General features: G+C 44.8%; 3 protein-coding genes across 3 annotated transcripts; 1 reads left to right on the top strand and 2 right to left on the bottom strand.

Moving 5' to 3' along the window:
• Positions 1–32,310: 32,310 nt before the first annotated feature.
• Positions 32,311–40,959, bottom strand: LOC139839026 (uncharacterized). The gene is made up of 3 exons (XM_071829070.1): positions 40,611–40,959; positions 34,767–34,852; positions 32,311–32,796 (listed from the first exon to the last, which is right to left on the bottom strand). The coding sequence occupies exons 1-3, from the start codon at positions 40,957–40,959 to the stop codon at positions 32,311–32,313; spliced, it is 921 nt and encodes a 306-aa protein (XP_071685171.1).
• Positions 40,960–41,555: 596 nt separating this feature from the next.
• LOC127293242 (ruvB-like protein 1) lies at positions 41,556–46,474 on the top strand. The gene is made up of 12 exons (XM_051322822.2): positions 41,556–41,919; positions 42,041–42,229; positions 42,991–43,122; positions 43,278–43,427; positions 43,794–43,949; positions 44,651–44,785; positions 44,884–44,949; positions 45,182–45,288; positions 45,402–45,501; positions 45,580–45,671; positions 45,959–46,028; positions 46,117–46,474. Exons 1-12 carry the CDS (start codon positions 41,839–41,841, stop codon positions 46,204–46,206), a joined length of 1,368 nt encoding a protein of 455 aa, XP_051178782.1. The 5' UTR covers positions 41,556–41,838; the 3' UTR covers positions 46,207–46,474.
• Positions 46,475–59,297: 12,823 nt separating this feature from the next.
• Positions 59,298–61,135, bottom strand: LOC127293243 (uncharacterized). Its single transcript, XM_051322824.1, has one exon. The coding sequence runs from the start codon at positions 60,967–60,969 to the stop codon at positions 59,692–59,694; it is 1,278 nt and encodes a 425-aa protein (XP_051178784.1). The 5' UTR covers positions 60,970–61,135; the 3' UTR covers positions 59,298–59,691.
• Between the last annotated feature and the right edge of the window lie 10,954 nt (positions 61,136–72,089).

The raw sequence follows: 72,089 nt of genomic DNA on the forward strand, positions 1-72,089 counted from the left end.
CCCCCAGATCTTGGCTTCACGATGGCGGCGGCTCCGGATGGTTTCTCGTACCGTGGTTTTTTCGTCTCGAAGATTTAGGTCAGGACCTTTAAATAGGCGAAGAGGCGGAGTCGGAAGGTCAACGAGGCGACGACATAACAGGGGGGCGCGGGCCCCCCTTGGCCGCGCCAGGGTGTCATATGGTGGCCCTGTGGCCCCTCTCTGGCGACTCTCGGGTGTTCTGGAAGCTTCGTGTGATTCTAAGATGCTGGGCGTTGATTTCGTCCGATTCCGAGAATATTTCCTTACTAGGATTTCTGAAACCGAAAACAGCAGAAAACAGCAACTGGCCCTTCGGCATCTCGTCAATAGGTTAGTTCCGAAAAACGTATAAATATGACATAAAGTATGCATAAAACATGTAGATATCATCAATAATGTGGCATGGAACATAAGAAATTATCGATACGTCGGAGACGTATCAGCATCCCCAAGCTTAGTTCCTGCTCGTCCCGAGCAGGTAAACGATAACAAAGATAATTTCTGGAGTGACATGCCATCATAACCTTGATCATACTATTGTAAGCACATGTAATGAATGCAGCGATCCAAGACAATGGTAAATGACATGAGTAAACAACTGAATCATAAAGCAAAGACTTTTCATGAATAGTACTTTCAAGACAAGCATCAATAAGTCTTGCGTAAGAGTTAACTCATAAAGCAATAAATTCTAAATAAAGGCATTGAAGCAACACAAAGGAAGATTAAGTTTCAGCGGTTGCTTTCAACTTGTAACATGTATATCTCATGGATAGTTGTCAATGCAAAGTAATATAACAAGTGCAATATGCAAGTATGTAGGAATCAATGCACAGTCCACACAAGTGTTTGCTTCTTGAGATGGAGAGAAATAGGTGAACTGACTCAACATAAAAGTAAAAGAAGGGCCCTTCGACGAGGGAAGCATTGATTGCTATATTTGTGCTAGAGCTTTGATTTTGAAAACAAGAAACAATTTTGTCAACGGTAGTAATAAAGCATATGCATCATGTAAATTATATCCTACAAGTTGCAAGCCTCATGCATAGTATACTAATAGTGCCCGCACGTTGTCCTAATTAGCTGGGATTACCTGGATTATCACCGCAATGCATATGTTTTAACCAAGTGTCACAAAGGGGTACCTCTATGCCGCCTGTACAAAGGTCTAAGGAGAAAGCTCGCATTGGATTTCTCGCTATTGATTATTCTCAACTTAGACATCCATACCGGGACAACATAGACAACAGATAATGGACTCCACTTTTATGCATAAGCATTCAACAACAGTTAATTTTCTCATATGAGATTGAGGATATTTGTCCAAAACTGAAACTTCCACCTTGGATCATGGCTTTAGTTAGCGGCCCAATGTTCTTCTCTAACATTATGCATGCTCTAACCATTCTAGCGGTAAATCTCCCTTACTTCAGACAAGACGGACATGCATAGCAACTCACATGATATTCAACAAAGAGTAGTTGATGGCGTCCCCAGGAACATGGTTATCGCACAGCAAGCAACTTAATAAGAGATAAAGTGCATAAGTACATATTCAATACCACAATAGTTTTTAGGCTATTTGTCCCATGAGCTATATATTGTAAAGATGAAGAATGGAAATTTTAAAGGTAGCACTCAAGCAATTTACTTTGGAATGGCGGAGAAATACCATGTAGTAGGTAGGTATGGTGGACACAAGTGGCATAGTGGTTGGCTCAAGGATTTTGGATGCATGAGAAGTATTCCCTCTCGATACAAGGTTTAGGCTAGCAAGGTTATTTGAAACAAACACAAGTATGAAGCGGTGCAACAAAACTCACATAAAAGACATATTGTAAACATTATAAGACTCTACACCGTCTTCCTTGTTGTTCAAACACTTTACTAGAAATTATCTAGACCTTAGAGAGACCAATTATGCAAACCAAATTTTAGCAAGCTCTATGTATTTCTTCATTAATAGGTGCAAAGTATATGATGCAAAAGCTTAAACATGAGCACAACAATTGCCAAGTATCAAATTATCCAAGACATTTTAGCAATTACTACATGTAGCATTTCCCGTTTCCAACCATATAACAATTTAACGAAGAAGATTCAACCTTCGCCATGAATATTATGAGTAAAGCCTAAGGATATATTTGTCCATATGCAACAGCGGAGCGTGTCTCTCTCCCACACAATTAATGCTAGGATCCATTTTATTCAAACAAAAAAAAACAAAAAAAACCGACGCTCCAAGTAAAGTACATAAGATGTGACCGAATAAAAATATAGTTTCAAGAGAAGAAACCTGATAATTCGTCGATGAAGAAGGGGATGCCTTGGGCATCCCCAAGCTTAGAAGCTTGAGTCTTCTTGAAATATGCAGGGGTGAACCACCGGGGCATCCCCAAGCTTAGAGCTTTCACTCTTCTTGATCACATTGTATCATCCTCCTCTCTTGACCCTTGAAAACTTCCTCCACACCAAACTCAAATCAAACTCATTAGAGGGTTAGTGCATAATCAAAAACTCACATGTTCAGAGGTGACACAATCATTCTTAACACTTCTGGACATTGCCCAAAGCTACTGGAAGTTAATGGAACAAAGAAATCCATCCCACATAGCAAAAGTGGCAATGCGAAATAAAAGGCAGAATCTGTCAAAACAGAACAGTCCGTAAAGACGAATTTTATTGAGGCACCAGACTTGCTCAAATGAAAATGCTCAAATTTAATGAAAGTTGCATACATATCTGAGGATCACTCACGTAAATTGGCATAATTTTCTAAGTTACCTACAGAGAATTAGGCCCAGATTCGTGACAGCAAAGAAATCTGTTTCTGCGCAGCAATCCAAATCTAGTATGAACCTTACTATCAACGACTTTACTTGGCACAACAATGCACAAAACTAAGATAAGGAGAGGTTGCTACAGTAGTAACAACTTACAAGACACAAATAAAAACAAAAGTACTGTAGCAAAATAAACACATGGGTTATCTCCCAAGAAGTTCTTTCTTTATAGCCATTAAGATGGGCTCAGCAGTTTTAATGATGCACTCGCAAGAAATAATAGTTGAAGCAAAAGAGAGCATCAAGAAGCAAATTCAAAACACATTTAAGTCTAACATGCTTCCTATGAAAAGGACTCTTGTACACAAATGAATTCATGAAGAACAAAGTGACAAGCATAAGAGGATAAAACAAGTGCAGCTTCAAGATTTTCAGCAAAAAGAGAGGTGTTTTAGTAACATGAAAATTTCTACAACCATATTTTCCTCTCTCATAATAACTTTCAGTAGCATCATGAGCAAACTCAACAATATAACTATCACATAAAGCATTCTTATCATGAGTTTCATGCATAAAATTATTACTACTCCCAACATAAGCATAGTCATTCTTATTAATTGTAGTGGGAGCAAATTCAACAAAGTAGCTTTCATTATTATTCTCATCATCAAATATAGGAGGCATATTGTAATCATAATCAAATTTATCCTCTATAACAGGCGGCACCAAAAGACTACTATCATTATAATCATCATAAATAGGAGGCAAAGTATCATCAAAGTAAATTTCCTCCTCAATGCTTGGGGGACTAAAAATATCATGCTCATCAAAACCAGCTTCCCCAAGCTTAGAATTTTCCATAGCATTAGCAACAATAGTGTTCAAAGCATTCATATTAATAACATTCCCATTAGCATGCATATAAAGTTCCATGGGTTTTTTAATTCTCTCTTCAAACACATCATGTCCTAATTCAAGATAAAGTTCATAAAGATCTCTCATATTTTTGTTGTTTTCCATTATGCCTAACTAGTGTAAACAAGAAACAAAAAGATGCAATTGCAGGATCTAAAGGAAATAGCTTCGAGCACACACACAATGGCGCCAGAAAAGTACTTAGTTACCTGGAACCGGAGTATGAGTGCCTTTTACCTTTCCTCCCCGGCAACGGCGCCAGAAAAGTGCTTGATGTCTACGGGTGCTTCTATTCTTGTAGATAGTGTTGGGCCTCCAAGAGCAGAGGTTTGTAGGACAGCAGCAAGTTTCCCTTAAGTGGATCACCCAAGGTTTATCGAACTCAGGGAGGAAGAGGTCAAAGATATCCCTCTCAAGTAACCCTGCAACCACAAAGGAAGAAGTCTCTTGTGTCCCCAACACACCTAATAGGTGCACTAGTTCGGCGAAGAGATAGTGAAATACAGGTGGTATGAATAAGTATGAGCAGTAGCAACAGCGCCAGAAAAGTGCTTTGCTGTCCAGGACTGGCGTGTGGATGATGGTGGTAATATTGCGGACAGTACAGATGCAGTAGAACAGTAAACAAGCAGCGATAGCAGTATTTAGGAACAAGGCCTAGGGATCATACTTTCACTAGTGGACACTCTCAACATTGATCACGTAACAGAATAAATAAATAGATGCTAGACTCTACACCCTCTTGTTGGATGATGAACACCACTAATTGTGTAGGATTACATGAACCCTCAATGCCGGAGTTAACAAGCTCCACAATATTCGATGTTCATGTTTAAATAACCTTAGAGTGCAAGATAGATCAACACAACCAAACCAAGTACTAACATAGCATGCACACTGTTACCATCACACTATGAAAGGAGGAATAGATCACATCAATACCATCATAGTAATAGTTAACTTCATAATCTACAAGAGATCACAATCATAGCATATACCAAGTACTTCATGATGCACACACTGTCAACATTACATCATGGAGGAGGAATAGACTACTTTAATAACATCACTAGAGTAGCACATAGATGAATTGTGATACAAAACTCATATGAATCTCAATCATGTAAGGCAGCTCATGAGATCATTGTATTGAAGTACATAGGAGAGAGATTAACCACATAGCTATCGGTACAGCCCCTTAGCCTCGATGGAGAACTACTCCCTCCTCATGGGAGACAGCAGCGTTGATGAAGATGGCGGTGGAGATGGCAGCGGTGTCGATGGAGAAGCCTTCCGGGGGCACTTCCCCGTCCCGGCAGCGTGCCGGAACAGAGACTCCTGTCCCCCAGATCTTGGCTTCGCGATGGCGGCGGCTCCGGATGGTTTCTCGTACCGTGGTTTTTTCGTCTCGAAGATTTAGGTCAGGGACCTTTAAATAGGCGAAGAGGCGGAGTCGGAAGGTCAACGAGGCGACGACACAACAGGGGGGCGCGGGCCCCCCTTGGCCGCACCAGGGTGTCATCTGGTGGCCCTGTGGCCCCTCTCTGGCGACTCTCGGGTGTTCTGGAAGCTTCGTGTGATTCTAAGATGCTGGGCGTTGATTTCGTCCGATTCCGAGAATATTTCCTTACTAGGATTTATGAAACCAAAAACAGCAGAAAACAGCAACTGGCCCTTCGGCATCTCGTCAATAGGTTAGTTCCGGAAAATGCATAAATATGACATAAAGTATGCATAAAACATGTAGATATCATCAATAATGTGGCATGGAACATAAGAAATTATCGATACGTCGGAGACGTATCAGGAGCCAAGAAGCACGTTGAAGGTTGATGGCGGCGAGATGTAGTGCGGCGCAACACCAGGGATTCCGGCGCCAACGTGGAACCTGCACAACACAACCAAAGTACTTTGCCCCAACGAAACAGTGAGGTTGTCAATCTCACCGGCTTGCTGTAACAAAGGATTAGATGTATAGTGTGGATGATGATTGTTTGCAGAAAACAGTAGAACAAGTATTGCAGTAGATTGTATTCGATTAAAAGAATGGACCGGGGTCCAGAGTTCACTAGAGGTGTCTCTCCCATAAGATAAATAGCATGTTGGGTGAACAAATTACAGTTGGGCAATTGACAAATAGAGAGGGCATGACAATGCACATACATGATATGATGAATATTGTGAGATTTAATTGGGCATTACGACAAAGTACATAGACCACTATCCAGCATGCATCTATGCCTAAAAAGTCCACCTTCAGGTTATCATCCGAACCCCTTCCAGTATTAAGTTGAAAACAACAAACAATTGCATTAAGTATGGTGCATGATACGTCTCCAACGTATCGATAATTTCTTATGTTCCTTGCCACATTATTGATGATATCTACATGCTTTATGCATACTTTATGTCATATTTATGCATTTTCCGGCACTAACCTATTAACGAGATGCCAAAGAGCCAGTTGCAGTTTTCTGCTGTTTTTGGTTTCAGAAATCCTAGTGAGGAAATATTCTCGGAATTGGACGAAATCAACGCCCAGGGGCCTATTTTCACACGAAGCTTCCAAAAGACCGAAGGGAAGACGAAGTGGGGCCACGGGGCGCCGCCACACTAGGGCGGCGCAGCCCAGGGGGGCCCGCGCGACCCTAGCGTGTGGGGCCCCCGTGTGGCCCCCTGACCTGCCCTTCGGGGGATTCAGGAGATCGCCTGGGCCGCGCCGCCCTAGTACCGAGAGCCACGATACGGAAAACCTTCCAGAGACGCCGCCGCCGCCAATCCCATCTCGGGGGATTCAGGAGATCGCCTCCGGCACCCTGCCGGAGAGGGGAATCATCTCCCGGAGGACTCTTCACCGCCATGGTCGCCTCCGGAGTGATGAGTGAGTAGTTCACCCCTGGACTATGGGTCCATAGCAGTAGCTAGATGGTCGTCTTCTCCTAATTATGCTTCATTGTCGGGTCTTGTGAGCTGCCTAACATGATCAAGATCATCTATCTCTAATGCTATATGTTGTGTTTGTTGGGATCCGATGGATAGAGAATACTATGTTATGTTGATTATCAATCTACTACCTATGTGTTGTTTATGATCTTGCATGCTCTCCGTTATTAGTAGAGGCTCTGGCCAAGTTTTTACTCTTAACTCCAAGAGGGAGTATTTATGCTCGATAGTGGGTTCATGCCTCCATTAAATCTGGGACAGTGACAGAAAGTTCTAAGGTTGTGGATGTGCTGTTGCCACTAGGGATAAAACATTGATGCTATGTCCGAGGATGTAGTTATTGATTACATTACGCACCATACTTAATGCAATTGTCTGTTGGTTGCAACTTAATACTGGAAGGGGTTCGGATTGTAACCTGAAGGTGGACTTTTTAGGCATAGATGCATGCTGGATAGCGGTCTATGTACTTTGTCGTAATGCCCAATTAAATCTCACAATATTCATCATATCATGTATGTGCATTGTCATGCCCTCTCTATTTGTCAATTGCCCAACAATAATTTGTTCACCCAACATGCTATTTATCTTATGGGAGAGACACCTCTAGTGAACTGTGGACCCCTGTCCTATTCTTTTACATCGAATACAATCTACTGCAATACTTGTTCTACTGTTCTCTGCAAACAATCATCATCCACACTATACATCTAATCCTTTGTTACAGCAAGCCGGTGAGATTGACAACCTCACTGTTTCGTTGGGGCAAAGTACTTTGGTTGTGTTGTGCAGGTTCCGCGTTGGCGCCGGAATCCCTGGTGTTGCGCCGCACTACATCTCGCCGCCATCAACCTTCAACGTGCTTCTTGGCTCCTACTGGTTCGATAAACCTTGGTTTCTTACTGAGGGAAAACTTACCGATGTACGCATCACACCTTCCTCTTGGGGTTCCCAACGGTCGCGTGCTGTACGCGTATCAAGACTGTTTTCTGGCGCCGTTGCCGGGGACCTGAAGAAAAGTTACATCACAGGGATCTCTAACTCCCACGTCAACTTTGCGCCAGCAACTGTTTTCTGGCGCCGTTGCCGGGGAGATCAAGACACGCTGCAAGGGGAGTCTCCACATCCCAATCTCTTTACTTTGTTTTTGTCTTGCTTTATTTTATTTACTACTTTGTTTGCTGCACTAAAACAAAACACAAAAAAATTAGTTGCTAGTTTTACTTTATTTGCTATCTTGTTTGCTATATTAAAAACACAAAAAAATTAGTTACTTGCATTTACTTTATCTAGTTTGCTTTATTTACTATTGCTAAAATGGGTACTCCTGAAAATACTAAGTTGTGTGACTTCACAACCACAAATAATAATGATTTCTTATGCACACCTATTGCTCCACCTACTACTACAGCGGAATTCTTTGAAATTAAACCTGCTTTACTGAATCTTGTTATGCGAGAGCAATTTTCTGGTGTTAGTTCTGATGATGTTGCTGCCCATCTCAATAATTTTGTTGAATTATGTGAAATACAAAAATATAAGGATGTAGATGGTGACATTATAAAATTAAAATTGTTTCCTTTCTCATTAAGAGGAAGAGCTAAAGATTGGTTGCTATCTCTGCCTAAGAATAGTATTGATTCATGGACTAAATGTAAGGATGCTTTTATTGGTAGATATTATCCCCCTGCTAAAATTATATCTTTGAGGAGTAGCATAATGAATTTTAAACAATTGGATAATGAGCATGTTGCCCAAGCATGGGAAAGAATGAAATCTTTGGTTAAAAATTGCCCAACCCATGGACTGACTACTTGGATGATCATCCAAACCTTTTATGCAGGACTGAAGTTTTCTTCACGGAACCTATTGGATTCAGCTGCTGGAGGTACCTTTATGTCCATCATTCTTGGTGAAGCAACAAAGCTTCTTGATAATATGATGATTAATTACTCTGAATGGCACACGGAAAGAGCTCCACAAGGTAAGAAGGTAAATTCTGTCGAAGAAACCTCTTCCTTGAGTGATAAGATTGGTGCTATTATGTCTATGCTTGTGAATGGTAGGACAAATGTTGATCCTAATAATGTTCCGTTAGCTTCATTAGTTGCTCAAAAAGAATATGTTGATGTGAATTTCATTAAAAATAACAATTATGATAATTCTAGGCCATATCCTGCTAATGGTAACTCTTATGGTAGATATGCTTCACCTAATGAGGAAAAGATGTTAGAAATTGAAAGATCCACCAAGAACTTTATGCAATCACAATATGAGCAAAATAAATTGTTTACTAAAACTATGAATGAGCAATCTACCTTGTTGAAGAATATAGGAAATCAACTTGAAAATCTGAATATGGAGATCTCTGGGTTGCAAACTAAACTTGCAAATGCTGAAAACCGAATCTCATACATGTCTGCGTCACAATCTTCTTTAATTAATAAAATGGCTGCTAAACCTGAGGATATAGATAATAAAATTGTTACTACAGCAAATGCCATCCAAGTTAGAATTAATGAGAATATAAGATTGATGGCCGAATTGCGTGCTAGGTGGGGAAAAGAAGAAAATGAAAAAGAAGATAATATAGCTAAAGTTTGGACTATTACCACCACTAGCAATGCTAATGCTACACATGTTGCTGCACCTCCTACTAATAATGGTAAAAGAATTGGTGTTGGCAATGTTTCCACTTCTAATGCAAAGCATGAAAAACTGCCTGAAACTGCTAAAACTGCCTGTGATAAAACTGCTGAATTTTTTTCCAACATTAGGGATAATGATCCCATTGCTTTAGATCATAATGGTTTGGATTTTGATGATTTCCACATCTCTGAAGTTATAAAGTTCTTACAAAAACTTGCTAAGAGTCCTGATGCTAGTACTATAAATTTGGCTTTCACGAAACATATTACAAATGCTCTCATAAAAGCTAGAGAAGAGAAACTAAATCGTGAAACTTCTATTCCTAGGAAGCTAGAGGATGGTTGGGAGCCCATCATTAAGATGAAGGTCAATGACTTTGATTGTAATGCTTTATGTGATCTTGGTGCAAGTATTTCCGTTATGCCTAGAAAGATCTATAATATGCTTGACTTGCCACCATTGAAAAATTGCTATTTGGATGTTAATCTTGCTGATAACTCTACAAAGAAACCTTTGGGGAGAGTTGATAATGTTCGCATTACCGTTAACAATAACCTTGTCCCCGTTGATTTTGTTGTCTTGGATATTGAATGCAATGCATCTTGTCCCATTATATTGGGAAGACCTTTTCTTCGAACTGTTGGTGCTATCATTGATATGAAGGAAGGTAATATTAAATATCAATTTCCTATCAAGAAAGGTATGGAACACTTCCCTAGAAAGAGAATGAAGTTACCTTTTGATTCTATCATTAGAACAAATTATGATGTTGATGCTTCGTCTCTTGATAACACTTGATACACACTTTCTGTGCCTAGTTGAAAGGCGTTAAAGAAAAGCACTTATGGGAGACAACCCATGTTTTTACTACAGTACCTTTATTTTATATTTGAGTCTTGGAAGTTGTTACTACTGTAGCAACCTCTCCTTATCATTGTTTTATTGTATTGTTGTGCCAAGTAAAGTCTTTGATAGTAAGGTTCATACTAGATTTTGATTACTGCGCAGAAACAGATTTCTTGCTGTCACAAATCTGGGCCTAATCCTCTGTAGGTAACTCAGAAAATTATGCCAATTTACGTGAGTGATCCTCAGATATGTACGCAACTTTCATTCAATTTGAGCATTTTCATTTGAGCAAGTCTGGTGCCTCGTAAAAATTCGTCTTTACGGACTGTTCTGTTTTGACAGATTCTGCCTTTTATTTCGCATTGCCTGTTTTGCTATGCTTGATGGATTTCTTTGTTACATTAACTTTCAGTAGCTTTGTGCAATGTCCAGAAGTGTTAAGAATGATTATGTCACCTCTGAACATGTGAATTTTGATTATGCACTAACCCTCTAATGAGTTGTTTTGAGTTTGGTGTGGAGGAAGTTTTCAAGGATCAAGAGAGGAGGATGATACAATATGATCAAGGAGAGTGAAAGCTCTAAGCTTGGGGATGACCCGGTGGTTCATCCCTAAATATTTCAAGAAGACTCAAGCATCTAAGCTTGGGGATGCCCAAGGCATCCCCTTCTTCATCGACAAATTATCAGGTTCCTTCTCTTGAAACTATATTTTTATTCGGTCACATCTTATGTACTTTACTTGGAGCGTCGGTTTGTTTTTGTTTTCGTTTTGTTTGAATAAAATGGATCCTAGCATTCTTTGTGTGGGAGAGAGACACGCTCCGCTGTTGCATATGGACAAATATGTCCTTAGGCTTTACTCATAATATTCACGGCGAAGGTTGAATCTTCTTCGTTAAATTGTTATATGGTTGGAATCGGGAAACGCTACATGTAGTAATTGCTAAAATGTCTTGGATAATGTGATACTTGGCAATTGTTGCGCTCATGTTTAAGCTCTTGCATCATATACTTTGTACCTATTAATGAAGAAATACATAGAGCTTGCTAAAATTTGGTTTGCATGATTGGTCTCTCTAAGGTCTAGATAATTTCTAGTATTGAGTTTGAACAACAAAGAAGACGGTGTAGAGTCTTATAATGTTTACAATATGTCTTTTATGTGAGTTTTGCTGCACCGGTTCATCCTTGTGTTTGTTTCAAATAAACCTTGCTAGCCTAAGCCTTGTATCGAGAGGGAATACTTCTCATGCATCCAAATATTTGAGCCAACCACTATGCCATTTGTGTCCACCATACCTACCTACTACATGGTATTTCTCTGCCATTCCAAAGTAAATTGCTTGAGTGCTACCTTTAAAATTTCTATCCTCTACCTTTGCAATATATAGCTCATGGGACAAATAGCCTAAAAACTATTGTGGTATTGAATATGTACTTATGCACTTTATCTCGTATTAAGTTGCTTGTTGTGCGATAACCATGTTCCTGGGGACGCCATCAACTACTCTTTGTTGAATATCATGTGAGTTGCTATGCATGTCCGTCTTGTCTGAAGTAAGGGAGATTTACCACTAAAATGGTTAGAGCATGCATAATGTTAGAGAAGAACATTGGGCCGCTAACTAAAGCCATGATCCATGGTGGAAGTTTCAGTTTTGGACAAATATCCTCAATCTCATATGAGAAAATTAATAATTGTTGAATGCTTGCGCATAAAAGAGGAGTCCATTATCTGTTGTCTATGTTGTCCCGGTATGGATGTCTAAGTTGAGAATAATCAATAGCGAGAAATCCGATGCGAGCTTTCTCCTTATACCTTTGTACAGGCGGCATAGAGGTACCCCTTTGTGACACTTGGTTAAAACATATGCATTGCAATGATAATCCAGGTAATCCGAGCTAATTAGGACAAGGTGCGGGCACTATTAGTATACTATGCATGAGGCTTGCAACTTGTAAGATATAATTTACATAACACATATGCTTTATTACTACCGTTGACAAAATTGTTTCTTGTTTTCAAAACCAAAGCTCTAGCACAAATATAGCAATCAATGCTTCCCTCTGCGAAGGGCCTTTCTTTTACTTTTATTGTTGAGTCAGTTCACCTATTTCTCTCCACCTCAAGAACCAAACACTTGTGTGAACTGTGCATTGATTCCTACATACTTGCATATTGCACTTGTTATATTACTTTGCATTGACAAATATCCATGAGATATACATGTTACAAGTTGAAAGCAACCGCTGAAACTTAATCTTCCTTTATGTTGCTTCAATGCCTCTACTTTGAATTATTGCTTTATGAGTTAACTCTTATGCAAGACTTATTGATGCTTGTCTTGAAAGTACTATTCATGAAAAGTCTTTGCTATATGATTCATTTGTTTACTCATGTCATTTACCATTGCTTTGATCGCTGCATTCATTACATATGCTTACAATAGTATGATCAAGATTATGATGGCATGTCACTCCAGAAATTATCTTTGTTATCGTTTACCTGCTCGGGACGAGCAGAAACTAAGCTTGGGGATGCTGATACGTCTCTAACGTATCGATAATTTCTTATGTTCCATGCCACATTATTGATGATATCTACATGTTTTATGCATACTTTATGTCATATTTATGCATTTTCCGGCACTAACCTATTAACGAGATGCCGAAGAGCCAGTTGTTGTTTTCTGCTGTTTTTGGTTTCAGAAATCCTAGTAAGGAAATATTCTCGGAATTGGACGAAATCAACGCCCAGGGGCCTATTTTCACACGAAGCTTCCAGAAGACCGAAGGGAAGACGAAGTGGGGCCACGGGGCGCCGCCACACTAGGGCGGCGCGGCCCAGGGGGGCCCGCGCGGCCCTAGCGTGTGGGGCCCCCGTGTGGCCCCCTGACCTGCCCTTCCGCCTACATATAGTCTTCGTCGCGAAACCCCCAATACCGAGAGCCACGATACGGAAAACCTTACAGAGACGCCGCCGCCGCCAATCCCATCTCGGGGGATTCAGGAGATCGCCTCCGGCACCCTGCCGGAGAGGGGAATCATCTCCCGGAGGACTCTTCACCGCCATGGTCGCCTCCGGAGTGATGAGTGAGTAGTTCACCCCTGGACTATGGGTCCATAGCAGTAGCTAGATGGTCGTCTTCTCCTAATTATGCTTCATTGTCGGGTCTTGTGAGCTGCCTAACATGATCAAGATCATCTATCTGTAATGCTATATGTTGTGTTTGTTGGGATCCGATGGATAGAGAATACTATGTTATGTTGATTATCAATCAATTACCTATGTGTTGTTTATGATCTTGCATGCTCTCCGTTATTAGTAGAGGCTCTGGACAAGTTTTTACTCTTAAGTCCAAGAGGGAGTATTTATGCTCGATAGTGGGTTCATGCCTCCATTAAATGCAGGACAAGGATGAGAAAGTTCTAAGGTTGTGGATGTGTTGTTGCCACTAGGGATAAAACATCGATGCTATGTCCGAGGATGTAGTTATTGATTACATTACGCACCATACTTAATGAAATTGTCTGTTGTTTGCAACTTAATACTGGAAGGGGTTCGGATGATAACCTGAAGGTGGACTTTTTAGGCATAGATGCATGCTGGATAGCGGTCTATGTACTTTGTCGTAATGCCCAATTAAATCTCACAATATTCATCATATCATGTACGTGCATTGTCATGCCCTCTCTATTTGTCAATTGCCCAACTGTAATTTGTTCACCCAACATGCTATTTATCTTATGGGAGAGACACCTCTAGTGAACTGTGGACCCCGGTCCTATTCTTTTACATCGAATACAATCTACTGCAATACTTGTTCTACTGTTCTCTGCAAACAATCATCATCCACACTATACATCTAATCCTTTGTTACATCAAGCCGGTGAGATTGACAACCTCACTGTTTCGTTGGGGCAAAGTACTTTGGTTGTGTTGTGCAGGTTCCACGTTGGCGCCGGAATCCCTGGTGTTGCGCCGCACTACATCTCGCCGCCATCAACCTTCAACGTGCTTCTTGGCTCCTACTGGTTCGATAAACCTTGGTTTCTTACTGAGGGAAAACTTGCCGCTGTACGCATCACACCTTCCTCTTGGGGTTCCCAACGGTCGCGTGTTGTACGCGTATCAAGACTGTTTTCTGGCGCCGTTGCCGGGGACCTAAAGAAAAGTTACATCACAGGGATCTCTAACTCCCACGTCAACTTTGCGCTAGCAGTGCGTAATGTAATCAATAACTACATCCTCGGACATAACTTCAATGTTTTATCCCTAGTGGCAACAGCACATCCACAACCTTAGAACTTTCTGTCACTGTCCCAGATTTAATGGAGGCATGAACCCACTATCGAGCATAAATACTCCCTCTTGGAGTTAAGAGTAAAAACTTGGCCAGAGCCTCTACTAATAACGGAGAGCATGCAAGATCATAAACAACACAAGGTAATAGATTGATAATCAACATAGCATAGTATTCTCTATCCATCGGATCCCAACAAACAAAACATATACCATTACAGATAGATGATCTTGATTATGTTAGGCAGCTCACAAGATCCGACAATGATAGCACAATTAGGAGAAGCCGACCATCTAGCTACTGCTATGGACCCATAGTCCAGGGGTGAACTACTCACTCATCACTCTGGAGGCGACCATGGCGGTGAAGAGTCCTCCGGGAGATGATTCCCCTCTCCGGCAGGGTGTCGGAGGCGATCTCCTGAATCCCCCGAGATGGGATTGGCGGCGGCGGCGTCTCTGGAAGGTTTTCCGTATCGTGTCTCTCGGTACTGGGGGTTTCGCGACGAAGGCTATAAGTAGGCAGAGGAGATAGGTCAGGGGGCCACACGAGGGCCCCACACAGTAGGCCGGCGCGGCCAAGGGCTGGGCCGCGCCGCCCTAGTGTGTCGCCAGCTCGTGGCCCCACTTCGTATCATCTTCGGTCTTCTGGAAGCTTCGTGTGAAAATATGCCCCTGGGCGTTGATTTCGTCCAATTCCGAGAATATTTCCTTACTAGGATTTCTGAAACCAAAAACAGCAGAAAACAACAACTGGCTCTTTGGCATCTCGTTAATAGGTTAGTGCCGGAAAATGCATAAATATGACATAAAGTATGCATAAAACATGTAGATATCATCAATAATGTGGCATGGAACATAAGAAATTATCGATACGTCGGAGACGTATCAGCATCCCCAAGCTTAGTTCCTGCTCGTCCCGAGCAGGTGAACGATAACAAAGATAATTTCTGGAGTGACATGCCATCATAACCTTGATCATACTATTGTAAGCATATGAGCTGAGATCAAATCATTCAAAGCAAGTATCTATATTGATATAAGAGATGATAATGCAAGAGTTAGACAAGCTAGAAGTTTTCATGAACTATTGCTTTAAAGACATGAAACCGTACAAAGTTCATTAAGGATGTGTTAAGTATTCAGCGTATAAGTTCTATCCTTCATTCCAAGCATCAAGTAAATTTTCACAACATAAGAAGGATTCAGTCAAGTAAACATAAACATGAACGTCATGAATCAACTGTTTCGAAGTCTACTCAACCGGTGAGCGCAAGCATTTGGTATTAGCACCAGGATGTTATGGCATAAAGAACGTTAATGGGGGTTTGGAAGGCCAAATGGAAGAAAGGCTTGCAAAGCTGTAAATGACCATTAGACAAGAGGAAGCCTTATGATCGAAGCTATGCAAGGAGTAGTGATTGCCATGCAACGGATGCACATAGAGCTATATGTGTATGAAAGCTCTCCAATGAAACTAGTGGGGGTGCATCCAACTTGGTTGCTCACGAAGACCTAGAGCACTTTTGAGGAGGCTCATCATTGGAATATACAACCCAAGTTCTATAGTGTAAATTCCCCACATAGTTATACTAATAAAACATGAAAACTCTCTCATATGAAGTGTAGGTGCTAAACATGAGCACAAATGAAGACTATGAATAATGCGGGTGCCAAAACATGAGCACAAGTGTGGATAAAAGATAGTAATGCCGCCCCTTTTTCTTTATTCTCCCTTTTTTCTCTTTCTTTTTTTTCTTTTTTCCTTTCTTTTCTTTCTTTTCATTTTTTTCTTTCTTTTCTCTTTTTTTTTTCTTTTTGATGGCCTCCATGGCTCTTTTCATTTTTAGGGGCAACATCCTAATATAACAACACACTTTTTGGTACAAATAACTCATAATGAATGAAACATTATGTATGAAACTGTATGCCTCTGCCAGTGTAGCAGGATGTGCAATGATCTAGCGTAACATGGGTAAACCACACATCAGCTGTATATGATCATGCAAAGCAATATATAAATAATAAGTGACAACATGGCATGTAATGTAAAATGGATGTTGCATGGCAATATATCTCGGAACAGCTATGGAAATGCTGTGGTAGGTAGGTATGGTGGCTGTTTTGAGGAGATGTATGGGCTTATGTGTAGGAGAACAAGAGAAAGTCCTCCCACGGGTTTGGATGTACTAGCGAAGTATGCACAATTCTCAATGTGAGCAAAAGGCAATGCACAGTACCGAAGAGGCTAGCAAATTTAGATGGTGGAAGTGCCAAAAACCGTAGCTTAACATTAGTCAAAAAGAACTCACGAGCTTATTGCAAACAACTAGCAGGTTCACCATTAAGAGCATGATTAAAATTTACTCCAAGGAGGGCCGTTCACGGTGGCACAAGTACCCCGCTAGCTCCCTCGACCTTCAGCACAACTTAGTTATTACGATGAACTCTCAGACATGGAAAGCTATCAAGTCCAACTACACCTTCAACTATTTAAATAGAGTTTGTAGTACGGCACAAGCTTAAAGACAACAATCCACTACTAATTTTAACTTATTTATCCAGCAAGCCTTACCATCTAAATACCTCAAAATATTTGCAAAGAATCAAGTTATCAAAGCTCAATGTTCTACAAGTATTTTATTATACACTACCACATGCAACATTTCCCGTTTCGAACCATATAACAATTTAACGAAGAAGATTCAACCTTCGCCATGAACACTATGAGTAAAGCCTAAGGACATATTTGTCCATATGCAACAGCGGAGCGTGTGTCTCTCCCACACAATGAATGCTAGGATCCATTTTGTTCAAACAAAAACAAAAACAAAAACAAACCGACGCTCCAAGCAAAGTGCATAAGATGTGATGGAATAAAAATATAGTTTCACTAGAGGAACCTGATAATGTTGTCGATGAAGAAGGGGATGCCTTGGGCATCCCCAAGCTTAGACGCTTGAGTATTCTTGAAATATGCAGGGGTGAACCACCGGGGCATCCCCAAGCTTAGAGCTTTCACTCTCCTTGATCATATTGTATCATCTCCCTCTCTTGATCCTTGAAAACTTCCTCCACACCAAACTCAAAACAACTCATTAGAGGGTTAGTGCACAATCAAAATTTACATGTTCAGAGGTGACACAATCATTCTTAACACTTCTGGATATTGCACAAAGCTACTGAAAGTTAATGGAATCGAAAAATCCATCAAGCATAGCAAAACAGGAAATGCGAAATAAAAGGCAGAATCTGTCAAAACAGAACAGTTCGTAAAGACGAATTTTATTGAGGCACCAGACTTGCTCAAATGAAAATGCTCAAATTGAATGAAAGTTGCATACATATCTGAGGATCACTCACGTAAATTGGCATAATTTTCTGAGTTACCTACAGAGAATTAGGCCCAGATTCGTGACAGCAAGAAATCTGTTTCTGCGCAGTAATCCAAATCTAGTATGAACCTTACTATCAACGACTTTACTTGGCACAACAATGCACAAAACTAAGATAAGGAGAGGTTGCTACAGTAGTAACAACTTCCAAGACTCAAATATAAAATAAAAGTACTGTAGTAAAAACATGGGTTGTCTCCCATAAGCGCTTTTCTTTAACGCCTTTCAGCTAGGCGCAGAAAGTGTGTATCAAGTATTATCAAGAGATGGTGCACCAACATTATCTTGGATTTTGCACCTACCTTTCTTGTTCCTTTTCTTACTCTTTGATTTAGGGAATACATGTCTACCCCCCGGTGTAGAGGTGAATTTTAGGGTGCCCTCTCCCATATCTATGACTGCTCCCAATAGTTTCAGCAGGGATCTTCCGAGTGTGATTTGTCCTGTTCCTACACATTCAATAACAAGATAATCAATGGATATTGTTCTTCCAAGAATGGTTTAATGCACACCCGCATCTATTCCCTTAGGAATTATAACAGAGTTATCAATAAGAGTTATTCCTTCTCCCCCTTCAACGAATCCCCAAAGTGCCAAAGATTCATGAATACTCTTAGGCATAAGGCAAAATTCAGACATAATATCACAATTAGCATGAAGAGTTTTCTCACCGATTACAATTTTAATAGTAGGATCCCATAATGAAGGTTCGGAGTTCACTAAAACTTGATCAAGACGGTTACGAACATATCTATAATTTTCGTTCAAGCGAGATGCACTTGTCTCAAGAGTGTTTAATCTATTATAAATGCTAATAAGGGCTGAATCAAAGTTATTAGCTGAATCATGCGATGCAACCAACTTCTTTATGGAATTAAAAGCTTGATCCCCATTGCAATGAAGGAAATCTCCCCCCACTAAAGCATCCAAGGCATATCTATAGTGAATCATAAGACCAAAATAAAAGTTACTAAGAAGCAAACTTAGAGTCATTTGAGGTTCAGCTTTACGATAAGAATCAAAAATTCTGGACCAATCATCTTTAAAACTCTCCTCATCCCCTTGTTTAAAAGTGAAGACTAATTCCTCAGGTGAAGAAGTAACAGGTGCAGAACTAGACATGGTAACAAAAGTAAAATGCAAGTAACTAAGTAAAATGCAAGTAACTAATTTTTTTGTGTTTTTAATATGGAGATTGCAAACAAGATAGTAAGTAAAGTAAAGCTAGCAACTAATTTTTTTGTATTTTGATATAATGCAGCAAACAAAGTAGTAAATAAAATAAAGCAAGACAAAAACAAAGTAAAGAGATTGGATGTGGAGACTCCCCTTGCAGCGTGTCTTGATCTCCCCGGCAACGGCGCCAGAAAAAGAGCTTGATACACGTACAACACGCGTCCGTTGGGAACCCCAAGAGGAAGGTGTGATGCTTACAGCGGCAAGTTTTCCCTCAGTAAGAAACCAAGATTTATCGAACCAGTAGGAGCCAAGAAGCACGTTGAAGGTTGATGGTGGCGAGATGTAGTGCGGCGCAACACCAGGGATTCCGGCGCCAACGTGGAACCTGCACAACACAACCAAAGTAGTTTGCCCCAACGAAACAGTGAGGTTGTCAATCTCACCGGCTTGCTGTAACAAAGGATTAGATGTATAGTGTGGATGATGATTGTTTGCAGAAAACAGTAGAACAAGTATTGCAGTAGATTGTATTCGATTAAAAGAATGGACCGGGGTCCAGAGTTCACTAGAGGTGTCTCTCCCATAAGATAAATAGCATGTTGGGTGAACAAATTACAGTTGGGCAATTGACAAATAGAGAGGGCATGACAATGCACATACATGATATGATGAATATTGTGAGATTTAATTGGGCATTACGACAAAGTATATAGACCGCTATCCAGCATGCATCTATGCCTAAAAAGTCCACCTTCAGGTTATCATCCGAACCCCTTCCAGTATTAAGTTGAAAACAACAGACAATTGCATTAAGTATGGTGCGTAATGTAATCAATAACTACATCCTCAGACATAGCATCAATGTTTTATCCCTAGTGGCAACAACACATCCACAACCTTAGAACTTTCTGTCACTGTCCCAGATTTAATGGAGGCATGAACCCACTATCGAGCATAAATACTCCCTCTTGGAGTTAAGAGTAAAAACTTGTCCAGAGCCTCTACTAATAACGGAGAGCATGCAAGATCATAAACAACACAAGGTAATAGATTGATAATCAACATAGCATAGTATTCTCTCTCCATCGGATCCCAACAAACACAAAATATAGCATTACAGATAGATGATCTTGATCATGTTAGGCAGCTCACAAGATCCGACAATGATAGCACAATTAGGAGAAGACGACCATCTAGCTACTGCTATGGACCCATAGTCCAGGGGTGAACTACTCACTCATCACTCCGGAGGCGACCATGGCGGTGAAGAGTCCTCCGGGAGATGACTCCCCTCTCCGGCAGGGTGTCGGAGGCGATCTCCTGAATCCCCCGAGATGGGAGTGGCGGCGGCGGCGTCTCTGGAAGGTTTTCCGTATCGTGGCTCTCGGTACTGGGGGTTTCGCGACGAAGGCTATAAGTAGGCGGAGGAGATAGGTCAGGGGGCCACACGAGGGCCCCACACAGTAGGCCGGCGCGGCCAAGGGCTGGGCCGCGCCGCCCTAGTGTGTCGCCAGCTCGTGGCCCCACTTCGTATCATCTTCGGTCTTCTGGAAGCTTCGTGTGAAAATAGGCCCCTAGGCGTTGATTTCGTCCAATTCCGAGAATATTTCCTTACTAGGATTTCTGAAACCAAAAACAGCAGTAAAACAAAGAATCGGCTCTTCGGCATCTCGTTAATAGGTTGGTGCCGGAAAATGCATAAATATGACATAAAGTATGCATAAAACATGTAGATATCATCAATAATGTGGCATGGAACATAAGAAATTATCGATACGTCGGAGACGTATCATGTATCACTACTATCAAGATCTAACAGAAATAAGCCATTCTTTTCAGGTGCTCGACCATCAAAGATATTATTCATAAAAATAGAACAACCATTATTCTCAGACTTAAATGAATAACCGTCTTGCATTAAACAAGATCCAGATATAATGTTCATGCTCAACGCGGGTACAAAATAACAATTATTTAGGCTTAAAACTAATCCCGGAGGTAGATGTAGAGGAAGTGTGCCGACAGCGATCACATCGACTTTGGATCTGTTTCCAACGCGCATCGTCACTTCATCCTTCAGTAGTCTTCGTTTATTCTTTAGTTCCTGTTTCGAGTTACAAATATGAGCAACCGAACCAGTATCAAATACCCAGGTACAAGTACGAGAACCAGTGAGATTAACATCTATAACATGTATATCAGATATACCTTCTTTCTTCTTCTTGACAAGGCCGCTCTTCAGATCAGCCAGATACTTGGAGCAATTACGCTTCCAGTGTCCCTTCTCCTTGCAGTAATAGCACTCAGCATCAGGCTTAGGGCTGTTCTTAGGTTTCATAGGAGGCGTGGCAGCTTTCTTGCCACCCTTCTTGAATTTTCCCTTAGACTTGCCCTGTTTCTTGAAACTGGTGGTCTTGTTGACCATCAACACTTGGTGCTCTTTCTTGATCTCAATCTCAGCAGCTTTTAGCATGCCAAAGAGTTCAGGTAACTCTTTGTTCATGTTCTGCATGTTGTAGTTCATCACAAAGTTCTTGTAACTAGGTGGCAGTGATTGAAGGACACGATTAATCCCCAGTCTGTTAGGAATCACTATTCCCAAGTCACTGAGTTTCTTCGCATGCCCGGTCATAACGAGCATGTGCTCACTAACGGAGCTGCCTTCTTCCATCATGCAGCTGAAGAAGTGTTTCGATGCTTCATAGCATTCCACGGCCGCATGAGTTTCAAATATAGCTTTCAGCTCATTGACCAACTCATGAGGATCGTGGTGCTCAAAACGTTTTTGAAGATCGGCTTCCAGACTGCACATGATGGCACACTGAACTTGAGAGTACCGAGCTTTCCGAGTCGCGTAAACATTCTTTATTTCATCGGTTTCAGTTTCTGCAGGAGGGTCACCTAGCGGTGCATCAAGCACATATTGCAGGTTTCCACCAGCGAGGAAGATCCTCACATGACGGAACCAGTCGGTGAAGTTGCTACCGTTGCTCTTAAGCTTTTCTTTCTCTAGGAACTGGTTAAAATTGATTGGGGACGCCATATCTACAACATATATTTGCAATAGTTTAGACTAAGTTTATGACAAATTGAGTTCAAATTTTAATTCAACATAATAAAAAATCTAGGTGAACTCCCACTCAAAACAATATCCCTCGAATTGTCTTAGTGATCACACGAACCAAATCCACCACACCTAAGTCCGATCATCACGAGACAAGATGTAATTTCAATGGCGAACACTCAAAGTGTTCATCATATCAATCATATGATTCATGCTCTACCTTTCGGTATCACGTGTTCCGAGACCATGTCTGTACATGCTAGGCTCGTCAAGGCCACCTTAGTATCCGCATGTGCAAAACTGGCTTGCACCCGTTGTATGCACTTGTTGATTCTATCACACCCGATCATCACGAGATGCTTCGAAACGACAAGTCTTGGCAACGGTGCTACTAAGGATGAACACTTTACTATCTTGATATTTTAGTGAGAGGGATCATCTTATAATGCTACAGTCGCGATCTAAGCAAAATAAGATGCATAAAAGGATTAACATCACATGCAGTTCATATGTGATATGATATGGCCCTTTTGTCTTTGCGCCTTTGATCTTCATCTTCAAAGCACGGACATGATCTCCATCATCAACGGGCATGATCTCCATCATCGTCGGCGTAGCGTCAAGGTCCATGGCGCCGTCTTCATGGTTGTTCACCTCATGTAGCAACTATTACAACTACTTTGAAATACTACTCAACATGAAATTTAAAGACAACCATAAGGCTCCTGCCGGTTGCCACAATACAATAATGATCATCTCATACATATTCATCATCACATTATGGCCAGATCACATCACCAAACCCTGCAAAAACAAGTTAGACGTCTCTAATTTGGTTTGCATATTTTACGTGGTTTAGGGTTTTTGAGAGAGATCTAATCTACCTACGAACATGAACCACAATGGTGATACTAGTATTGTCAATAGAAGAGTAAATTGAATCTTCACTATAGTAGGAAAGACAGACACTCGCAAAGCCTCTTATGCAATACAAGTTGCATGTCGAATGAGGAACAAGTCTCATGAACGCGGTCATGTAAAGTTAGTCCGAGCCGCTTCATCCCACTATGCCACAAAGATGCAAAGTACTCAAACTAAAGACAACAAAAGCATCAACGCCCACAAAACCATTGTGTTCTACTCGTGCAACTATCTATGCATAGACACGGCTCTGATACCACTGTAGGGATTCGTTGCATAGAAAACAAAAAAAATCCTACCGCGAGAACGCAATCCAAGCCAAGATGCAATCTAGAAGACGGGAGCAACGAGGATATGATCGAGACTCACCCTTGAAGATTTCCAAAGCCTACAAGATGAGGCTCTTGTTGCTGCGGTAGATGATCACTTGCCGTTTGCAAAAGCGCGTAGAAGATCTTGATCACGGTGCCACAATCGGGCAGCACCTCCGTACTCGGTCACACGTTCGGTGTTGATGAAGACGACGTCCTTCTCCCCGTTCCAGCGGGCAGCGGAAGTAGTAGCTCCTCCTTGAATCCGGCAGCACGATGGCGTGGTGGCGGTGGCGATGGAGATCTCCGGCGGAGCTTCGCTAAGCGTGCGGGAGAGGTGGAGGAGAGAGGGGGCGGCTAGGGTTTGGGAGAGGGGGTGGCCGGCCACTATGGGGTGCGGCCAGCTTGAGGGCTTGTGGTGGCCGGCCCCCTCCCCTATGCCCCTCATTATATAGGTGGAACCCCAAGTGTTGGACTACAAGTCTTCGAATAAGACCCCAACCCAAAACCTTCCATGTAGTAGGGTAACCTACCCAAGGTGGGACTCCCACCTCAAGTGGGATTCCCACCCTTCCATGTGGGGGAGGGGGGGTGGCCGGCCCCCTTGGTGGAGTCCACCTTGGACTCCCCCACTAGGGTTGGCCGGCCATGGGAGGTGGAGTCCCTTCGGGACTCCGCCTTCCAAAGTGAATTCTTTCGGACTTTTCTAGAACCTTCTAGAACCTTCCATAAATTCACCGGATCATTTTCAAACTTATAAAATGACTTCCTATGTATGAATCTTATTCTCCGGACCATTCCGGAACTCCTCGTGATGTCCGGGATCCCATTCGAGACTTCGAACAATACTTCGAACTCCATTCCATATTCAAGTTCTACTATTACAACATCAAACCTTAAGTGTGTCACCCTACGGTTCGCGAACTATGTGGACATGGGTGAGAACTCTTTCCGACCAATAACCAATAGCGGGATCTGGAGATCCATAATGGCTCCCACATATTCAACGATGACTTAGTGATCGAATGAACCATTCACATACGATACCAATTTCCTTTGTCACGCGATATTTTACTTGTCCGAGGTTTGATCATCGGTATCACTCTATACCTTGTTCAACCTCGTCTCCTGACAAGTACTCTTTACTCGTACTGTGGTATGTGGTCTCTTATGAACTTATTCATATGCTTGCAAGACATTAGACGACATTCCACCGAGAGGGCCCAGAGTATATCTATCCATCATCGGGATGGACAAATCCCACTGTTGATCCATATGCCTCAACTCATACTTTCCGGATACTTAATCCCACCTTTATAACCACCCATTTACGCAGTGGCGTTTTATGTAATCAAAGTACCTTTCCGGTATAAGTGATTTATATGATCTCATGGTCGAAAGGACTAGGTAACTATGTATCGAAAGCTTATAGTAAATAACTTAATGACGTGATCTTATGCTACGCTTAAATGGGTGTGTCCATTACATCATTCATACAATGATATAACCTTGTTATTAATAACATCCAATGTTCATGATTATGAAACTAATCATTCATTAATCAACAAGCTAGTTAAGAGGCATACTAGGGACTCATTGTTGTTTACATATCACACATGTATCAATGTTTCGGTTAATACAATTATAGCATGGTATATAAACATTTATCATAAACACAAAGATATATAATAACCACTTTTATTATTGCCTCTTGGGCATATCTCCAACATATCGGCTTCCTCATTGCTTGATATACTGATGTGTGAGGCTTCACAGCCATCAAACGATCCTTCGAGATTGTTGTACATATCTCGGTATGCTATCATATTGTCGCTTACGACATCGCATTGATTCATGACTTGCTTGACTCCGAGGTTGGAGTCGCCGAAAATCTTGAGGCGAGTTGCACCGCATGCCTTGGCCATACGCATGTCGTGCAACAAGGCCTCGTATTCCGCTTCATTGTTAGATGCGTTTGCAAAGCTCATCCGTAAAACATATCGCATCTTATCCCCTTGCGGTGATATCAACATCACACCAGCTCCCGCGCCTTCAAAACATTTGGATCCATCGAAGTACATTGTCCAAGCACTCGATAAATCTAGTGGTCGTGTACTTTGGAGTTCCATCCATTTTGCCGCGAAGTTCGGTAGCACTTGTGATTTGATGGCCTTGCGCTTCTCGTATGTGATGTCCCAAGGGAAAAGTTCGGTCCCCAAAGGGAGACATCTGGATTATTTAGTATATTATTTGACAAAGGTGCCTCGAGGCCGAGCATAGATTAGTTGGGGTCATATGTGTAGAACTTGATGGTTATGATAACAAACTTCAAAATTCATATTTTTTAGCCATCTGCAAGCTCGAGGCCGAGCATAGATTAAGTTTTGTTTTTCTTCTTCTCTACATGGTGATAAGCAAACCCAAAAAAATGGACTAAACTTGCTGCATGATAGTTGAAGGTTAGTACAGACTGAAATCCTCGTAGAGACTACTGGAGAAGTTCAAGAAGCAATAAGAAGTTACAGAGAGAAGCATAAACTGTCCGGTGGAGACATTCATTAACCAACACACAAGAGAAGGTGGCGGAGACGGGCAATGACGAGGGGTGCACATACCTTCAACTGCCATTGGCGGCGAGGAACCATCACGACAAAGCGAAGTCGGGTGAAGAGCGAAGAAGGGGAGAAGGAAGAAACCTGCAGCTGAACATTCTTTAATCCCTTAACATTTTTTCGAATCTATCATGTTTTTTGAACTCATGAATATTTTCTTAACCTCGTGATTTTCTTCGTATCCATGATTTAAAAAAAAAATCCGTGAACATTTCCTATATTTAATGAACATTTTTTTGAACCCATGAAATATATTTTGAACCTCCTGAACATTTGATTAAACCTCGTGAACATTTTTTTCAAACTTTGTGATTTTTTGAATGTACTTTTTTTACCCCATGAACGTTTTTTGAATCCAAAAACATATTTTTAATTAAACTTGTGAATATTTTTGGAACCTAATATAAATTGAATAAAACAAAGTAAGAATACCAACACAAAAATAAAATATTTTTTCACATATATTATCGTTTTATATGAAAATACGAAATATAAATATATATGTAAAGAAATGGTTTGTGTATTTTAAAAATCCCTATGTGTTGGTTAAAATATTGAAAAATCACAAAAAGGTGGAAGTCTTTGAAAAAAAGGAGAATGGAAAATAAACAAAAAATAATGGATTTTAAACACAAATAAACAAAAATACCAAAAAAAGAAGAAGAAAACCTGAATGAGAAAATAGAGCCGAAGAAATGAGGAAAATAATTAGAATTACACCCTATGTCAGGATTATAAGGCTGGCATGTATCACTAATTTAACCAACGTAATACATGATATATATTTCAAAATATATATTATTAGAAAATTTAGATATCCTACTTTCTAACGATATAATTTTTATTTTGTCAAATTTATGTTATGTTAGTCAAATTTAGGACTTAGGTGTACGCGTCAAACTTATAAGCCCGAACAAAGGTAGTAGAAAAGAAAGAAAAATCCGGATATCTCCGCAATCAGTGGCTTTTTTGTGTTTTTGGAAAGGAAAGTGCTGAGCGTCCCCCGGGGATCTGATTTCCCAGCTGTCGGATCAACATCATATACGGTCAGATTTGCATGTAGAAAAAAAATATATCCGGCGACAAAAATAACATCCCGGCAGCAATTGTATGTAGCACAAAACGGTTCACCCATGAAACAAAAGAAAACGTCTAAGCTCGCCGGAGTCTCGCCGGAGACCTCATCGGAGACCCCGTAGCAAACATATTACGCAGATGTAGCAAAACCACAAATAAATTGTAGCAAATTTTTTTATTCATATGTTGTAAATCCTCTAAGACATCAACGTGGACCTCGGCTGCAGCCGACAATAACGCCATCTGAGGTGGCAGCAACTCCGTCCGTCTAGAACAGCAACACCAGAAGCCGCTAGTAGCAACACTCTATGCCTATGGTAGCAAAAAATCCACCCTCCGCTAGTAGAAATGCCGGACACCTTAAATAACAAAATTGGTCCGCAGGTAGCAACGCCGCAGGTCTACGGCAGCAAAACTCCTAACGGAAGCAGCGAGATGGAGGCGGTGATGTAGCATCGGCGGCGACCGCCTGTAGCATCGACGTCCTCGGCTGGTAGCACCGGTGGCAGCCACTAGTAGCATCCCAAATTGGGTTACACAGCAGCGTCGTCGACCGCTGGTAGCAACGGTGCCCACGACAGGCAGCACCTCCGCCGACGGGAGGCAGCAACGACGCCCTAAGTAGGCAGCATCTACGCCCACGACGCGCAGCAACGACGGCCATCGGAGGCGCAGCTTGACGTAGCGACGGAGCACACCTTGGGGGCGGACGAGGGCGCATAGGACGCATCGGTGGTCGTCGGGGTCGGAGGTAGTGGGTCCGGCCGAAACTCCGCGATGAGCTCGACTTCCCTTGATGGCATCGGCGCGACGAGCTCAAAAGCGGCGAGGTGGGCGAGCTCCTGGCGGCAGGTGGCGGCCATCTACCCCACCTCACCCTCCCGCTCGACCACTTCGCTCTGCGCCCGCCGTCGGCCTAGCCCGTCGTCGTCGCGCCGCCGGCCCAGCCCGTCATCGTCGCGCCGCCAAACCTCCTCCAACTCCCGCGAGGCAGAGATCCGTATGCTCGCTGTCGGCGTGCCGCAGTTCAATCGGCTCCGCGCCATGAGCCCCTCCCCGGCAGCGGAGGAGCCACCCGCGCTGGCGTCTGAGCTCGTGCTGGGAGGCTCCTTCGCTAGCCTTCTAATTCGGTCGCTCCATGGTGAAAAAGGTGAGAGAATGGGGAAAGCAACGAGTGGACAGGAAAGGGAAACGATAACGTGCGGTGTGGTGGGTCCCATGAACACGCGTCACGCACGGAAGGAGGAGGCTGCGGGCGTGCCATCCCCCGGAGGATTACAATCATTTCCTTTTGGAAATCGCTGATTGGTTGGTGTCGAAGCAGTTTTTTTGAATTAAACACATATATATTAAGCTAGCAAGCCGCCTCATTTAAAACCTTCCAATCCCCTTAGGTACCCTGGTAAGAAAAAGAGTGCCATATTCACGTAGTCACCTACATGTTATCCCGTTCAGGAAACAAAGAAGAGAAGCAACCCGAAATCGTTAAAAAAGGTCGACCTTCGCGAAGGTAAGACGACTCGCTCCGCACGCGACAAGTGGCGCGCTGTGGTGCCAGAAAATCCCTGGGAAGTGGTCTCTCTGCTCGTCACGTGTCGCAAGGGGAAGCAATGAGGGAGGAGAGAAGACAGGGGAGGCTGGGTTGTGTCAGGTTTTCCCTTTTTTTTCTAGATTCGTTTTTTTAAAAATGAAATATCTTGAGAACCGTAAGTCCAAATTACGAACTGTTTTCACTTTTGAGATCCTCGCGTCGAGATCTTTGAAACTAGATCCCATGTTGATAGGTTTGGAAATACTTTTTTTCGTACTTCCAATAGTAGTATGATTGTACTTATGGTGTGTACCTAACTGTACTCGTGTTTCAGCTGATAAGTACCTCTGTTTTTAGTGTGTTTGGTGCAGTTTTTCCCTTTACTCAATAACTGTACTTACTCGTGTAGGCTACTGTACCTCTGCTTTTGTATTAGTACTTCCTCGTGTGCACGACTGTACTTCCAGTACTCGCTCGTGTGCGCGACTGTACTCACTCGTGTGCGTGATCATCGCTTGTGTGCATGACGATCACACGATACGCTGATCGTATTGTACATGTACTTGCTCGTGTGTGCGACTGTACCTGGTCGTGTGCGCTAATATACCTGCTCATGTGCGTGACTGTACTTATACTCGCACGTGTGTTTAACTGTACTCGTGTATTGTACACAACTGTATTTATGTGTTGTACACAACTGTACTCGTGTATTCAAAATAAAAAAGCTACCTATCTACAGCTAGCATGCATGCATGCGATCGATAAGAGAGGTATGTAGCTAGTAATCGGACCTGTACTCGTCTCGCGCGTGTTGATTCTGTACTCGTACGGTTTTGCTCGCGTACGTCCTCGGTTACTCGCTCGCGCGTCGCGCATGCGCACGACAGCTGCTGGCGTACTCCCTCGTCGTACGCGCTTGGTTACTCGTTGACGTGTCGCGGTCGCGCGGGGTTGACGGCGTACTCGCTCGCGCGTCGCGCATGGCGCGCGTACTTCCTCGCGATGTTGCGCTCGCGCGGGTTAACTTTCGACATCGCTGGTGTATTGTGCGGGATTATGTTTCCCTTTGCGAAGGTTGGTGGTACCCGAAGCAGCCACGAAGGAAGAAGTGAAAGAAATGGGCCAGGCCCAGATGACACACGAGGGTGTCTAGTGCGGACAACTCGGGCCGCAAAAGACGGGAAAAGCCTATTTCCCGCCCAGCTGCGTGGCAGATAACGCCTGCCCGCGTGCGGGCCGTGACCCATGTGGTTCGGTTTTCTGTTCTTTTTTGTTTTTTCTTCAGTTCTTTTTATGGTTTAGTCGGTTTCTGTCGCTTTTGATTTTTTTATATTTTCAGTTTTAGTTTTTTTATTTTATTTTTTTTGTTTTTTCCTTTTCTTCTTTTTATCTTTTTCTGTTTTTAAATATATTATTCAAATTCGAGCAAATTTCAAATTTGAGCAACTTTCAAATTCGAGCAACCTTCAAATTGGATGAAATTTCAAATTTTTATTTGGTATTGAATTTTTGCCAGATTTCAATTATGCTAGGTGTCAAAAATTGTTTAAATTCGAAAAAGTTTATGCATCAATGTAGACACGGGGATTTGATCCCTAGTCTCTGACCGGGAGAGGAGGAGATGACATCGCTTCGATATCTGACAACATTTCGATATGGCTCAATTTGTTGTACTAAGACGAATGAAGATTTTATAGTACACGTTTTGTTTTATCGAACGAACTAAGAGCATCTCCACGCCCGCCAAATAGTCGTCGGCACCTCCGTATGAGGGATGCCGATACTGCATCTTCTATTTGGGGGAGCTGTTCCCACACCGGCGCCCCTAAATCGGCATCTCCGATAAATGTTTTGAATTAAAATCACAAATTAAAGCATAGAAAATCGAATAAAGAGAAGAAACATTCCATGTCACAAACTAATACATAATTGGGAACGTGGTTTACATGAAGATATAGTTTGGAACATGGTTTTTCCACAAACTAATACATAGTTTGAACCATAGTTGACACAAATATAAAATATTGCAAAAAAAACTAAACCTAACTAGGCCGATCATCGCAGGTTTCATGTGTTCGCTGCCAAGAAAGAACACTCGAGGGCACACCTAGTCACCCAAACTGGAAAATCCAGCTGGTGAGGGTGCCCCTGTTGGTTCTTTCGAGGAAGAACATCCAAAAACATGCGTGCCGATATTCTCTACGAAGAAACAACACTCAGTCATCGTCCTCCTCGGTGTTGTCGCCATGGTAGAGGCGGCGGCAACGCGTCTCGTTGAACACCTTGACGCTCATGTCCCTCTCGTCAAAGTAGGAGAACATGAGCAGAAGCCGACTTCGAGGCGGTGGTAGCGCGTGAACTTCTCCCAGCCGATGTGGAGGTACATCTTTCCACCCGCGTCGTAGATCACGTCCACGATCCACTGGCAGCAGCCGCAGGCAGCCTCCCACAGATGCAGCGAGCCCAGACGCTCGTCGCCGGCGATGAAGTCGGCGAAGGTGTCCGGCAGCCTCTGGATGGCGTGTGGGTCGCCCTTGAGGACGATGATGAACTCAAACAGCACGGGCTCCTCCTCGTCCTGCATGTCCGATGATGAAGACGACGACGTCGTAGGTGACAACGAGCGTGCAGCTCTGCCGCAGCCATGACCACGACCAGGGTCGCGACCTCGTCCTCGACCAGACATGGGTGTCGTCTCTTCAGATGGTGGCGGCTAGGGTTGGGGAGAGAGGCGTTAGGGTTTGTGAGGGACGACGAGAGGCGGCCCTTTTTATAGGCCGAAGGGAGGCGGGGGAGCAGTGGCGCCCATTAACGTCGGCACGAAGAGCAAGGCGCGCGCGACGTGACGGTTCGCTGCGCGTCTACGGAAACAACACCGCCGCTGCACCCCAATAACTCCCGTCTTGAGGTAGGCGGCGGTCAAGTTAAAATTGAATGAGCCGTTGACGCGTCGTCCCCGCCACTCCCTGCTGGCGTTGACTTTTGGGATGTGCGGCTGACAGGCGGCTCCCACACCCAAAAATTTCCGCCTCGCGAGGCGCCAGCACGCCCGATTCGTGCCGTTGGCGAAGGGGTCGGACGGGGTTGCCGACAATTCTATTGAGCTCGAAAAATAGGCGGCGTCGTTTGGGGCGCGCCGGTGCGAGCTCATTTTCGCTCCCGGCCCCCAAAACGCTATCGGGGCCGTCGGTGGAAATGCTCTAATGGGCCGATCGATCCGAGATCGGCTTCAGGCGGTGCACCGCTCCAGCGCGCTAACCATCGGTAAGAGCATCTCCACCGGCGGCCCCAAAATAGTCGCCAGCACTGGCGCCGGCGCTGGTGTATGGGGGCGACGGCAGTGCATCCTCCATTTGGGGACGCTGTTCCCACACCGGCGCCTCCCAAACGGCGCCCCTAATTTTTCTTTTCTTTTTACAATATTTTGAAACAACATATCAATCACATTTTATTCATATAATCACACAAATAGAATTAAATTATTCATACAATCAATCAAATAAATAGTACTTGAATTATTCATACAATCAATCAAACAAATAGTACTTAAATTATTCATACAAGTAAACAAACAAATATTACTTAAAATTATTCATACAGCCAAACAAATAGAAATAAAATGATTCATTGTTAGCGGCTCCTCTCCTCGCCCACAATTGCTCAGCTAGATCCGCATTCAGTTATGCATGGACATATGCATATCGAATTTCATTGTGCATATGAAGAAAAGTGGTAAATTCTTGGGGTACATGCTCTACCTCAGCGAGTGGCCCTTGATAATCGAATGGTTGATCATGTTGTGCATGACCACACAGACGTTCATTACCTCCCACATCTGAGACTCATACCAAGTGAGAGCAGGGTACCTGACAATGGCGAAACGTTGCTGAAGCACCCCAAAAGCACACTCAACATCCTTATGTGCTGCTTCCTGGCATGTTGCAAAATAAGCTTCCATCTCGTTTGCCGGAGAGGGAATTATCTTCACAAATGTATCATACGTCGGGTAGATACCATCAGCTAGATAGTACCCCTTGTCGTATGCGTGGTCGTTTATCTCAAAGTTCACGGCAGAAGCTTGTACCTTAGCTAGCCTGGCAAACACCGGAGAGCGCTGCAACACGTTAATATCATTGCTTCTTCCTGCCATGCCAAAAAATGCATGCCAAATCCAAAGCTCATGGTCAGCCACCGCCTCAAGAATGACACTAAACTCAGCAGTATGCCCCTTGTACATCCCCTGCCAAGCAAAAGGGCAATTTTTTCAATCCCAGTGCATACAGTCAATGCTTCCGAGCATCCCAGAAAACCCACTTGCTACATTCTTTTGCAGAATCCGACCTGTATCATCTTCTCTCTTGGTGCTCTCAAATAGTCTTTAGCAAACACCGCTATGACAGCTCGGAAAAACCTGTAGAGAGTCTTTGTACATGTCGACTCTGCCATCCGTAGGTAGTCATTGGTTGTATCTGGAGGAGCTCTGTATGCAAGACAACGCATTGCAGCAATGCAAGACCCACAAACTGTTATCACCGGAATTTGACCAAGTCAGAGGTGGGCCACGATCAAGATGGGCTTGAAGATTATATACGGAAGAAATACGTGGATCGGCCTTATATGCAAAGTTGGGCTAGATTGCCCATATATCTGTAATATAGTAGATCGTATCTTAGTTAGAGTTTTACCCGTGCACGGTTAGGTGCACGCCTAAATTAGAAAGTCCCCTGGACTATAAATATGTATCTAGGTTTTATGGAATAAACAACAACCAACGTTCAACCAACCAAATCAATCTCGGCGCATCGCCAACTCCTTCGTCTCGAGGGTTTCTACCGGTAAGCAACATGCTGCCTAGATCGCATCTTGCGATCTAGGCAGCACAAGCTCCACGTTGTTCATGCGTTGCTCGTACTGAAGCCTTTTTGATGGCGAGCAACGTAGTTATCATAGATGTGTTAGGGTTAGCATAGTTCTTCGTAATAACATGCTATCGTAGTGCAACCCTTGCATATCTAGCCGCCCTTACACCTATCTTAGGTGTAGGGGCGGCACCCCGCTTGATCATTATTTAGTAGATCCGATCCGTTACGGTTGCTCCTTGTTCATCAAGGATTAGTTTAAATATCTGCAATAGTTAGGCCTTACAAAGGGTTGGAGGATCCAGCGGCACGTAGGGTGTCGTTTGCTAGTCCTAGACAGGATGTTCCGGGGATCAACCTCGTGTTGGTTTTTAGGCCCTATCTAAGATCAGCTTACGATCACCGTGCGTGGCCGCGAGGCCCAATCGTGAGTAGGATGATCCGATTATGCGGTGAAAACCCTAAATCGTCGTAGATCTCATTAGCTTTATCTTGATCAAGCAGGACCACCATATATTCGTGCACCCCGTACGAATCATGGGTGGATCGGCTCCTTGAGCCGATTCACAGGATAACCTGAGAGCCGATCGAGGCTCGTATTTAATGTTTACGTGTATGCCATGCAGGAAACTAAGCGAGGCATCTCCATCACCTTGCTGACCAGGTATAGGTCAGGTGGCACGCCCTTGCATCAGCATCGGACGTGTGTACCAGAAGGCTTTGCGGGCCGTCGCTCGGAGGGACCTCAGCCAGCCGCAGCCCTAGGTTGTTCCCGGCTCTACGGTGTTGCCCGTCGCTGCCCGCCGGTGGGTTTTGGCAGCAACACATTCTGGCACGCCCGGTGGGACAAGCGTCTACATCAACCACATCGCCATCTACATCTGAGATGGCGGACGGCACGCCAGTCACGTACGAGGATCTGACCGACGAGCTCAAGAAGAAGTATGACGAGATCAAAGTCATCCTCGAAGCCGACCTCATCGGCTCTTTCCACAGAACCCGTTCACATGGCATCCGGTGGAAGGGGTTCTCGCCGGAAGGCGCGCTCGATGGAGTGGACCTATCCGTCCCGTCAGAAGAACGTACCAGGTCCCTGCGCCAGGAGATTAGCTGCATGGTGACCCACTCGCTGCATCGCCATTCTGAGAGCCTGGTGAATACTTTGGAGCATGTTGCTTTTCGGATGGTCCGGGAGGTCATGAAGCATCGGCACTTTCTATTAGTACCAGCCCTCAGGACCTACCAAGGAGAAGCGCCACTTCAGCCCCGTCCACCGTCGTCATTCGCATTGGCGGCACCAGAAGTGCCTAATCCACCGTCATGCGCCGCTGACACGGTTGAAGACACTTACCCCGGGAGGCGCCAGCCAAGATACTCGTTCAACATCAACATGGTAGAACTGGGGCACCTCCCTGATGAGGGTGGAGACGAGGGCAGCTGCTCTCATAACGAAGATAAGGAAGAAGCTGCTCCACGCGATCGGCCCCGACACTGCCAGAAGATCCTGGTGATGATCAAGATGGAAGCCGATTCTAGCGATCGGCCCGTATTATCCATACCACCTGCTCTCCCAGTATGTGGCATCGACCTCACAGGCGACGGAAAGCTAGGGTATGGGTTTACATCGGCTGATGAACTAGAGGAAGTCGATATCGGTCCTGGGGATAAGCCGCGACCGACTTTTATCAGCAAGAAGTTGGATCCACAGCTCAGGGGACAGATGATAGCTCTGTTGAAGGAATACCCAGATTGCTTTGCATGGGATTACACGGAGATGCCTGGGTTGGACAGGAGCATCATTGAACACCGGCTCCCCCTTAAGAAAGGATTTCGGCCGTTCCAACAACGAGCACGTCAGATGAGAGCCGAAATCCTGGAAGAAGTCAAGAAAGAGATTGAGAAGATGTTGGCCGCCGGGTTCATCAGGCCATGCAGGTATGTTGAGTGGATCTCCAGTATCGTTCCTGTAGAGAAGAAGGACGGCCGATGGCGTGTGGCCATCGATTTCAGAGATCTCAATAGAGCCACTCCAAAGGACGAATATCCGATGCCGGTGGCAGAGACGTTGATAAATGCCGCTGCTGGCCACAAGGTGTTGAGCTTCATGGATGGCAACGCCGGCTATAACCAGATCTTCATGGCTCCAGAAGATATACACAAGACCGCATTCAGAGTACCAGGAGCAGTAGGTTTGTTTGAATATGTGGTCATGACCTTTGGGTTGAAGAATGCTGGTGCAACGTACCAACGAGCCATGAATTACATATTTCATGATCTGATCGGTAAGTTGGTGGAAATCTATATCGACGACGTGGTAGTCAAGTCTGTCTCCATGCGGGGACACTTGGATGATTTACGGCGCGTCCTAGACCGAACTCGGAAATTCGGACTGAGAATGAATCCGAAGAAGTGTGCTTTTGGCGTGACGGCTGGTCAATTCCTAGGTTTTCTGGTTCATGAACGGGGAATCGAGATCGGCCTGAAAAGTCAGGAGGCGGTGCGTACCATGCAGCCGCCAACCACGAAGAAGGAGCTCCAACGACTCATCGGCAAGATCAATTTTGTCCGACGATTCATCTCTAATCTGTCAGGACGAATCGAGCCGTTCATGGCGCTGGTGAAGACTAAATCTGATGACGAGTTTCACTGGGGGGCAGAACAGCAACAGGCGTTCGATGAAATTAAGCGGTATCTGACGACGCCGCCTGTGCTAGTTCCGCCCCAGCAAGACAGGCCGTTCTACATCTACTTGTCAGTAGCTGACACATCCATCGCTTCGGTAGTGGTGCAACTCTACGAGGGCGTTGAAAAGGTCGTTTTCTACCTCAGCAGAAGGATGCTGGACGCGGAGACAAGATATCCTGAGGTCGAGAAACTTTGCCTCTGCCTGTTCTTTACCTGCACCAAGCTTCATCACATCCTTTTGACGGCAGAGATCATCGTCATATGCAAGTCAGACGTTGTCAAGCACATGTTGTCGGCCCCTGTTTTGAAAGGCCGACTTGGTAAGTGGATGTTTGCGTTGTCAGAATTCGATCTCCGGTATCAGCTAGCGAAAGCTGTCAAGGGACAAGCGTTGGCCGATCTTATCGCTGAACAGATCAGTACCAATATAGCAGCACTGTCTATACGTGCATGGGCTATGTTCTTCGATGGATCGGTTTGTGACGATGGTTGTGGCATCGGCATTCTGCTCGTGTCGCCTCGGGGGGCAGAATACTCCTTCTCCATCAGATTATCTACCCCTTGCACCAACAACGTAGCAGAATATGAGGCAATACGTAAGGGAATGGAGTTGCTACCGGAAGCCGGAGCGGTATGAGAGCTTTTTGGAGACTCAAAGTTGGTGATTAACCAGCTCACGGATGAATATAAGTGCGAAAGTGAATCGCTTTTCCCGTATTGGGTGGAATGCCGTGAGTTGATGACACAGTTTCGGTACATCAACTTTAATTGGGTCCCAAGATCCCAAAATGCCGAGGCCAACAATCTCGCGCAAATGGCGTCAGGCTATATAGATATATCTGACGGGTCGGAGGTTCAGGTACAATTCCTGGAACAGGATGATTGGAGAGCCGAAATCTTCAATTATTTAAAAGATTCGGCTCGGGGGGCACCTAAACGGATAAGGTACAAAGCCATGAAGTATGTCCTCATAGGAGACGATATGTTCTACAGGACGTTGGAAGGGTTACTACTTAAGTGCCTGGGGCCAACTGAGTCTAATCGGCTCTTACATGAGGTGCATGAAGGCGCCTGTGGAACTCATCAGTCGGCTCATAAGATGAAGTGGTTAATCAGGCGATCAGGGTTTTATTGGCCCACCATGCTTGAAGATTGCTTCAATTATTACAAGGGGTGCCAAGCGTGCCAGATGTTCGGGAAGATTCAGATGGTACCAAAGATCGGCGATGAACCCTATCATCAAACCTTGGCCGTTTCGGGGGTGGGGCATGGATATGATCGGCAAAATCCATCCGGCGTCGAGCAAAAAACATGAATGGATTCTGGTTATCACAGATTATTTCACCAAGTGGGTGGAAGCCGTCCCTATGAAAAAGGTGAAATCAGAAGATGTGATCAAATTTGTGAAAGAACACGTCATTCATAGGTTCGGGATTCCCCAAACTATCACGACCGATGGAGGTTCGGTCTTTGTTTCTAAAGAATTCAGGAAGTTCTGCGATGACATGGGGATTAAGCTGATCCGATCATCCCCGTACTATGCTCAAGCTAATGGGCAGGCTGAAGCGTCCAATCAGAGTCTAATCAAGCTGATCAAGAGGAAAATTGACGAGAACCCTAGGGATTGGCATGAGAAGTTGTCAGAAGCATTATAGGCCTACCGCATGTCGTGCCATGGAGCTATAAAGACTTCGCCATACCAGCTTGTCTATGGACAGGAAGCCGTATTGCCTTGGGAAATTACGGCTGGATCAAGACGTGTCACGTTTCAGAATGATCTGACGGCTGAAGAATATGCAGCCTTGATGAGCGACACTATTGAGGACGCAACAGAGCTTAGACTTTGGTCGTTGGAGAAGATTAAGGAGAACAAAGCCAGGGTGGCTCGTGCCTACAATAAAAAGGTTAGACCAAAGGAGTTCCAAGTTGGTGATCTAGTATGGGAAGCTGTGTTGCCGTTAGGAACCAGGGACAAGGCATATGGCAAATGGTCTCCTAATTGGCATGGTCCGTACAAAGTTGTCCAGGCCTTGAAGGGTAATGCATACATGTTGGAAGAGTTGGACGGCGAAAAGTTCCCAGTAGCCGTCAATGGTCAACACCTCAAGAAATATTTCCCAAGCATGTGGGATGACGGGCAGTAAGATGTGAGGGCCGATTTAAGATCGGCCAGTAAAAAAAAAAATAATAATCACAGCCGATGCGCAGGCATCGACTTGAGAAGACGTATGGAGATAACAGTAAACTAGCAAATTAACAGAATTGGTTCAGACCAGAAATCATGATGTGTGAGACGAGTTTCTTAGGGGTTGCTGAGGAGTTCATTCTGATGGTTTGAACGAGAATTAGGCCTATTAAGGCCTGTTGGACTGCGTGTTTAGGCAACAGCTTGGCCTCGGATCGCAATACGAGCCGATGTTCTGCTATCGGCTCTCTGTACGGCAGCCCCATTCGACAATCGGCAAGGTTGACAAGGAAGCGAAATTAATTGAGGGATTTTTCTTCATTAATAGGGGGATTCCTTACAAAGAAAGAGCCGATGGCTCAAGGGAGAAGAGGGCAAAAGCCAACTACTACTACTGATCCCTAATCTAGGGGCCGTCGCTGCCCTCGTCGTCGCTGCCCCCGGCGCAGCTGCTGAGAGGCTCCTCATCGGAGCTTCCGTAGCCTTCTACGGGAGCCTCATCTTCCTCGTTGTCGTCCTCGCTGTCGTCGTCCCACCAGGTGCGGAGGCGCTTCGCTGGTGGGTAACCTTCAAGGGAGTCGTCGTCGTTGTCGTCCTCCTCCGCCTCTTCCTCGGAAGAGGTGAAATCGTCCCAGGAGAAGCGGTCGTCCTCGCTCTCCGCTTCCTCTTCCCCTTCGACGAGGAACTGAAGGTCGCCCTCTCCGTCGGTCAGGGATTTGTCATCCTCAGACCAGATGGAGGAATCGTGTTCCTCCTTGTCCCACGTCGTCGGGGCGAGAATGTCGTGCGCCGCTAACGAGCCCCACTCCGACGTCGGCTCGCGGGAGGAGGAGGAGTCAGAAAAGACCGACGAGGCAGAGGAGGAAGAGGAAGACATGGCTATGGAGATTGGGGGGTTTTTTGGGTGCCGATGGCCAGAACAGAGCAAGATGATGAAGTGGCAAACTGCTCAGAGCGGTTAAATAAAGGGGCTATAGTAGAAATTCAATGCCACAGCAGTTTCCGAGGAGGCGGTGCCCAGAGACAACGGTCAAATCACGCGGAATAGTTGAGAAGACAGGGCATCATGATGAAGAATGCTGCGACGGTTCTGCTCTGCCATGACATGACCCGACGAAGAAAAAAAACGGAGTGATTTTGGAATTGATAATTCCAAAACCAGGGGGGCATGTGTTATCACCGGAATTTGACCAAGTCAGAGGTGGGCCACGATCAAGATGGGCTTGAAGATTATATACGGAAGAAATACGTGGATCGGCCTTATATGCAAAGTTGGGCTAGATTGCCCATATATCTGTAATATAGTAGATCGTATCTTAGTTAGAGTTTTACCCGTGCACGGTTAGGTGCACGCCTAAATTAGAAAGTCCCCTGGACTATAAATATGTATCTAGGTTTTATGGAATAAACAACAACCAACGTTCAACCAACCAAATCAATCTCGGCGCATCGCCAACTCCTTCGTCTCGAGGGTTTCTACCGGTAAGCAACATGCTGCCTAGCGATCTAGGCAGCACAAGCTCCACGTTGTTCATGCGTTGCTCGTACTGAAGCCTTTTTGATGGCGAGCAACGTAGTTATCATAGATGTGTTAGGGTTAGCATAGTTCTTCGTAATAACATGCTATCGTAGTGCAACCCTTGCATATCTAGCCGCCCTTACACCTATCTTAGGTGTAGGGGTGGCACCCCGCTTGATCATTATTTAGTAGATCCGACCCGTTACGGTTGCTCCTTGTTCATCAAGGATTAGTTTAAATATCTGCAATAGTTAGGCCTTACAAAGGGTTGGAGGATCCAGCGGCACGTAGGGTGTCGTTTGCTAGTCCTAGACAGGATGTTCCGGGGATCAACCTCGTGTTGGTTTTTAGGCCCTATCTAAGATCAGCTTACGATCACCGTGCGTGGCCGCGAGGCCCAATCGTGAGTAGGATGATCCGATTATGCGGTGAAAACCCTAAATCGTCGTAGATCTCATTAGCTTTATCTTGATCAAGCAGGACCACCATATATTCGTGCACCCCGTACGAAACATGGGTGGATCGGCTCCTTGAGCCGATTCACAGGATAACCTGAGAGCCGATCGAGGCTCGTATTTAATGTTTACGTGTATGCCATGCAGGAAACTAAGCGAGGCATCTCCATCACCTTCCTGACCAGGTATAGGTCAGGTGGCACGCCCTTGCATCAGCATCGGACGTGTGTACCAGAAGGCTTTGCGGGCCGTCGCTCGGAGGGACCTCGGCCAGCCGCAGCCCTAGGTTGTTCCCGGCTCTACGGTGTTGCCCGTCGCTGCCCGCCGGTGGGTTTTGGCAGCAACACAAACCTGTACAATCTTGCTTGGCCATGAAGTACTTGTCGTACTCCCTGACGCCGTGGACAATCTTCAAGAACAGCTCCTTGTTCATCCTAAACCAGCGCCAAAATTCCTTCGGCAAATGAGTCGCGTCGTTGTTGAAGTAGTCGGCGTCAAGCAACATTACGCCGGCTTGACGATGCCGATTGATGTTCCTCCTTTTGTCTGGTTTTGAGCCACCGCGCCGAGGCACGACGAAGAAAGGCTGGCGAACGCGCAACATGGTCGTCAAAATCAGCTGCTGCTGTTGCCGCCGAACAGCCTGAGCGTTCTGCTCCTTCGTGAACAGTTGCACCATCATCTCGTCGTCGTTGTCCATCGCGGCAATCGACCGAACACCTTGCGGGCAGGGCGGTTGTACCGCGGTGGCAGCAAGCTCTGTTCCAGGCGAAACAGCAGCCGCCGGTCGAGGTGGTGGCGGCCGTGTCGATGGACGGCGGTTCCTAAATAGGCGACGGTGTCTATTGCAAGCAGGGGGCGCGGCGCCGACGGCGATGGTGGCGATCTAGAGGGGTGGGAGTCGGCTCGAGCGTGGGTAGGAGGTGAAAAATCGGTGTGTCTGGCTGCCATGCGGAGCCCACGCTCGTTTTCAGACGTTCCGCGAGTCGCCGGCGCGCCCAATTCGCACCCTTCGCCAAGGAGCCGGCACGGGGTTACCGACGATTCTATTAGGCTCGAAAAATAGCCGGCGCCGTTTGAGACACACCGGTGCGAGCCCATTTTCAAAACGCTATCGAGACCGCTATCGGGACCGTTGGTGGAGATTATGCCGAATCTGTTTCCTATCTGGCCTAAAATTACTGCTTTTTTTTTAGTGAAGCCTAAAATTACTGCTCTTGTCTATTGGTCGAATTCAGCCTCGGGCCCAATAGGCCCGCTTGCTTAACCCTAACCCGCGCCCCTTTCTCCCTCACTCCCTCGTCTCTCTCCCGCACAGCTCAAAAAGAAGGAAAAAAAAAACTATCCCCCCCTCTCCTCTCTCCCCGAAATCGCCGCCTCTGCGCAGGCCAACTGCGGTCGCCGCCGGCACGTCCCTACGCCGCAGCTCACCACCTCGGCTCCGCTTCGCTTTCTCCTTTCACTTCCCCCCCCAGCCTTGCCTTCCCGTCGCCGCGCGAGCTCCCGCGGCTAGCACTAGCTGCCTCGCGACAGACAGAGAGCGGAGAAACCGGCGGCGGCGGTGGCGGTGGCGGCTACGATGAGAATCGAGGAGGTGCAGTCGACGTCGAAGAAGCAGCGCATCGCGACCCACACCCACATCAAGGGCCTCGGCCTCGACGTACCTACTCCATCTCGCCCGCTCCTCCACTCCCCCAGATGGGGAGGTTTTCCTAGGGTTTTACCCCCACGAGCGTTTCCAGAGTTTTTCTTCTCAGGGCTTTGGTTGGTTCTCTTCGCAGGCCAATGGGACGGCCATAGGGATGTCGGCGGGGTTCGTGGGGCAGGCGGCGGCGCGGGAGGCGTCTGGGCTGGTGGTCGACATGATCCGCCAGAAGAAGATGGCCGGACGCGCGCTGCTGCTGGCCGGCCCGCCTGCCACCGGCAAGACGGCGCTCGCTCTTGGCATCTCCCAGGAGCTCGGCAGCAAGGTCCGTGCCTCTAATTCCTCCTTTTCCTCCCACAATTTACCAATAGTGTTTTAGGTCATGTGCAGTAACTGTCAGATTTGGACTAGCTAGTGCAAATTTGGGTTAGGTCAGTGACTTACTAGAGTAGAGTGCTTAATCATTTTAGTCTCTTTTAAAGAGAAGTCCAGTTTTCTGCTTGTGAACAACAGCCTGTCTGATAAACAGGCTGCGCTGCATTTGCAAGGTCTTGTCTAGCTGAAGTAAGACAAGCAACCAATTTAGTTTACAGAGAACTTTGACCAATGAAGTACTCATACCACTTTTTTGTTGTTGTAGCTGAGATGCGGATAGAGTGTTGAATTTAATTTTTCGTTTTTATTTATTAAAATTGGTGTTATAAATTATCATTTTAGCTAGTAATATGTTGCTGTGTGTTCTTATGTCATTAAGAATTTCTTTTGAGTTATATATCCTGCGATGTTTTAGTATGCTAATTCTTTCCAGCCGATGTGAAATCTGTTTTTGCATAGAAAATATTTATGCTAAGATGCTGCAGTAAATTTGTTGGATTACCAGCATTTGCTAGTAAGTTATCAGACACTCTTTATTGCAGTTTATGGAAACGTGGATGCTGTGATTTGTACAGCTTCTTTTGCATTATGCTTGGTGATTTATATGAAATCAATCATGTCCGTAGTGAACCAGTTATTCAGTGCGCTACTTCTACTACCACTTCTATTTTTGTAAAAGCTCCAATGCTCTCTCGCCATTCCACAATGCAGGTCCCTTTCTGTCCTATGGTAGGATCAGAGGTGTACTCCTCAGAGGTCAAGAAAACTGAGGTGCTGATGGAAAATTTCCGTAGAGCTATAGGCTTGCGTATAAAGGAAAACAAAGAAGTTTATGAAGGAGAGGTAAGAGTGGCATATATGCTCCTTTAGGATTTTGAACATATATATTGTTCTTGAATTACTGTTTTACTTGCTAATAACATCTTCCCTGTCATCATTTCCTAATGGAACTATAATATTCTAGTGCTTGTTGCTAAATTATTTTTCTTGCCTTTCAGGTTACTGAGCTTTCCCCAGAAGAAGCTGAGAGTTCAACTGGTGGGTATGGAAAAAGTATTAGCCATGTAGTAATTGGCCTGAAGACTGTAAAAGGAACTAAGCAACTGAAGTTAGATCCTACAATTTATGATGCTTTAATAAAGGAAAAGGTTACTGTCATCTCCCTTTCCTCCCTTGCTCTGTGTCTCTGGAGCTAGACTGTTGGCTTGCATTTGCATTTGCATTCTTGCTTTGAATAACAGTGAGTGGATTGTTCGTTTAGTGTGTTTAGAATGTTGTCTTTGTGCAAGATTTAACCTGTGCCAACTTATGTTCAGTACTCAGTCATGTATAATCATATTTGTGCTGTTCAGTGTCAGATCTTTTTATTGTGTCATAACAAACCGTCGTGAAACTTATCTCAAATTGAGATATGATGCTTTTTATTTACTTTAGTGGCTTACTTTTCTCATTTCTGCTACTACTGTCTTTTGCATGAGCTGCTTGCGGTTTCATCATTTGCATATGGGATGCAGGTGGCAGTGGGTGATGTTATATACATTGAAGCCAATAGTGGTGCAGTGAAAAGAGTCGGTAGATGTGATTCTTTTGCTACAGAATATGATCTTGAAGCAGAGGAGTATGTCCCAATTCCTAAAGGGGAAGTCCACAAGAAAAAAGAAATTGTGCAGGTACAAATTTTATGCTAGTTCAGCCTTATGTTTTTTGCACATACACTTGTCCAGCCAGTTCTTCATTCTACTATCCATAAATTAGCGTCGTGATAAATAAGTTGAGATACACAGTATGTTTACGCATGATGCAAATTTAGGCTATGTAGTCTGAAGTATTAAAGGTGGAAGCATGGGGCATTTGTTAATATGAAGTATCTTATTATAGTGTCGCATTGCTGAAGCATGCTTAAATATGTAGTTTGCCTGCCAAGTAGCTGTAAGTTGCTGGCTCTGGTAAATGCCAGAAAATAGAAATGTAAAAGGTATTATCCCGATGGTAAAGATTGCATTAAAGACTTACTCCACATTTTTAATTGCGCCTTCCTGGATAAGTAGACATAAAGTTTCCAACCCAGGAAAACCAATTAAGTTAGAATCGTTCTTCCTGGATAAGATTTGTTGTTTCTGTGAAAAATAAGTTTGAATCGTCTTACGTACTTGTCTGACAAATCACAAAAGACAATTGGGTTCAACTTGGATTGTTAATAATTTTTTCTAGTACTCCCTCCGAACCAAATTAATTGACTGCGCGAATTAATCTGGACCAGAGGGAGTAGCATAGAAAGAGAATCTGTTCTTTTGACTTCACACAGAAGCATCCTTCTTGTTTTCAAGTTAATTATAATTGATCTGAAGAGAGGAAATAATTTTCTGCATAGGATGTTACACTTCATGACCTTGACGCTGCAAATGCCCAACCACAAGGAGGACAAGATATTTTGTCCCTTATGGGTCAGATGATGAAGGCACGGAAGACTGAAATCACTGAGAAGCTACGCCAAGAGATTAATAAGGTCTCAAAATTCTTATCATGCAACATTTACTTCTTTTAGATGTGATCAAATATTGGTAGGCCTATTAACATTGCATTTTTTCTATTGTATGGTGATAGGTCGTTAACAGATATATTGATGAAGGTATTGCAGAGCTTGTGCCCGGTGTGCTTTTCATTGATGAGGTATTATCTTATAGTCTCATGATTGAAAATGTACTCTTTACCGTATGCTTTTTTGGATTTCTGAAAATATGAACGAAGCTTAGGCTTGTTAATTTTTTTAGTTTTTCTTATTATTGCCAAACAGATAAGTTACCACCTTGTGGACCAGCAATTAGTCTGATGAACTAATTGACTTTGATGCTACTAATTGGTTGAGATCTGATTCCATTAACAACAAGAACTTTATTTACAGGTCCACATGCTGGATATTGAATGCTTCTCTTATCTTAATCGTGCTTTGGAGAGCTCATTATCGCCAATCGTAATACTTGCTACAAACAGAGGAATATGTACTGTAAGGTAAGAAATCTGATGTACCAGTTGAATCGCTCCATGCTTAACTGCATACTGTCTTTTATCTACTATTTTGCCATCATACATCTTTGATTTTGCAACTCTTTGCTTGTATTCAGAGGAACGGATATGACAAGTCCACATGGTATCCCAGTTGACCTTCTAGATAGGTTGGTTATTGTACGGACAGAGACATATGGTCCTATCGAGATGATCCAGGTTCTTATTCCGTGTCTTATTATGTGTTAGGCTTTCACGTCTAGAAATAGATTTGATGTTTGTTCATTATGCTTGCAGATATTGGCTATTAGAGCACAAGTGGAGGAGATTGACATTGATGAAGATAGCCTTGCATTTTTGGGAGAGGTTGGGCAGCAGACATCTTTGAGGTATGATTCTTGTCCGGAGTATGTCCACATTTGCATCTCATGTGAAGATTTCAAATGTGGCATTAAATAAAATTTACCTGGACTGTTGGTTTACAGCATTTTGTTGAGTATTCGAAGTTAGCAGAGTTCTCATGCTGTTATTGCTGTCTTCTATCCCACCCTTCGTGTCCTACTGTGTGAATTTTAAGATGTCTGTATGTCTAGTGTAAGCATTAATATCACAGGGTTGGCTGGGCCACTCTGTTATTGGTAGTATTCGTCATAATAGATCTTGAATCTCTCTGCAGACATGCTATTCAGTTGCTATCACCTGCTAGCGTAGTTGCAAAGGCTAATGGGAGAGAGAAGATCTCCAAGGTATGTGCTTAATTTCCGTAAGATGTTATATTCCTAGCTTGATTTTAATCATACAAGTTCATATTCTGAACTCATAAACCTCTGTCAGGCTGATCTTGAAGAAGTTGGTGGTCTGTACTTGGACGCGAAGTCATCTGCCCGTTTGCTTCAGGAGCAGCAAGAAAGATACATCACCTAAATTACTACTGCACAACAATGTCGAAGAATTCTCAGCTGTCGGCTCAGGTCAGGGGACTCTCTTCCCTTTCGTGGACTTCTTCAGGAGCACATTTTTTTCCTAGCAGCTGGACTCGGCGTGTACTTCCGGACTATGTAGGAATTATTGTGTATCTTTCCTCATGCTAATTAATGGCCAGATCAGATTTCCTCTTTGATGATCGTTCACCTTAGATGTATCAGATCGTGATTCCTTTGTGAAAGAACTAGTGACCTTCTGCAGGGGCATAGATTTTTCTCGGTTGTCCGTGATTTAGTTGTGACATTTCGGGATGCTGACATAACTTTTCAATCGCGCATTCAAATCATTAGCATGAGGGGCGTATTACTGCACGCTAATGGGTGATGTATCAATTTTACCGTATTGCTATCTAACGAGCCTTTTAAACCGAATACGAATAATTGGTGGGCTGACTTACCAGACCAGCCCATGTAGCACTCCCCCCTAGGCCACGGTTGGGGCTTCCTTATTGCCCGACATAGAATGTAAACAGAACGCAACTCAGCCCGCCAAAAACTCACTCGCATCGGCAAATCACTGGTCACCCCCCAAAAAAGGCAAATCCCTAGTCTACATCCTGAGAAGACAGCCAAGGACTTGGCATTTCGTTTGATCCTCAGTCACCGGTCGAGACAAAGTTACAAAACTGGGCCGTGCGGTATGCGTGCAGATTAAACAAAAGTGTGTGGATTCGCTCCAGAATCCTCCATGATGTAGCACAAAGCCCTCATGTAGTCATGTTGCTGGTCCTGTGATAAAGCTTTCAGTGAACTTCTCCATCACTAGGGAGGGAGTGAAGCTTATCTCTGTCAGAATTTTGCTGCTCAGCTCACGGAATATGCCGGTTAGCAAAGAAAGCCCCAATGGTCGCTGGCAGATGCCTGGATGGAGACCACCGGGTTCATTTTCAGTCAGTGAATATAATTAACCCCTTTATGTTCTGTCAGTGAAGAGAATTAACCTCCTTTTGATCCGGTAATGGAGAGTGAGCCTCTTGCTTGCAGTTTATTCCTCCCTCCTGTGCCGATCACACTCTTCTTATTCCACACGCAGCAACGATTCTGATCCATGTAAGGTGCTGCCTTACATGGAAAACTATATACTTACACGACTGTGCTCCAACAGTCAGTCCAACTTGCCACGTACAGCCCCGGCCGGGTCGGTTTCACTTTCTTACTCGCGCTCCCTAACCACTAAACTGGACGATCCTATCTTCCTACGAGGCAGCAAGCGAATCTACGGCAAATCATGATACGCTCCCCGGTTCCTGGCCACAAAACAAAGTTCTGACAAGTGTTAATCCAAGTGGAACACATGATACGGTTTCTCCCAATCAAGGCTAATTCTTTGAGGATGACAAAGAAACATGTGCCGAGAAGTCGAGATCGACGGCGCGTCTTCTTCGCACGGGTCGAGATCATCACCAGGGAACGAACGAATTCCATGACAGCAAAGAACAAGTCGAAACTATCACCAATCCACATGGTTTCGGACGAAAGCAGCCCACATATGCATGGCGAGGGCGAAGGTAGCCATGTAGGCGAGCACCTTTTCCTCTCCCTCTCAGTCCCCTTTGGCCGAGCGCGATGCGGAGAATCCTTCCCCGCTACTAGCTGTCGCTATTCGCGAGTGTGTTGTCCATTTCACATGCATGTAAGTGGATGGAGGAACCATTACTTTTTCTTGTAGGCAGCCGAGCAAAGAAACTGGGTGATGCCGAGTGCTGGCCAGTATGTTTCCTCTGTGTTTAATGTGAGCCGTGCAACGACCTCAGTGTCTATAGTTTTATGTCGCGGGAAAGAGTAAAGGTAAAAAAAAAGAGCACCAGGAATGTTTTCTTCGTCAGGTTGAGATAAGATCGCATCTCCGGCCCGGTGGAATTAATATGAGCTGAGCGCTCGAGAACATCTGCTTGGAAAGACATTGACATCAGTAGAATTTGTTGCCGATGCTTCTTTTGGATAAACAAACATAACCGCAAAGCAGATGATGGCGTATGTTCGGCGTATGTGTTCTCAACAATTTTCGCAAGTATATTTCCCCTTCTAGATTAAGTATTCAGACCGATTTGCCAAAGCAGAGATGATGCTATGCGACTTCCAGATGGAGTATATCATAGTTGTATTATGCAGGCACAGACCTAATATATGTGTACATGCAGGCGCAAAAGATAGTTCTTCCTGGAATAACAAGACGCGAGCAGTATATATATTAGTGGTAAAACTAAAGTGAGCTTTGCCAAGGAGAGGGAAAGTATTAGGTTCTTCCTTTTTCCACGTCGTGATGCACCACGATTGCGCTAATTTCTCACTAAACAATCTCAAGCTCTTGTCGTTGCTAGGCTATAGTGCCCTTTGCCTTTCCCCTGACTACATTATTCATCTTGCCAACATAGCCAATCGGAGCGGGTCCTTTGAGATTCTCCAGTACGTCATTTGCTAGTCTAATACACAGTACTACTTTACAGTTGCGATTAGGTCAACATCCATCACTCTTAATTAAGTCCAGTTCGTTGCTTCCTTTATTTCCATTAGCAAAATCATGTCCTAAGAGAGCAGATAAGAGCAAAGCCAGTACCTTAATTCTTACGCAATCGTGTCCATTCGCCACGCGTGCGTCTCTTTCGCACTCACTTTGTTTATGCAGTTGACTTAGGGAGTTAAGGGCTTTTTTGCATGGCTTAAATATCTGTCTCATCCTCTTGTTTCTTTTTCACAAATTTTTAGTATTTTCCCTAGTTCCAAAATAAATGTCGTTGCTTTGTCAAGGTACGGACATATCTAAAACGGAGGTAGCATGTTGTAGGCCGTCCAAGACACTAGTACTACTAGCCAGACAAATGCATCTGAGACCAAAGTTGAAACAACTCAATATAAGAGCATCCCCACTCGCCTCCCCGATGAGGCCCCCGATCGACGTTTTTTCCATCCGAACGGCGTAATTCGGTCCAGTCGCGCCCCCGGTTCCTCGTTTTTGTCCGGATTTCTATACTTCCATCTCAACAAATTCTTTTTTTTCCACAGGGAGTCGTGATGTCTTTCTACGGAATCGCGGGCCTATTCATTAGCTCCTACTTGTGGTGTACTATTTTGTGGAATGTAGGTAGTGGTTATGACCGATTCGATAGAAAAGAGGGAATAGTGTGCATTTTTTGTTGGGGATTCCCTGGAATAAAACGTCGCGTCTTCCTTCAATTCCTTATGCGGGATATCCAATCAATTAGAATTCAGGTTAAAGAGGGTCTTTCTCCTCGTCGTATCCTTTATATGGAAATCCGGGGCCAGGGGGTCATTCCCTTGACTCGTACTGATGAGAAGTTTTTTACTCCACGAGAAATGGAACAAAAAGCTGCCGAATTGGCCTATTTCTTGCGCGTACCTATTGAAGTATTTTGAGTACCCATTTTTTTTTGAACTGAATTGAATGAAGAATAATTGGAAGAAGAAAAGTTTTCTCAACATAGAGAGGAAGTCCCCTCGAAATTGGATTTGTTATTGTAAGGGTATTTTTAAGTATTTATCTAAAGAAAGAAACAAATGAGGATAAGAGAAAATTGTTTTTAATTTATTTTAATTTATTTTGTCCAAGTGAGATATATTCCATACTATTCTTCCATTTTCATCCGAAAGGTCTTTTTTTTATTCTATTTCACTATTTCACTCCATCTAGATCTAAGAAAGAACCCAATGAAATTCCACTAATATACAAAAAAGAAGAGAAGAATAGATACAGGGTATAAAACCTTGCTATAGAGTTTTTGCTTCAAAGAAAAAGACATATCATATGGAGTCAGGGAATGAAATAGAGTCAGCGAATGAAGCGGGTTCATTAACAACTCAATTTACGGATCAAGTAAACCACCGCCTCTCAGGCCTCCCCGACGGGTTCTACCATAGAGGCCAACGATAGACAATAACTCCCCCCCGAACACAGCTTACAACTTTCATCGTACTGTGCTCTCCAAAGAGCAACTCTTCCCCTAAATCCATCCGGAGAGCCCACGCCAACCCGGGTCCCCCGAGGCGCGCTCGGGGACTCCGGACGAGTGAAAAGCGGGGAAGGGTCCGCTCTGTCGGCGACTGGACACACGAACCCCACTCAAAATCTCTCCCACCCCTCGTATCTCTGTCGCCGCCGTCACCACCCCGCCGGCTTGTTGCCCAGATTCCGCCGCCCCTCCTCCCCCACCTGCCTATATTCCGCCGTCTTTCGACGACGGCCTATCTGGCTGCTCCTCCGCCGGCCTGTTTTTCGACGACGGCCTACTCCTCGTCGTTTGCGGCTCGGGTTCCCTCGACCACACCCGTCAGGTGTTCGTCCATTTGCCTCGCCGGCCATGGACTCGGACGAAGAGGAGGAGCAGATGTTCGTCGAGCTTATGCAAGAAGAGATGGCAGTCGCCGCCGAAGACGAGGAGCACATGCTGATCCTCGGTTGCTTATCAAGCCTGTACGCCGGAGTGGCAACTGGTCGACGTGGTGGGTCGGCACCAGGTCGCCGGAAGTGCAAGCCGAGACAGCGAATGGAGGGCTACTGCATGTTGTACACCGACTACTTCGCCGACAATCCATTGCACGGTGAGACTGTTTTCAGGCGTCGTTTCAGGATGAGCAGAAAGCTATTTCTGCAAATTGTGTATGCCATCCGAGACTTCGACCCCTACTTCAGATGCAAAGCGGATTGCACTGGCTTGGTTGGATTTTCGTCACTGCAGAAGTGCACAGTGGCTATAAGGATGCTGGCTTATGGAGCTCCCGGTGATGGTGCAGATGACTATCTTCGGATGACGGAGTCCACCGCTCTTGATTGTTTCTACCGGTTCTGCAGGGCCGTCATAGTAGTGTTCGGGGACTTTTACTTGAGAACACCCACTGTCGAAGACACTCAGAGGATCCTTGCAACAAATGAAGCTAGGGGTTTTCCAGCGATGCTTGGAAGCATTGACTGCATGCATTGGAAATAGAAGAACTGTCTGTTTGCAGGGAATGTACAAGGGTCACAAAAACGGCTGCACTGTGATACTTGAAGCAGTGGCTACCCATAATCTCTGGATTTGGCACTCTTTCTTTGGTATGCCTGGATCCAACAATGACATCAACGTCCTAAACTGCTCCCCGATCTTTTCCAAGCTTGTTGAGGGTCATGCCCCCCCGGTGAACTATGTGATCAATGGTCGGCACTATAACAAAGGATACTACCTTGCAGACGGTATCTATCCAAAGTGGTCAACATTTGTGAAGACTATATCGAAACCTAGCACCCCCAAACTTTGCGAGTTTGTCAAGAAACAAGAAGCTTGCCGAAAAGACGTCGAGCGTGCATTTGGTGTCCTCCAGCAGAGATTTGCTGTCGTCCGGTTCCTCGCTATGACTTGGTCCAAAGATCAGATGTGGGAGGTGATGAATTGTTGTGTGTGCTTACACAATATGATTATTGAAAATGAGCGAAAACATCCGGTTCCTCTGGCTGAGCAGCAAGCACCATATGAGAGAGAGGGTCCTCTTGCACAGCCTAATCACCAGGTGGCTCCATCATGGGCCGCCTTCATTGCTATGCGTCAGGAGATTCGAGACTCTACAATGCATCAGCAGCTGCAAGATGATCTGGTGGAGCACATATGGACGCTCCGAGGCAACGCCAACGCCGACGCCAACTAGTCTGTCATAATTTGTTTCAGAAATTGTGAAATTGTGTGCTTCATTTGTTTCAGCACTTGTTAAACATTGTACTGATTATCGCCGAATTTGTTTCAGCAATTTTCGGACTCTTGCTCGCCGAACTTGTTAAATTTTATGTCGAATTAGTTTGAAATATGTCAAATGGTCGAGGTTGGGGGTTCCTGCCGGGGGGACGGCTGGAACTTCGGCGCTCCCCAGGCCAAATTTTCGTTCAATCCGGACGAAAATTTCGCCGGATTTGGGCGTGGGGAGCGCCAACGAGTGAGGATGCTCTAACACTTCCACTCAAACTCACACTGCCATACATGGAGAATAAACTTTGACCTCATAATGAGTGACTTGTGTATGTAGGGAAGAGCTTTTGCATAGCTAAAATCATTCTTTCCTCACGCATTGTGTATGTAGTAGGCCGTCCATAGAGGCATAGACACTACACCTAGCTAGACAGACAAATGCATCTGAGACCAAAGCTGTAAGAGCTCAAGAACACCTCCACTCAACACACACTGCTATACATGGAGAATAAACTTTGACCTCGTGATGAGTGGCATGTACTTTCGGGCAAAAACATATTTAAGCACTGAGTCGACGAATATGCATGGTCAGCCGATAGCTGCATGTCTTTGGACCGTCAGCTAGGTTGGTGTGACTGTGAGTGTGAGTGATCATGCGGGGCGGCAATTAACTATCACTAACCTATGACATCAGATAACTTAATCCGTCCACGCTAGATTCTGTCCGGAGAGCGAACATTGATGATGTCCATACACTCGTCGATTTCATTACAGTTCCAACCGTTTTGTGGAGTATATAAATAACACTCAGCAGAATAGCACCCTACGCTCCGGAGGACAAGGTGTTTTGACACCCAGGAGCTAAATGAGTTTTAAACTCATTTCAAAATGTTAAAAATTCTGATAAAATGTTACGCGCACATCTTGATGTTCTATGTGCTCACAAATTTGTTTCACAAAAAACGATATTTTTTGTGTGTAAAAAAGATAAAATTTGGTGCTTAAAAAAGCTCTTCACGAGACATTTCTTTATATATTTTTTTGACGCAAAAAATATATGTTTCCTGCGGAACTGAGTGCGTGCACATAGATTGTCGAGATATGTACACATGAAATTTATATTCGAATTTTTTAACATCTTAAAATATTTTTCAGTGGCAGGAGCATATGCACCATGACCAAAATCTGGAGGAGAACTTTTTTAATAATAATAATAGAAAGAGCAAATTGCGTAAACTAGCAACTCTTGGGGCGAAAGTTGCACAAACCAGTGACCAATTTGTTTTTGCACAAACCAATGACTCTAGAAGTAATTTGCTGCAAAGACCTCTAATGACCAGTTAACAATATATCTGATATTAAGTAGTTATTAGAGCTCTTTGAAACAAATTACTCATAAATGCACTGGTTTCTGCAAACAAATTAGAGTCACTGATTTGTGCAACTTCTACCCCAAGAGTTGCTGATCTGTGTAATTTCCTCTAATAGAAAAGAACACTAGGAGTTCTAGCTTACATGTCTTTATACCACGGGGAGGCCTCTGCACAAAGTCGTAGCAAACGCCATGTCGTACCTAAATTAAAGATTCCATACAGAAGAGGATTCAGGGGAACCGTTAGAATTGGCAGTTGCAGATGAGCGGTAGACTCCTTTGCCTCGTCGCACGGAAATGGAAAAGCATGAGCGGTGGAATAAGATGGATATATGAAAAAGGAGACATGACCGTGTGCTCGTTTCTTTTTACCTGGTTCGTTAAAAGGCTCGCGCTGGCCAACAGAAACTAGACACATTGGCACAGGCCACTTCGATGTTCGATCCGTTCCATGTGCTGAGCATATTGGAGTCCAACAAAACCTCTTTTCAGGACCCAGCAATCTGACCATACACATAGGCGGCACAGCACGAGGCTAGAAAAGCGCAGCCGAACATTGCGAGAACGGGAAGGGCATCGCGTCGTGGCGCAGCGGCATCGCGACAGCGCGCTCACGCGATCATGGCTAGCTCTAGCTGTATTCGCATCGATTGCTACCGGTACGGGAGGACGATCGACGACGTCGTTTCAGCTCGGATGCGCATCGGTTCGCTACGGGCGCCCACCAACATGCAGCAGATCTTCCGTATACGGTCCGTGATCTGTGTGTACGCGCTTACCGACATTGATTCCTCCGTCGTCGGTCGAACTTTTCCATCGCCTTTTCCTTCTTTCTATCGTGAGCGGTCGGTGCTGAGGCCTTCTTCCCCGGCGGAGTGATCGTCTCGATCGGGAATGATTTGGTTCGTGCGCGGCGCGCTGCGTCTTTCGCTTGTCTATGAAGGAGGAAATGTGATGTGAAAGCACAGGAGCAGGTATACGTTCGCCCGCTGCAAGCCGTCCGTTGATCAGTGTCGAGGAAACCATGTCCCCTGGCAGGTAGAGTTCGGAGGTGAGCGGAGCAAGCTGCAAAACGGTAATAATCTCAGGGATTTTGTGCGCCATTAGTGATTAGAATTGAACTGCGTTTAATCCCTTGCTAAGGATTTATAAATTACCCATATTTCAATTGAGGATTCCAAAATATAATGAAAATCCAGTGTTTTGCATTGCTAGTTAGGTTTGAGACTAGTTTCACTTAGATTGAAATGAGTAACATATACGGAATCTAGTGTTGTGCCTGACAATGTTCTTGTTGGAGATATTGTTTTAAGAGTGGGGACTATCTTCAGGGTGAAAACTTAAGACCTTTGGTCGGATGACGATGGCGCTAGTGCACCATTCCCTTCTTGGAGGCGCCGCTTTTGGAGAGTCTGTACTTCAGGTGTTGTCACGGTGGTGGTTGTATTGCTATTGCTAGGTCTAGAATGCTGTAGCGGGACTTTTGTTTCTTAGTTTTATTTACTCTTTTTTGGATGTGTGCATCCGTACTGCCATTATGGTGGGGCGTTGTTGCAGAGGCTGGGTGTAATTGGTATCTTTTGATATTAATATATTCCCTTTATCTAAAAAATACGGAATTCCCCTAAATATTGCTCATTATGTTGAGATATGGCGCACCTTCAACATCCTAGTTAATTACCACACCCAAGGGGGAAGCTCTTCGTAGAAATGTAAGTAGATCAGTATTAAGGTACCCTTACCCTCTTTATCTAATAACTAGTAACTATTTAAAATTTATGATGTCATTGAAAACATTAATTCATTCTGTTGAATGAAAGATTATCCTAATATTGGCCCACTTACATATCATATTAATTCATTCTCTGGTAGGGAAAATGTAGTTAAATTGGAGTAAAATGCGGGCAAAACTACAAGTACAAGAAAATCATTTTTTTTCCTTAAAGAACAACCATTCACTTTTCGACACAACTAGATGGTAATTGTATAATTCTCTCTAAGTAGTCTAAAATAATGATGATAATAATAAAACAATGGTCAATAACCATAAAGTGTAGTAGCTATAGTAGTCAACATGTGTTCTTTAAACCCCACAACACCCTCCCGCCGCCTCCCCCAACCCTAGCCCATCACACTCCTCCTCCCGCCGCCGCTACCGGTGGCGCCGCCAGGCAAAGCCCCGGTGGCGTGGCGGCGGCGGGGGACCCTCTCCGGCTGCGCCGGGCAGCGGCTTGGCCTGGTTTTCGTCTAGGTTCTCTGGAGACGTCGTCGTGATGGTGGAGGCGGCGTCGCGTCGGAATAAGAGGGCTGGAGCTCGACCCCCATCTCGGCAAGGACACTTGTGGCGGCACCGACGAGCTGCTGGCCAGTTATCCTCCCAGATATGTGGATCTGGGGAGGGTGGTCTCCCTGGCTTCGGTCGATCGTTGACCCCGCCGCGGGGTTTGTGGAGTCTGTTTGGGAGTCGGAGGAGTGTTGTTATTGTTGTCTTCCCCTTGGCCGGCCGTGGTGGCGAGGGAGAGGAAGATGATGGCACCACCGTCCTACTTTTTAGGGTCATGTGTGCTCTTCTGGTGGTCTGTGGATGCAGCGTCTTGCAGCTCCCTGCGGCCGGCCTTGGTGGCGAGGGCTGGAGGTGACTCGATGTGTCGACGCCTGAACCTGCCAGATGGTGGAGCGTTCTACTGGTGGCCTGGGTCTACTGCTCGGGGATCTTCATCTGGAGGTACCGTTGGCTCTTCCCCATCTCCTGCCTACCCGATGGTATGGAAAAGATTATTAGCTCTCACCCTCCGGGGTGGGCACTCCTTCGGTGTTCAAAGCCTAGTGTGGCGATGGTGGCAGCGGTGATTCGATAGTGTTCGAAGATGCGCTGCCTCTGGCTCCGGTCTCTGTATTTGTTTGGTGACGATGAGGACGATGGACTTGATTGTGGTCTGGAAGTATGGTGTGAGGTCATTCTTGCAAAAGTATGGGATCATATTGTATTTTCCTTAATTTTTGGAGTCGTTTGTAATCGGTTTCGCCAATAAATTCCATCACTTATTATCTCAAAACATGTGTTCTTTAGAAATTATTCCAATTTGAATCACCTATTTGTCATGAATTGGAAAACTGCATCACATTCAATAATTTGAAAGAATTTGCATCATATTTTGGATAAATTTGTGTTTACACCAAAAAACAATTTATGGGGATCTTACATTGGGGACCTACCTTTTTTACCCTTATGTGGGGAGATGTGCTTGCAACACCATGTTCCAACTCGGAAGCATATTTGATCTTTTCAATTACATTCCTACTACATGTATGAGTGGGATCAACCAACAAGGATCATTTGAAACAGTAGCTCGCCTCTCTATGTCCAATCCGATGAGCTCCCTACCCGATTTGGGTTAGCCAGGTCCATCTGCCACGTCAGAAGGGTCCTTGTAGACAGTGGTGAATCTAGGATGTGACCGGAGGGCGGGCTCAAATGTTAAAACACTAGGTTAAACCGATGTGAACATAGAAAAATATGACCCATTCTTTCAGATAATTAAGATCCATGCATGAATTGATAACATAGAAACAAGAAAAGAAAACCATGAAACAACGAGATACAAAGCAAAATTAACACTCGGTTGTAAAATCATGCGCCAAACATCAAGTAATTGGCACATCGATATTTGCGAAGTAAGTGATGTATGGTGATCAGCATTCAAAATATAATACACTAACTTAATATAGGATAATCATTTCCTTACACATAAACGATTGGAAAAAATTGCTTTTTGAAGATCTTCATTACATTAGCATCATCTATACTTCTGAATATCTCCAACTTGATAATTCATCGATTTCTTACTTAAATTACTCAATTGTACTTTATAGGACACTGTATTAGCTTCTGAAATGTCTTAGTTTGCCCACTCTAGCGATTGGGCGGTAATTTGGCAGGTGGTCCCGCATGCCGTGAAACCGAGGTGGTCATGCGGATAGTGAAAATCACATGATAGCTTGTTTGCCCGCTGTTCTTCCTCTCTGCAGCAAAATTAAAACTTCTATCCGTACCTAAATGTATTAAGCATGTATACTTGATAAATTTGCGGTAAAATTGGAGGGCAGGTTTTAGCCTAACAAAGCCTACCTCATTAATCCGCCACTGCTTGTCGTAGAGTATGACTTTAGGTTGGCTCTAGGAATATATGGGAGCAACGATTTTCATGTGAGCCTGCTATGTGAATCCATGCCGTCATATTAGGAACATTTTTTCAATAAATTGCAATAGCAAACTAAATGTAAAATGTAGTGCCAAATAGCCAATTTATTAGAGAACCAACATATAGTTAGATACTACGTAGATAAAAGGGTGGTAGTACCCAGCCCATCCATCAGGGAACATACCCATGTACTACATCTTGTGTCTTATTAAGGTCTCTTTTACCGAGATGTCGTGTTTCTCTCAATAGCTAGTCCGATGTAATGACTTCATATATCTTAAAGCTCTGTAACTATGGTCTTCATTGAACGCTTTGTGTATGTAAATATGGTAGTGATGTGGTTACATGGGACATGATCAAGTCCATGTTCAAATACAAATATATTTCTGATTTCTCTATCCCATTCTATCGGTTCGGACCTTTGATTGAGATGCTAGTTCACCAGTTCTATAATCCACATTGTACATAATGTTTCCGCAAGAACTATAAAATCCATGGCGCAATCTGCCGGCTGCCGACTCATGATTCCAGACAAATGATTGGATGGTGTATATTCACTGAACATACTACTACCTATTTAGGGACATGCGTATATGTTCCGTGCAATTTGTCCATCGGACACTGTGCTCCGGTGCAGGTCGTCCAGCCTCCATGCTCCGTCTGATTGGCCCTTGATTGGTTCAGCCTCCTATCCCCGAAACCGGCGGGCGGCCAGCCAGTCCGTAACCACCGTACAGATCACAGCCTGGTTGCAGAACCAGCGCCGCAAGTTGCCAATATAGCAGCTGACGGAAATTCACTAGGATATCAGGTGAAGACGACGTCTTCAGTCACCTAATCAGTACACAAGTTGGGCATTTGGTACCTTGTTCACTCGAATAATTCAGTATATGAGGTCCATTTCTTTTGGTCGAGAAGATGCCTATTCTATCATTGGATTCTTCGGCCATAAAGCAGCGAGATGCATGACAGAAAACAAAAACATTGCTCGTTTGGTCTCAATTGGGGAAGGAATCAACAAATTTATTTGTGATTTTAAGGATCAATCTGTTTGGCTGCCACAAAATTTGTATCGGATTTCAATTGAAAACTTTGTGGATTCCATCCCATTCCTTACCTTAATTCCTCTTGGTACCTATCATTTATGTGGATTTGCCAAATAAAATGATAGCACCAATTTCATTTTGTTTCATTTCCACCAAATGAAATGAAATGAGGGGTGCCACTTGTCCTCTTTCCAAGAGTAAATTTGTTTTCCACTCTGGATTGCATGAACCTTGATGATATGTACCTGAGTACGCTCGTTGTTGCAAGCTCTCTCCACGAGATAGGCAAGGGCATGCGTTTAGGCATGAGTGGCAAACAAGTGTCATGTGTGTCTAACTGTTCCGCAGGATCGATCGATTGCTAAGAGCTTGTTTGGCAACCATCATTTCATTTTATTTGGAAAAATGTTTAAATGACAGGGTACCGGAAGGAACTGAAGTTAGATATGGAATGAAAACCATAAAATTCTCAATAGAATTCCGTAACCGATACCGCCACAGCTAAACAAATTTTTATTTGAATCATATGAGTTGTTTTTTTTTCTATTTCGGCCCGAAATGATGTGAGCCAAACGAGGTGTTATAGCCGAATGCCGAAGGGGCAGGGCACACGCAGGTACGTTGTCTCACACTCTCAATCTTCTGACGGATATATACAACAAGTAGGCAGCACGAGCTCATCATTGCATATGCATGAAAATGGCAAGCACATCAACGCAAAACTGGATCGGCACACAAGCTTTAGCCAACAATCTGTTAATTCATTGAACAATTCTTTACTGAAATCACACTGGAAATCATACAGCACGAGCAGTGCTCGAGGTCACGTCCGAATTAGGCAGCCGCTGCATGATCGGGGCCAAACACCGACCCGACCGATCGATCGGGAAAAAGATAGCAACACATGGCATGTGTCACAAAAAAGCCCGGCATGCAGCAGCCACGGTGACCATGGACTAATAAGGTTATTAATCGACTAGCTAACCGGGAATAGTAGGCGGCGAATGAAGCACCGCGCGTGCTCGATTAATTTAAGCCTAGCAACCGAACTATCGCACTAGCAGCAGTGCAATGTTGGATTTTTTTTGTGTGCTTTTTCTTCGTCTTTGCTGTGGTTGATCGCACGTGCGGTTTTCATGTGGCAATGCAGTACGGCTCGAGGATGAAGAGTGGGTTCTGCCGCAGCTGCCGGCACCGGCGCACGCTCTGCAGCAGGTCGTGCTTGTCGCCCCGCCGCGAGGTGAAGAGGAGGAGATGCTGCTGCTTGTTGTCGGTGGTCGCCAAGGCCGACGGGTGCTGCCCGCCGCACCCTTCGTCCTCGTCGTCGTCGTCGCAGGGAGTGGGAGGGGCGCCGGTCTCGGTCGACGCCACCGCCACCGCGGCAGCGAGCGTCGTCGTGGACGAGGGCACCCGGCGCAGCGTTGGCTTTGGCGCCGCATCGTCGCGGGCGGACGGCTCGGGGAGCGGCGCGTCCGCGTGCTGCCCGCGGGGCTGGTCGAAAGTGAAGGGCGTGCTGCCCACGAACTTGTTGATGACGAGCGTCGACCGGTGCACCTTGGCGGCGGCGGGCGCCTGGGGCTGCGAGCTGACCTTCACCTCCACGACGGTTCCCCTGTCCACCACCTCCACCTCCTCCTCGTCCTCGTCGTCCTCCTCCATTTCCATGGCCACCTCCTGCTCCTGCTCGCACTTGTCCTCCACGATCGGGAAGTAGGACGATGCCTCGGTCGCCCCGGTGCTGCTGTTGCTTGCAGCACCCTGCCCGCGGGCAGAGCACTCGATGAAGGAGAGGCAGAGGCGGCCGTCCTGGCGGTTCGCCTGGAGGTACCCACGCGGCCTCACGACCACCGCCTCCATGACGAGGCGCCCGTCTTGGCGGCTCGAGCACATCTTCAGGCACGGCCCGTCGCGGCTCGACATGGACGGCAGCGGCGGCGGGAAAGAGCGGGGCGGCGACCGCCTCACGCCCGAGCGGTGGTAGTTCACTGCCACGAGGTCGTCCTTCACTTCAGCCTGCTCGTCCGAGTAGGCCGCACTGTGCTGCCAGAAAGACTCCTCTGCTTCGACGGGTGCCGTCGGCAGAGGCGAACCGAAGAGGCTAAACATGTCGACGGCGTCCAGCGAGGCCGTGAAGTCGCCAGAGCCGGTCTCGCAGCCGAGGCTCTCGGTGCAGATCTCGAGGCTCTTCTGGCTCATCGACCGGCGCACGCGCGGACTGACGTATGGCTTGGAGACCACCTTCTTGGCGGCGGCCACCTTGTCATCCACGCCGGCGGCCTGGATGGCATTCCAGATGTCCACCTGAGCAGGCCGGTCGTCGGCCACCACCACCTCCGGTTTGTACAGCTCGGCGGGGCGCAGCCAGGCAGGCGCCTGGAACGCCGCCGGGACACGGCACACGGCCACCGACATCTTCGACTTGTGGAGGAAGATGCGAAGTTGCTCCCTGTGAAGGAGCTGCTGATTTAGCTAGTGTAGTACGTCTTGCTGCTGCTCTGCAATCTAGATCACTTGTGGCTCTTGCTGCTACACAAGAAGCTGCTCTGTTGTTGGCACGGATGGTTTGGGTGGTGAGCTCGGACTCGGAGGGCTATTTGTAGGCAGGGGGGAAGGAGAGAAACTGGATGGCATTGGCCGTCCAAGGCCAAAGGAGAGGGCCCCAAGCTCCCCCGGCCCCACCACTTGCCTCCGCCACCATGCTCTGTTTTCCTTTGCCTTTTCGCTATTTATACTTTGGCATTTCTTATTGCTGGTTCACGCGAACGCTTCGATCACCATGAACTAACATGTATGATGGTAACTTAGTTGCTTACCATAGTCCATAGATATAGGAAGGTGTAGATGTATTTCGATAAAGAGTTAGGTGTAGGTAAGAACAAGTAAGATCTAACCAAGATAGAAGGCCACGAGGATCACAACTAGATGTGCATGTGCGGAATCTCGATGAAGCGCGATTGGCGAGGCAGTGAAGTCTCCAATCCTATCCACGATCGTCAAAGTGTTGAACGTACAACACCTCTGTCGGTATCCACACGTAGGAGGATGAGCACCGACGATAAACTGCTAGGCCTGATTTGGCAGTTGAACTAGAGTGGCGCTCTAGGATTCCCAACACATGGGAATAGTTTAACCATGCACTTTGGGCAGCCGCTGCCCCACACGATATATAGATAGTAAATGTGAGTTTCATAACACTTGCAACCCACTTACTGAAACCCTAATCTGGTCACCGCGACTCTAAGTCGCTGACCACTCCATGTCCGGCTCGAGTCCAACCCAACCGACTCAATTATTAGTAGGATATGTGTGACGACATAGGCTCATGGCGACTTGGACATGATTCGATTCTGACTTGCAATCGATCGATCGGTAGCGACTCCTAGCAGAACATGCCAACTCCAAATATCATAGTCAGGAAGACAAACTTTTCCAATGTGACTTTCATCCAAGTCCCTTTTGCTTCACGGCATACCTTATCATGCTATGGGCGAGTTATTGTCATTCCTTTAGTAGCTCGACTCTCTTCTCGATCTGTGATATGTGATTCATTCGACTAACTTTTAGTCAGCCTCCTCGGTTAACACCAAACTGAGTCGTGTATGGTCATGATTCCGAATCATATCATCCGAGAGGTCCTAGAAAATATCTCTCTAAGTTGGAGGGGGGAAATCCCATATTTTTTATTCACGCCATGCAATTTGATTCTCAGTCGACCTGAACTCCGCCTTTATAAATGCCTTGTCACAAAACAACATTTACCATAACCAAATTCAGCCAATCCACAACTCGGATCCTGCAATCACCTCATGTCTAAGGATTCTATTGATTGAGACATACAGTTGATGACTTGCTCGTTGTGTCTCAATATGGTTTAGTACCACTCGCTCAACACTTCAGCCGAGTCCGTGTGAGTCAGATTAACATCACCATGCCCATGAGAGGTGGAACCGAGTCATCTGCTGACTTGCACATTAGTCTAAGTCGTGTATCTAGCACAACCATGATGACTGAGGACAATCTAGTATAAACAACACAAATGTTATGGCACTTACATGTTACAATAGCAACAATAGTACACAAGTAGCCCTTTTAGCTCTTGAGATCGAGGTAGTTCTTTAAATAAACATAAACTTCATTTTGTTTCATATACAAACTTCCTTTTGTTTAATTTGAAAATTTAGGAAGATACTCAATGAACTTTTTTTATTAGATCATATTTCATATGTTATGTACACGCAAGAAATACATGCGGCAAGAAAAATCAACTTCCTCTTGCCATTTTGGAGACACAATTATGCAAGTATGTATATGTATCCATAGGAAAAACAGTTTTTTTTTAAACTTCTAACAACATTTTATATTTTCTAAAATCCCGAACTCACTTGAGCTCAATAACAAAAACACCGCACTCTATCCCTACAATAATAATACTATTATTGATGCTTCTTCTACTACTACTCCTCCTACTGTTACTACTGCTACTGTTGTTACTACTACTAGGGCTACTACTACTTCTACTGCAGCTAGGACAATCGAGTTCTCATAACCGTGTCCTGAAGAATTTAAAACCTTGTGACTTTGTGTACATGTTAATATGTTTTTATATTCGAATGGGATGAAATCCAAACAAAGATAAACATGTGTGCTCTGGAAAATTGATTCATTTTATATATTCCACGAAATTTTTATCTAAGATTATTGCATTATTTACTATGGACCAGTTTTTTTCGATAAAGGGAATATATTAATATCGAGAGATACCAATTACACCCAGCCTCTGCAACAACGCACCACCCTAATGGCACTACGGATGCACACAGCCAAAAAAAGGAAAAGAAAATTAAGAAACAAAAGTCCCGCTATAGTATCACCGACCTAACAACAGCAATACAACCACCACCATGACAACACCTGAATTGCAGACTCTCCAAAAAACGACGCCTCCAAGAAGGGAACAGTGCTCCAACACCGCCGTCGCCCGATCAAAGATCTTAGGTTTTCACCCTGAAGATAGTCCCCACTCTCAAAACAATGCCTCCACTAAGGTCACCGCTGTGCACAACCAGTTAAGGCGGACCTTGGGTTTTCACCCTGAAAGGTAGGACTCTGCGCTTCACATGTATTGTCGCCCCCATTTTCATACCGTTGCTGTGAAGCCCGGACACCAAGCAAGCCCCTCAACAGCGCGGAGACTTGAACCTCCCTTAGCTAGTCCTCCCCTCCGGCCTTCATGAAATTCTCTTCTTCCGACTTTCATCATGGATCCATAGTCACTTGATGTCAACACAGAAAAAGAGCTTCGCGCCGCTCCCTCCAGAACCAAACGGTCGGAATAAACGCATGGGTGCGCACGACCGAATACCTCCGATCCAGCAAACTCCAGGCAAAGCACTGTTACATTCGCCGGCGGAGCCTTCCGGAACTCAACCCTCCGGCCAGATCACGAGTCTAGGCCTCCGGTAGGTCCTCCTCTTCACGCAAGAGAGGCCATAGGACCGCCGCCTTTATTCAGGCCGGACCCCCACGTCGGCGACCATCCCGGGCTGGCCAACCCAACCCTCCACCGGTGACACCATCGCCGGCTTCCATGCACATCCGTCTCACCGCCGGATGGCGATGATAGATCAAAAATCCACCACCACCAACCGCAGGCCGACCCTCTCCGGCGAAGAAGAGGCCACCTCCTCCGTCAAACCCAAGGCTGCTGCCCCGGGTGCCCTCGTGTCGCGGAAGATGCCCGAGATCGCCTCCACGCACCAACAAGAGGCGGGGGGTGGATGGCATGGCGCAGACCGAGGGTCTGGCCGCCGCCCACCACCAACCCCTGCCGGAGTACTGCGGGAAGCCGACGAGAAGAGGGAGACCACAGCGCCGCCCATCCCACCCGCGCTGACCGGTCCGCCAGGGGACAGCCGACGGGAGGAGGGCCGCCGCTGCCGTCGCCCGTCCCACGCGCGTCTTCTCCGCCAAGCATCGAGGAGGTGGGGATCCGGCCGCCGATCTCCACGCGGCGACGAGGAAGGGCCCCCGCCGCCGCCACGCCCCGAGGGACTTTTCCCCCGCCGGCGCTACCGGTTAAAAACATAATCTCATACTCATTCGATTTTGAATCTTATAAGAATCGTAGCTTTTTTCTATTGCTTATGTTGAAAAGACTCATATTTTGTGTGAACTAACGGAAACCACAATCTCAAATACATTATGTGTATTTCATTCCTTTGTACTCCAAATGCAAAAGACGATAGCAATTACCAATCCTATCTTATTTCATTTTCTCCCATTGGATTTTAAGTAGTCCTCGATATACACATTTGGTTTTTATTTTTCTACTTCATTAGTACAACAAGTACTAATAGTACGATGATATAAAATATGTTAGTAAATCTGGTAGTAATATTCTAAAGACAAGGAGCTCATTTACCTTTGTGTATATTATCCATTGAAGTTCAAACGTCTATCAGAAGTAAATTTAAAATCACATCTATACATAAATCATACTAGGTAGTAGTATGGACTGATAGTTCAGTGCAATACAAAGTGAATAAAAAATATTAGATAGTCTATAACAAGACAATTTATCTTAGTTTGTTGTTTATATTTAGTTTTGCTATAGAAATACTGCCAAACATATACTTACTACGTAATTCGGCTGGGCTGTCACTGGAAATTGGGAAACATAGTATCATCAACTCTAGCTCAACCATGACTCCAGGCTGTACTGGTAGAAGGTCAATTGGGTTGGAGTGTACAGCCTGTAACCTATAGGGGTAGAATATAAACTTTTTCGTGATGAGAAAATGAATTGTTTACATGCACACTCCTTTGGAATTGGAATATTCCCAATTCACTATTTGTGTTTTATTTTATCATCAACCTTTCTCTTGTTCTTACATAGTGTTTTAGGGAAAATTTACACTGAGAGATTCCATTTTTGTTTCCTTGTATGTTCTGGTTGCATCTTCATACAAGAATGGAATTTTTCGTTCGTCATTGTCGGTACCCGAAATGACAATCACCCAAATTGACGACAAGTCGTTACTGGAGTGGCCAAATAGTCGATGAACATAATTATACCCCCTTTTGGTTCCTGTCTTATGTGTTCTTCACTAGCAGGAGTAATATTTATATTCATAGACATTTTCTTTTACGTCATCCATCTTGCATACTAAGTGGAGTCGAGATGCCATTCCTAGGCTATGGCATAGTTTTGTCGGATAGAGCATGCCTAGTCATATCTCGTCAATGTTTTGTTTCTTCATTTTTTAGTAATTTTCTGATTGAAATGAAGCAAAGATATATTAGTTGAGAAACACGGACAAAGCTCAATTTTTTTGGAGAGCAACATTTTGGCTCTCGGGTGCCTATGCTTTGTTTATTTAAAATATATTTAATCGTACCTCAAAATGTTAAAATATTATAAAAATATGTCGCGTCGAGATCTTCAGAACCTATGTGTGCACCAAGTTGTTTTACAAAAAAATTGACTTTTTATATGGTGCTAAATAAGGACAAATTTTGGTGCCAAATAAGGGTTTTCACGGGGTATTTTTTGTTTTTTACATAGAGCACAATTTTTTTAAATCTTTTCCCAAAACTTTACGACCAAACATAAAATGGGGATATGTAAATGTGATATTTTTTTCATATTTTTCGCGTTTTAAAATGTGTTTTCTAAGTAAATGGAGCATATGCACCTGAGATGAATTTCTGATATTTTTAGCTTTACTTCTCTTGTTTTACTACTCCCACCAATCCATATTAAACACACATTTTAGTTCTACGTACATCCATAATACTGACATTTAATATGAATCGGAAGGAGTAGTACTATTTATATTGTGGAGAAGTATCATAGCGGACACGACTGATTTAGCCCATCACACATGGTTTAACCAACTGTCTCTATGCAAGGATGGGTGATGGTGCTCCAGGTACGGTGATACGTCTCAAACGTATCTATAATTTCTTATGTTCCATGCTACTTTATTGATGATACTCACATGTTTTATACACACTTTATGTCATATTTATGCATTTTCCGGCACTAACCTATTGACAAGATGCCGAAGAGCCAGTTGCTGTTTTCTGCTGTTTTTGGTTTCAGAAATCCTACAAAGGAAATATTCTCGGAATTGGACGAAATCAACGCCCAGGGTTTTATTTTTCCACGAAGCTTCCAGAAGACCGAAAGGATTACGAAGTGGGGCGACGAGGCGCCGCCACGCCAGGGCCGCGCGGCCAAGGGTGGGGCTGCGCCGCCCTGTTGTGTGGGCCCCTCGTGACGCCCCTAAACCTACCCTTCCGCCTATAAGAAGCCTTCGTCGAGAAAACCCCAGTACCGAGAGCCACGATACGGAAAACCTTTCAGAGACGCCGCCACCGCCAATTCCATCTCGGGGGATTCAGGAGATCGCCTCCGGCACCCTGCCGGAGAGGGGAATCATCTCCCGGAGGACTCTTCATCGCCATGATCACCTCCGGATTGATGTGTGAGTAGTTCACCCCTGGACTATGGGTCCATAGCAGTAGCTAGATGGTCGTCTTCTCCTCATTCTGCTATCATTGTTGGATCTTGTGAGCTGCCTAACATGATCAAGATCATCTATTTGTAATGCTACATGTTGCGTTTGTTGGGATCCGATGAATATGGAATACTATGTTATGTTGATTATCAATCTATCATCTATGTGTTGTTTATGATCTTGCATGCTCTCCGTTGCTAGTAGAGGCTCTGGCCAAGTGGATACTTGTAACTCCAAGAGGGAGTATTTATGCTCGATAGTGGGTTCATGCCTCCATTAAATCTGGGACAGTGACAGAAAGTTCTAAGGTTGTGGATGTGCTGTTGCCACTAGGGATAAAACATCAATGCTTTGTCTAAGGATATTTGTGTTGATTACATTACGCACCATACTTAATACAATTGTCTGTTGTTTGCAACTTAATACTGGAAGGGGTGCGGATGCTAACCTGAAGGTGGACTTTTTAGGCATAGATGCATGCTGGATAGCGGTCTATGTACTTTGTCGTAATGCCCAATTGAATTTCACACTACTCATCATGATATGTATGTGCATTGTCATGCCCTCCTTATTTGTCAATTGTCCAACTGTAATTTGTTCACCCAACATGCTATTTCTTATCGGAGAGACACCACTAGTGAACTATGGACCCCGGTCCATTCTTTTACATCGAATACAATCTACTGCAATACTTGTTCTTACTGTTCTTTGCAAACATCATCTTCCATACTATACATCTAATCCTTTGTTACAGCAAGCCGGTGAGATTGACAACCTCACTGTTAAGTTGGGGCAAAGTATTTGGATTGTGTTGTGAAGGTTCCACGTTGGCGTCGGAATCCCTGGTGTTGCGCTGCACTACACTCCGCCACCAACAACCTTCTTGGCTCCTCCTGGTTCGATAACCTTGGTTTCTTACTGAGGGAAAACTCACCGTTGTACGCATCACACCTTCCTCTTGGGGTTCCCAACGGACGCGTGCTGTACCGTCACAAGCATACGGCGCCAGACAATCTTGGTAACGGTTGTGGAAGCGGTTAGGAAACCCCAAGAGGAAGGTGCGATGAGCACAACAACACGTTTTCCCTCAGTAAGAAATCAAGGTTTAATTGACCAGTAGGAGAAAAGCATGACTTCTGAAGGTGTTGCATGCTGACTATTAGCAGGGCGCACTACCAGCGTCAGCAACAACGTGAAACCTACACACAACACAATCGCAATACTTTACCCCAACTCACAGTGAGGTTGTCATTCTCACTGGTTTTGCTGGTAACAAAGTGTTAACCGTATGGTGTGGAAGGAGATGTTTGCAGTGAATGAAAATATAATAGTGCTTGCAGAAAGTAAACAGAACATGATGGTTGTATCAGAGTAAAGGAAAAAAAGGACCGGGTCCACAGTTCACTAGTGGTGTCTCTCCATAAAGATAAATAGATGTTGTATGAACAAATTACAGCTGGGAAATTGACAGAATAAAATCTATACATAGCAAGACAACTTTTATGGGATTCGTTTGGGCATTACAACATAATACATAAACCGTAATCCAACTGCGTCTATGACTAATAATCCACCTTCCGGTTAGCGTCCGCACCCCTTTCAGTATTAAGTTGCAAGCAACAGATAATCACATTAAGCTATGTGTGTAAAGTAAACAATAAAATTACCCTTGGATAAAACATTATTGTTTCTCCCTACTAGCAACAACACATCCACAATCTTAGAAGTTATTGTCACTCTCCCAGATTACTAGAGGCATGAACCCATGATACGTCTACAACGTATCGATAATTTCTTATGTTCCATGCTTGTTTTATGACAATACCTACATGTTTTATTCATACTTTATGTCATATTTATGCATTTTCCGGCACTAACCTATTAACGAGATGCCGAAGAGCCAGTTGCTGTTTTCTGCTGTTTTTGGTTTCAGAAATCCTAGTAAGGAAATATTCTCGGAATTGGACGAAATCAATGCCCAGGATCTTATTTTTCCACGAAGCTTCCAGAACACCGGGGGAGATACGAAGTGGGGCACGAGGCGCCCACACAACAGGGCGGCGCGGCCCAGGTGCTGGCCGCGCGGCCCTAGCGTGTGGGGCCCTCGTGGCGCCCCCTGACCTACCCTTCCGCCTACTTAAGCCTTCGTCGAGAATAACTCCAGTACAAAGAGCCACGATACGGAAAACCTTCCAGAGACGCCGCCGCCGCCAATCCCATCTCGGGGGATTCAGGAGATCGCCTCCGGCACCCTGCCGGAGAGGGGAATCATCTCCCGGAGGACTCTTCACCGCCATGGTCACCTCCGGAGTGATGTGTGAGTAGTTCACCCCTGGACTATGGGTCCATAGCAGTAGCTAGATGGTCGTCTTCTCCTAATTGTGCTATCATTGTTGGATCTTGTGAGCTGCCTAACATGATCAAGATCATCTATCTGTAATGCTACATGTTGCGTTTGTTGGGATCCGATGAATAGTGAATGCTATGTTATGTTGATTATCAATCTATCATCTATGTGTTGTTTATGATCTTGCATGCTCTCCGTTGCTAGTAGAGGCTCTGGCCAAGTTTTTACTTGTAACTCCAAGAGGGAGTATTTATGCTCGATAGTGGGTTCATGCCTCCATTAAATCTGGGACAGTGACAGAAAGTTCTAAGGTTGTGGATGTGATGTTGCCACTAGGGATAAAACATCAATGCTATGTCTAAGGATGTATTTATTGATTACATTACACACCATACTTAATGCAGTTGTCTGTTGTTTGCAACTTAATACTGGAAGGGGTTCGGATGATAACCTGAAGGTGGACTTTTTAGGCATAGATGCATGCTGGATAGCGGTCTATGTACTTTGTCGTAATGCCCAATTAAATCTCACACTACTCATGATAACATGTATGTGCATTGTCATGCCATCTTTATTTGTCAATTGCCCAACTGTAATTTGTTCACCCAACATGCTTATTCTTATCGGAGAGACACCACTAGTGAACTGTGGACCCCGGTCCATTCTTTACATCGAATACAATCTACTGCAATACTCGTTCTACTATTCTCTGCAAACATCATTATCCACACTATACATCTAATCCTTTGTTACAGCAAGCCGATGAGATTGACAACCTCACTGTTACGTTGGGGCAAAGTACTTTGGTTGTGTTGTGCAGGTTCCACATTTGCGCCGGAATCCCTGGTGTTGCGCCGCACTACACTCCGCCGCCATCAACCTTCAACGTGCTTCTTGGCTCCTACTGGTTCGATAAACCTTGGTTTCTTACTGAGGGAAACTTGCCGCTGTACGCATCACACCTTCCTCTTGGGGTTCCCAATGGACGCGTGCTGTACGCGTAACTGATGGCGTGTAACTCACACGTTCGTTGGGAACCCCAAGAGGAAGGTATGATGCGCACAGCAGCAAGTTTTCCCTCAGAAAGAAACCAAGGTTTATCGAACCAGGAGGAGCCAAGAAGCACGTTGAAGGTTGATGGCGGCGGGATGTAGTGCGGCGCAACACCAGGGATTCCGCGCGAACGTGGAACCCGCACAACACAACCAAAGTACTTTGCCCCAACGAAACAGATGAGGTTGTCAATCTCACCGGCTTGGCTGTAACAAAGGATTAACCGTATTGTGTGGAAGATGATTGTTTACGTAAAACAGTAGAACAGTATTAAAAGAGATTGTATTTCAAGATAGAGAATTGGACCGGGGTCCACAGTTCACTAGAGGTGTCTCTCCCATAAGATAAACAGCATGTTGGGTGAACAAATTACAGTTGGGCAATTGACAAATAAAGAGGGCATGACCATGCACATACATATTATGATGAGTATAGTGAGATTTAATTGGGCATTACGACAAAGTACATAGACCGCCATCCAAAGATGCATCTATGCCTAAAAAGTCCACCTTCAAAGTTATCATCCGAACCCCTCCATTAAGTTGCTAACAACAGACAATTGCATTAAGTATTGCGCGTACTGTAACTAGGACCTACATCCTTGAACACAGCCCTCAGATGTTATCCCTAGGGGCAACAGCCCATCCACACCCTTCGAACTTTCTCACATCGTCCCAGATATCAATGGAGGCATGAACCCACTATCGAGCATAAATACTCCCTCTTGGAGTTACAAGCATCTACTTGGCCAGAGCATCTACTAGTAACGGAGAGCATGCAAGATCATAAACAACACATAGACATAACTTTGATAATCAACATAACAAGTATTCTCTATTCATCGGATCCCAACAAACGCAACATATAGAATTACAGATAGATGATCTTGATCATGTTAGGCAGCTCACAAGATCCGACAATGAAGCACAATGGGGAGAAGACAACCATCTAGCTACTGCTATGGACCCATAGTCCAGGGGTAGACTACTCACACATCACTCTGGAGGCGACCATGGCGGCGTAGAGTCCTCCGGAGATGATTCCCTCTCCGGCAGGTGCCGGAGGCGATCTCTGGATCCCCCGAGATGGGATCGGCGGCGGCGGCGTCTCCGGAAGGTTTTCCGTATCGTGGCTCTCGTGACCGGGGGTTTCGCGACGGAGGCTTTAAGTAGGCGGAAGGGCAGGTCAGAGGCGGCACGAGGGCCCCACACCACAGGCCGCGCGGCCAAGGGGGGCCGCGCCGCCTAGGGTGTGGCCACCTCGTGGCCCCACTTCGTCTCCTCTTCGGACTTCGGAAGCTTCGTGGCAAAATAGGACCCCGGGCGTTGATTTCGTCCAATTCCGAGAATATTTCGTTACTAGGATTTCTGAAACCAAAAACAGCAGAAAACAAAGAATCGGCACTTCGGCATCTTGTTAATAGGTTAGTTCCGTAAAATGCACGAATATGACATAAAGTGTGCATAAAACATGTAGATAACATCAATAATGTGGCATGGAACATAAGAAATTATCGATACGTCGGAGACGTATCAGCATCCCCAAGCTTAGTTCTGCTCGTCCCGAGCAGGTAAAACGATAACACGTATAATTTCCGGAGTGACATGCCA

Source organism: Lolium perenne, chromosome 4 (genome assembly GCF_019359855.2).
Source record: "Lolium perenne isolate Kyuss_39 chromosome 4, Kyuss_2.0, whole genome shotgun sequence".
NCBI lineage: Eukaryota > Viridiplantae > Streptophyta > Magnoliopsida > Poales > Poaceae > Lolium > Lolium perenne.

Bases quoted from the DNA above. Each gene is read 5' to 3' on its own strand.
- LOC139839026 (XM_071829070.1), bottom strand. From the start codon at position 40,959: ATGGACAACGACGACGAGATGATGGTGCAACTGTTCACGAAGGAGCAG. The intron at 34,853-40,610 runs GTTTGTGTTGCT...TTATGAGAGCAG, and splicing joins GGCCAAGCAAGATTGTACAG to CTGCCCTCGTCTCCACCCTC. The intron at 32,797-34,766 runs GTAAGTGTCTTC...TTTGCTTGGCAG, and splicing joins CTTGGCTGGCGCCTCCCGGG to GGGATGTACAAGGGGCATAC.
- LOC127293242 (XM_051322822.2), top strand. From the start codon at position 41,839: ATGAGAATCGAGGAGGTGCAGTCGACGTCGAAGAAGCAGCGCATCGCG. The intron at 43,123-43,277 runs GTAAGAGTGGCA...CTTGCCTTTCAG, and splicing joins AAGAAGTTTATGAAGGAGAG to GTTACTGAGCTTTCCCCAGA. The intron at 45,289-45,401 runs GTAAGAAATCTG...GCTTGTATTCAG, and splicing joins AGAGGAATATGTACTGTAAG to AGGAACGGATATGACAAGTC.
- LOC127293243 (XM_051322824.1), bottom strand. From the start codon at position 60,969: ATGTCGGTGGCCGTGTGCCGTGTCCCGGCGGCGTTCCAGGCGCCTGCC.